Source organism: Choloepus didactylus, chromosome 8 (genome assembly GCF_015220235.1).
Source record: "Choloepus didactylus isolate mChoDid1 chromosome 8, mChoDid1.pri, whole genome shotgun sequence".
Lineage (NCBI taxonomy): Eukaryota > Metazoa > Chordata > Mammalia > Pilosa > Megalonychidae > Choloepus > Choloepus didactylus.
In genome coordinates this window covers 46,976,479-47,048,567 of record NC_051314.1, presented here as the reverse complement: position 1 = coordinate 47,048,567, position 72,089 = coordinate 46,976,479, and the positions used below count along the sequence as shown (strand labels likewise).

Below are 72,089 nucleotides of genomic sequence, written 5' to 3'. Positions count from 1 at the left end.
GCAATATACTGCGTGAAATAAGCCAGACACATAAGGACAAATATTGCAGGGTCTCACTGATAGGAACTAATTATAATATGTAAACTCATAGACATTAAATATAAATTACCAGGATATAGAAAGAGGTTAAAGAATGGGGAGTGTTTGCATATTATGGGCAGAATGTTCAACTAGGGTGAACTTAAACATTTAGAAATGGACAGAGGTGATGGTAGAACATTGTGAGAATAGCTAACAGTGCTGAATGGTGTGTGAATGTGGTGGAAAGGGGAAGCTCAGAGTCATGTATGTCACCAGAAGGAAAGTTGGAGATTAAAAGATGGGAATGTATAAAACAGTGAACCTTGTGGTGGGCAATGTCCAAGATTAACTGTACAAATATTAGAAATCTCTTTCATGAACCAGAACAAATGTATGACACTACTAGAAGTTAATAATAGAGGGGCATATAGGAAAAATATATACCTATTGCAAACTATATACTACAGTTACTAGTATTTCAACATTCTTTCATAAACAGTAACAAATATACTATACGAATACTACAAGTGAACAATGGAGGGGGGTGGTTAGGGATATGGGAGGGTTTGAGTTTCCCTTTTTTTTTTTTTTTTTGTCTTTATTTCCTTTCTGGAGTAATGAAAATGTTCTAAAAATTGAACAAAAATTAATTGTGGTTATGGATGCACAGCTGTATGATGGTACGGGGGGCAACTGATCATATACTTTGGATCTTTGTATGGTATGTGAACAATCACAATTAAAAAAAAAAAAAAAAAAAGGAAATGGGCCTGAGAAACAAACAGCCCAAGCCAACTACCCTGCTTCTACGTAAGTCGCTGGTATCTCAAGTAACTGAGAATTTTCATAAACTAATTAAAAAAATTTTTAAGAACCCACTCTGTGCAGAGCACTGTGCTAGGCACTCATGGTTCAGGATAAAAGTGATGGACTTGGTCCCAGGCCTCCTGGAGTTTACAGTCCTAGGAGAGCTGCAGCTTCAAATGTTTATGACCATAAGCTGGATTAAGAAACACATTTTACAAGTCACCCCAGGACACAGACCAGCCTCCACACACCGACCTGAAAAAAAAATTTCACACACACACACACACACACACACACACACACACACACAAAGCCAGAAGAGCTTAATGTTGGTGAACATTACCTTAAATGGAGGTACATAAACTGGTTGAATACAATTTTTTTTTCTGGAATGTTGATGGAAGCTCAGAGTAAAAAAAAAAAAAAAAAAAAAATTGACACTGCAGTAAAGCAGCTGTCTGTCACCCAACTTGTCATAAAAGAGCTCAATGCTCCACAGGGGCCCAAGGGTCCAGAAACAACCTACCCAGGCATGCTCCAACTGACCCTGCTCTGGGGGCCACCACAATTTCATCACATTCTGTATCCTTGATTACATAAATCAGCAACTTATAGCAGGTATGTCTTTTCTTGCCAATCTATAACTTCCATGGTCTGTGACCTCCCTGAGATAGGTTTTATTATTATTCCCACTGAAGATGGGAAAACTCAGACACAGAGAGGTTTAGTAACTTATGTAAGGCTATACATCCAGAAAAAAATTATAGAGTCAAGTCAAAAATGTGCCTCAAATGCTTAAATCTTTCTACAATGCCTGGTCTTCAGGCTGCATGTGTACAGTGATTCAATGAAATAAAAATTCAAATACAAAAAAAAAAAAAAAAAAAAAAGGAACCAAACAAACAGAACTACTGGAGTTGAAGACTGCAGTAACTGAAGGAAGGTTTCAAGAGCAGATTGGAGCTGGCAGAATAATCAGTAAGCTCAAATACAAGACAAGTGTGCCAGTTTGTATATTTATATCCCCCAGAAAAAGCCATATTCTTTACTTTTGGACAGACCACACCTGTAACTGATTTTGATGGGATCTTGTACTTACCTGTTGTTACTGAAATGATTTAAGTTTTTGTGATAATGTGATGGGATGAATGTATTTTGTATTTGGAAAGAATATGTTTTTCTGGTGTCTAGGGGGTGGAATGTGCACCAGAAAAAGCCATACTCTTTAATGCATTCTTGTGGGGGCAGATGTATTAGTGTGGATTGGGTTAGAACCTATTGGTTCAGTGTCAATGGAGCTGTGACCCACCCAACTGTAGGTGATAACTCTGATTGGATAATTTCCATGGAGGAGTGACCCTGCTCATTCAGCATGGGCCTTGTTTAGTTTAATGGAGCACTATATAAGCTCAGACAGAAGGAGCTCATAGCCAGCTGGAACTGAGAGACAGTTTGAAGATGGCCATTGGAAGTTGATGCAGACGTTTTGGAGAACGCCACTTTGAAACGCAACCTAGAAGCAAGCTGACGCCAGCCACGTGCCTTCCCAGCTAATAGAGGTTTATCAGATGCCAATGGCCTTTCTCCAGTGAAGGTACCCATTCTTGATGGATACTTTATGGCCTTAAGACTGTAACTGTGTAACCAAATAAATACCCTTTATAAAAGCCAGTCCATTTCTGGTGTTTTGCATTCCAGGAGCATTAGCAAACTAGAACAACAAGACATTTGAATCAGGCTGTGGAACAGAAAGAAAAAAGAATAACAAGAAGCGAACATATCAATATTTGCATTATGGACATCCAAAAGAGAGAACAAAGAGTAAAAAGGGGCAGGAGAAATATTCAAAGAAATAATTACAGAGAATTTCCCAAACTTAGTGAAAGATGTGAATACACACAGCTAAAAAGCCCACAGAACATCACACAGGTTAAACATGAAGAACGTACACTCTCTCATGTATTGCTCATACTACTGAACGCAAGGGACAAGCAGAGAGTTCTGAAAACTAAAAGAGAAAAGCTACCTGTTATGTACAAGGGATGTGCCAATTAGACTGAGTGACTTATCATCAGAAACCATGGAGGCAAAAAAAGGCAGTGATTTAAAATACCAAAGGTGCTGAAAGACAAACTGCCAACAAGAATTTTATATCCAGGAAAACTTTACAAAAATGAGGGTGAGAGTAAGACATTCCCTGAAAAACAAAAGCTAAGAAACCCTATAAGCAATGCTAAAGGGAGCTATTCAGAATGAAAAGAAAGGACATTAGATAATGGTTCAAAGTGACATAAAGAAAGATCAGCAGTAAAGGTAATCATTTGGGTAATTCCAAATGCCAGTATTATTGTTTTGCATTGTTTGGTATGTAACTCCACTGCTTACTTTGAGTGCTAAAATGCAAATGCATAAAAAGTAATGTTAAATCTATGGTTTTGGACATACAATGTACAAAGATGTAAGTGGTAAAAAGTAGAAAAAAAGTTGGGGGAGGAGGATATAGGAAAATTATGTGTGTATGCTGCTGAATTAAAGTTGGTATGAAACCAGATATGATTGTTATATATTTAGGATGCTAAATTTTAACCCCATGGTAACCACAAGGAAAATACATGAAAAATATATCCTAATAGAAAGGAGAAGTCACTCTATATGGTATAACACAGAAAAATCAAATACATATAAAAGTAGGCATTAAAGAAGACTTGAGCGTCAAAAAATATATGAGACAAACAAATGCTAAATAGCACAATGGCAGAAGAAAGACTTAAGTAGTGACTGTAAATGGATTAAACTCTCCAGGCAAAAAGCAGAGAGTGGCAGAATGGATTAAAAAGTATAATCCAAATATGCTGTCTGTAAGAGACTTGCCTTAAATTCAAATATATAAGGAGGTTGAAAGTGAAAGAACGGAAAAAATATACCATGCAAGTAGTAACCAATAGATATGTTGGGTTGCTATACCAATAGCAGATAAAATGAACTTTAAATCAAAAACTGTTATGAGGGACAAAGATGCTTATTATGTATTGATAAAAGGGACAATTAAACAGGAAGATATAATAATTATAAATATATATGCACATAACAGCAGAGCCCCAAACCATATGAAGAAAATATTGACAGATTTGAAGGGAGAAATAGACAATTCTACATTAATAGCAACAGACTTTAATATACATCTAGCCAGAAGATTAATAAGGAAAAGGGAGGACTTGAATGATACTCTAAACCAACTAGACCTAACAACCATATATATGACACACCACCTTACACAAAAAAGAATTCACATTCTTCTTGAATGCACATGGATCATTCTCGAGGATAGACCATATGTCATGTCACAAAACAAGTCTCAGTAAATGAAAAAATATTGAAATCATGCAATGTATATTCTCTGAACACAAAGGAATGAAGCTTGAAATAAATAACAGAGAGAGAAAGGAAACCTCACACATGTGGAAATTAAACAACACATTCATAAACAACCAATGGTTTAAAGAGGAACTCACAAGCAAAATTAGGAAATATCTTAAGGCAATTGAAGATGAAAACACAACATACCAAACATACGGAATGCAGTGAAGGCAATGCTGAGAGGGAAATTTATATCTCTAAATGCTTACATTAAAAAAGACTTCAAATCAGAAACCTAACCTCAAAACTGGAAGAACTAGGAAAACAAGAGCAAACTAAACAAAAAATAAGCAGATGGAAAGCTGTAAAGATAAAAGCAGAGATAAATGAAATAGAAAACAGAAGAAATCAATAGAGAGAATCAACAAAAAAAATTGGTTCTCTGGAAGGATCAATAAAATTGACAAACCTTAAGCTAGACCAAATGAAAAAGAGAGAGGATACAAATGACTGAAATCAGAAATGAAAAGGGTTAATTTCTGTGGGGTTGATAATCCCCACAGAAAAAAAAAGGACTATAAGAGTATATTATGAACAACTATATACAAACATTCTAGACAAATTAGATGAAATGGAAAAATTCTAAGACACAAACTACCTACATTGACTCAAGAAGAAATAGAATACCTCAACAAACAAATTACTAGTAAAGACGTTTAATCAGTCATCAGAAAACTACTAACAAAGAAAGTGCCAGGATAAATGGGTTCACAGAGGAATGCTACCAAACATTCCAAGAAGACTTACTCCAATTCTGCGCAAACTCTTCGAAAAAAATTGAAGAGAAAACTCCACAATTCATTCTCTAAGAGGGCAACATTACCTTCAGACCAAATCTGGATAAAGATCACAAGAAAATAAACTACAGACAAATATCTCTTATGTATATAAATGCAAAAACCCTCAACAAAATACCACCAACTGAATCCAACAAAATAGTAAATGAATTATACACCAGGATCAAATAGGAATTATCCCTTGTACAAAAGGTTGGTTCAACCTAAGAAAATCAATTAATCTAATACACCACATTAACACAATGAAGGGAAAAAAAAGATCATGTGATCATCTCAATTGATGCTGAAAGGCATTTGACAAAATCCAAAACCACTTTTTGATAAAAGCACTTAGAATATTATGAAAAGAAGGAAACTTCCTCAACATGATAAAGGGCATATACAAAAAGCCCACAGCTAACATCCTACTTAATAGTGAAAGACTGAAAGCTTTCCCTCTAAGAGGGAAGAGACAATGGAGGCCAGTTCTTGCCAGAGCAGTTAAGCAGGAAAAATAAATAAAAGGCATTCAAATTGGAAAGGAAGAAGCAAAACTTTCTCAATTTGCAGATGGCATGAATCCTGAAAAACCCACAACAAAACTCCTAGACCTAATAAATGAATTCAGCAAAGTGGCAGGGTACAAGATCAACACCCACAGATCTGTAGTGTTTCTATACACAAGCAATTAACAATCAGAAGATGATTTAAAAAAAAAATTCCCTTCACAATAGCAACTAAAAAAGTCAAATCTCTAGGAATAAATCTAATCAACTTTGTAAAGGATCTGTACACAGAAAACTACAAAACATTTCTAAAGGTGATCAAAGAAGACGTAAATAAATTGAAGGGCATTCTATGTTCATGGATTTGTAGACTAAATATCATTAAGATGTCAATCCTACCTAAAGAAATGTATAGATTCAATACAATCCCAATCAAAATTCTAATAGCCTTCTTTGCAGAAATTGAAAAGCCAATCATCACATTTAAATGGAAGGGTAAGGGGATCTTAATAGCTAAAGCCATCATGAAGTATGGAGGACTCATACTTCATGGTCTTAAAACTTAGTTCAAACCCATGGTAATAAAACAGCTTGGTGCTTAGCACAAGGGCAAACATACAGACCAATGGAATAGAACTGAGAGCACAGAAATCAACCCTCACATTCATGGCCAGTTTATTGTTGACAAGGTGGGAAAGACCACTCAACTGGGAAATAATTGCCTTTTCAACAAATGATGCTGGAAAACTGGGTTTCCATTTGAGAAAACTAGAAGGAGGACTCCTACTTCACACCATATACAAAAATCAACTCAAAAGAGAACAAAGATATATATTAAGAGTTAGAACTATCAAACTCCTAGAAGAAAATCTATGGAAGCATCTTCAGGACTTTGTGTTAGGCAATGGTTTCTTAGACTATATCCAAAGCACAGGCAAAAAAAAAAAAAAAAAAAATAGATAAATGGGACTTCATAAAAATTAAAAACTTCTGCATCTCAAAGGACTTTACCAAGATAGTAAAATGACAACCTACACAATTGGAGAAAGTATTTAGAAACTACATACCCAATAAATGTTTAATATCAAAAGATTTGAATAGACATCTCGCCAAAGTAAAACAAATGGCCAGAAAGCACATGAAAGAAATATTCAATATCAGTAGCCATCAGGGAAATGCAAATCAAAACCACAATGAGATACCATTTCACATCCATTAGAATGGCTACTGTTTAAAAAAAAAGAAAAACAGAGAATAACAAACATTGGGGAGGATATGGAGAAACAGTAACTCTCATTCGTTGCTGGTAGCAGTGTAAAATGATGCAGCTACTGTGGAAGACAATTTGGAGTTTCCTCGGAAAGCTAAGTATAGAACCATCATATGACCTAATAATCCCACTACTAGATATATACACAAAAGAATTTAAAGCAAGGATTCAACAAATGTTTGCACACCAATGTTCATAGTGACAGTATTCACAATTTCTAAGAGATAGAAGCAACCCAAGTATCCATCAACTGAGCATATAAATAAAATGTGGCATATGAATACAATGGATTATTATTTAGCCATAAAAAGAATGAAGTCCTGATACATATGACAACATGGACAAACCTGAAAGGCATCATGTTGACTGAAATAAGCCAGACACAAAGGGGAAGATATTGTATTATCTCACTGATTTAAAATAATTAGAATAAGCAAACTCACTGAGTCAGAATCTAGAATATAGGTTCCCAGGGGGTGGGGTTGGGTTAAGGAATGGGATAGTATGGTTTAAAATATACAGGATTCCTATTTGGAATGATGGAAATGCTTTGGTAATGGATAGTGGTGAGTATAGTACAACATTGTGAACATAGTTAACAGCACTGAAATGTATATAGCTGAATGTGGTTAAAAGGGGAAATGTTAGATTGTATATATGGTAACAAAATAAAAATTTTTTAAAAAATCCATGGAACTTCACTATACAGTGAACCCAAGTTATATCTTAGACTGCAGATAACAGTACAATTATAAAAATGTGCTTTCATCAATTGTAATGAATGTTCATCACCAGTACAAGGTGTTAATCGTAGCATGGCATATGGGAATCCTGTGTTTTATGCATCATTGTTCTGTAGACCACAACTTCTCTAATATAGAAAAAATGTTAAAGCCAATGAATCCCATGTTTAAAAAAATGATAAAAAGCACATACCTTTAAAAATATACGTAGATGAAATTACTTTTAAAAATAACACTAGAAAGAAGGGAGATTTTCATGGTTACTAGGTTAGGAAGTGAGTATCAATTCAAACATTCCTAAAAAATAAGAGAGCACATGGAAACCCTAGAATAAATAACCTAGAGAAAACCAAGTTACAAAAAAAATTGGTGTTCACCCTGTTATAGTTGCAAATGGAGGATTCAAAAGAAAAGCTATTTGAAAATTCTTGCAACTATATATTATTTTTATATAAGTTTGGACAGTCTAAAATATCGAAAGCACGACTGAGTTTCAATATGACTTCTTTAATGAGATGCAGTGTTGCTTCTGCCCTGGGGGAAATGCTCAAGAAATTTATGGAATTAGAAATCTGAGAGAAGATGGGAGATTGTGATATAAAACTAACAGGAAAACAAGACAAGGGCACAGTAAGTAGTAACAAAGCCTGTGCTAGATAATGGATTGAGGGAATTTCCTCTAGATGGAGTAACATCCAAGGAGAGCAAAGATCTCTTTGGACAATGAGTGGAAGACCATGGACAAGCCACGTAAGCTTGATAACATATATGAAATATAACACACTATAATTTCTATGTTAACTGAGTGCAAAAAAGGAATTGCATTTCTTGAAGTAAGAAGACACAAGTGCTGAAATGTCCTCACACCCAGTCTAATGATTAAAAAGTAGTATCCTATGGTTTTCTTCAGACTATTGATCTGGCAGTTTAGTCACTTGGAGAAGGTTACATTAACTATTGAACTTTGACCATATATTTATAAGGAACTAGGGAAATGTCAGAGAGCTGCATTCATACTTTACATATGCTGTTATTGCTGGGTGATGCTTCTGTAGTTAACCAACGTGAAAGGAACTTAAGTCAATTCTGAATTGTCAGTCTTTCCAATTTTGCTGAAAATAAATGTTTCCAGATAGTGGAGAGCTTATATATTTTAAGTTATTTTCATCAACTCCCTATTGGTAAATTTGAAAGCATATTAGAATGATATATGTACGGGTTAATAGGAAGAAATTAATAGGGACATGTCCAAGTTTCTAAATAGCAGATCTATAAATCAGAGAGATACCAAAGGTGAACACTCTTTCCAAGGGGAAAGAATAAACAGAATAAAATTGACTATTAATACAGTCATGTTTCATTCTTCATTGGGCCCTGCTTTGGAAGACACATCATGTGGTCATCACCTGATTATAGAGGACTTAAAGCACTTTAAAAGTATCAAACCCAAGTGCATCCATGGTGGCCACAGAGCTTTTTAGAAAGGGTGACTCCTTGGGAAAAGGAATTAGATTTAGCAAATAAATATCAGTCTACCCCCTGAAAGAGACATGGTAGTACAGAAGTGCATCTGGGGGAAAGTTATACAGTGGATAAGATTGCTGTTTCACATCATTATTTGTACCTCATATTCTTAAGGTATTCTCGTTTCATATAGGTTATAAATACATTAACAAATGTAAAGTGCTTAGAATTGTGCCTGTCCTGTTGTTAAGTATCCAATGGTGTAGCACTTATTAGAATTTGTTCTTGCAGCATTTTTCTATTTCTTCTTCTCTTCTTCCTCATTACTAAAGCAGATTCATGGAATAGAATTTCACCTTTGTATAGCTTTAAACCTTTCAAAAAGGATGAGAAAGCCAAACAGTATAATTTATTTTTATTAACTATATTTGTTACTATTGTAGAACCTAGTAATTCTTGCCTTTGAAGGGTTTGCAATTGCAGGAATCATTAATATTATAAATATACTTTGTATGGATGTGAATTTTTTTGAAATTTCTCTTGGTTCCCATATTAAATACTTTTCAAAAGAGATTTTTCTTTTTTACTTTACTATCAAATCATATCAAATATAGGTTCAATGGAAGTTTGGAAGTTTTAAAATCAAATAGATTCTCTATCATCAGAATATAAAGTTTAATATTTATTTCTTGATTTATGGGGGTTTTAGGAGTGACAGCAATGTGATTTTTAGCATGAAAGTTTTTAATGATTATATCTAACATTTTTTCAACTTTTCTATAAATATATATATGTTCTGTTTGATATGAGAATTGTTGTTTTATATTTGTTAAATCAGAGGTTTAAGAAAGCATGTTAAAATCTTCATAATATTTGAATTTTTAAATTGTTTCGTTCTTTCAGCTGTTATGTTTTGAAGCTATTTGTGTCACTACCATATTCATGGTCGTGTTTTAGCAATAAAAATGACTATAATGTGTTTTCTTTGGGATTCTGTTTTATAAAAAGCATTTTTGTTATTATTCCATTTTTCTAAACACACACCACTATTTCAAGATGTTTTTAGGGAATTTTTTTGAAACAGAAGATGTTGGATAGAGTTTGTTCATTCTCACTGTTTTATAGTGTCCATTGTGTGATTAGGCCATAATTCATTTATCCATTCTATTGCTGATGAGCATTTGGGTAGTCTCCAATTTGAAGTTATATTATCAGGTACAGAGAGATGTAGCATTGTGATATCTCCCTTAGAGATAAAAACCCTCTATCTTTATTAAATATCCTTTTCAGGTAAACATATATAGAATGGCAGTAGCTGTGCACAGTTTCACTGGTTCCTGTATTTCCATAAAGCTGTAATCAAGGTATTGGGGCTGAAGTCTCATCAGTGGGTCAACTGGGAAAACTCAACTTCCAAACCCCTACAGGTTGTTGGAAGAATTCATTTTCTTGTGGTTGCAGGACTGAATTTTTGCTGGAGAATGCCATTGCCCAAAAAGGCTGTGAACAGTTCATTGCTGCATGGTCTCTTACTTCCTGGAAGCTTGCTTCTTCAAAGCCAGTGAGACAGTCTCTCTAGCATGTAGGCTAGCAATATAGAGTATATATTTATATGGCTAACATATTATGGTGGTAATATCCAAAAACTTTTGTTGTATTTCATTGGTTAGATGCAGTCACATCAGACCCCTCAAAATAAGGGGAAAAATTATACAAGGGTGTGAATACCAGAAGGCAGGAATCATGGGAGGTTACTTAAGAGTCTATCCACCATGGTGGCTCCTCTGACACTTGACAAGGCACATGGGAGTATGTCCTGGTTTCTTTCTTCTGTCCTGGTCCCATTTCAGCTTATTGTTCCTGTGGCCTTTTTTTTTTCCCCCTTCTTCTGCTGAATCTCATTCTCTTATAAAGGACTCCAGTAACAGGATTAAGGTCATCTCCACTGAAGTGGCAACATACCTTAACTGAAGTAACTTCATCAAAAAGTCATATTTACAATGGGTTTACATCCACATGAATGGGTTAGATTCAAGAAAATCTTTTTCTGTGATGCATACAGCTGTAAACCACCACAGCAATAATAATAATAAAAAAGCATGGTACTGGCACAAGGACAGATATATAAACCATGGGAATCAAATTGAGAGTTCAGAAACCAACACTCACATTTATGGCCAACTTATCTTTGAGAAGGGTGCCAAGTCCACTCAATGGGGAAAGAACAGCCCTTTCAACAAATGATGCTGGTCAAACTGGATGCCCATGTACAAGAGAATGAAGATGGAACCCTATCTCACACCATATACAAAAAATCAATTCAAAATGGGTCATCAACCTAAATTTAAGAACCAGAATTGTAGAACTCCTAGGACCATATGTTAGGCAGTGGTTTAGACCTTATACTCAAAGCACAAGCAACAAAAGAAAAAACAGATAAAAGGGGCCTCATCAAAATTAAAAACATTTTTGCAAAGGACTTTATCATTAAAGCAAAGAGACAGCCTACTCAATGGGAGAAAGTATTTGGAAACCACATATCCATAAGGGTTTAATATTCCAAATACATAAAGAAACACTTCAACTCAACAATAAGACAACCCAATTAAAAATGTACAAAAGACTTGAATAGACATGTTCCCAAAGAAGATATGCAAATTGCCAAAAAGCACAGGAAAAGATGTTTGATATCATTGATATTAGGGAAATGCAAATCAAAATCACAAGAAGATACCACTTAACACCTACTAAAATGGTTACTACTACTAAAAACAAAACAAAACAAAAACAATAGAAAACAAAAAACAACAAAAAAACACAACATTATAAGGGTAACAGGATGTGGAGAAATAGGAACAGTCATTCGTTGCTGGTGGGAATGTAAAAATGGTGCAGCCAACGTGGAAGATAGTTTGGCAATTCCTCAGAAAGTTATGCATAGAATTACCGTATGACCTGTCAGTCCCATTTCTAGGTATGTATACCAAGAATTTAAAGTAGGGACTCAAATAGATATTTACACACGAATGTTCAACTGATGAATGGATAATTACAATGTGATATATACAACTGTTCTGGTTTGCTAATCCTGCCGTTATACTAAATACCAGAAATGGATTGGCTTTTATAAAGGGGGGTTATTTGGTTACAAATTCACAGTCTTAAGGCCATAAAGTGTCCAAGGTAAGGCATCAATAGGGTACCTTCCCTGAAGGATGGCCATTGGCATCCGGAAAACCTCTGTCAGCTGGGAAGGCATGTGGCTGGCATCTGCTTGCTTCCAGGTTGTGTTTCAGCTCCACTCTCAGGCCCTGTGAATTCTTCAGAGAGTCTCTCTTGGCTGCAGTTCCTCTTCAAAATGTCACTCTCAGTTGCTCTGAGTTCCTTTGTTTCTGTGAACTCCTTTATACCACGCCAGTGATCCAATTAACACCCACCCTGAATGGGTAGAGTAACACCTCCATGGAAATTATCCAATCAAACGTTTCACTCACAGTTGATTGAGTCACATCTCCATGGAAACACTCAAAGAATTCCAATCCAATCAACACCAATACATATGTCCCCACAAGATTGCATCAAAGAACATGGCATTTTGGGGGACACAATATATCCAAACCAACAACAACGGAGTATTATTCAGCCACCAAAAGGAATGGAGTTCTGATACATGTAACTTGGATGGACCTTGAAGGCATCATGTTGAATGAAATATGCCAGACACAAAAAGACAAATATTGCATGACCTTAACTTACTCATATGAAATAATTTGAATAAGCAAACTCAGAGTCACAATGTAGAATAAAGGTTACGATGGGATGGAGTAGAGGTAGGTAGTTAATTCTTAAATTGTACAGTTTCTATTTGGGTTGATTATAAAGTTTTAATAACGGTTGGTGCTGATGTTGGCATAACCCTCTGAATGCAATTAACAGCACTGAATTATATATTCGAATGTGTCTAAAAGGGGAAACTTTAGGCTGTATCTATATTGCTAGAATAAAAGTTTTAAAAAGACATAGGACTGTACAATGCAAACAGTGAACCATATTGTAAATGATGGAATATAGTTAATAGTACAACTATAAAAATGTTCTTTAATGAATTGTAGAAAAAGTACCACACTAATGCAAGGTCTTAGGGTAGTTTATGTGAACTCTGTACTTTCTGCATGATTTTTCTGTAAACCTACAACTTCTCTAATAAAAAGAAATGGAAAAAAATCTGGGGAAGCTTATAATTTTCCATTGCATTGGCAGATATTGTCCCTTTGTTCCCTCATTCTTGATTTTTGTAATTTTTTAATTCTGATGTACTTTTAAACTTAGAAAAAGTTGCAAGGAGAGTGCAAGGCAAGCCTGTATACCCTTTACCCAGACTCACTGATTGTTTGTATTTTGTCCCAATTGCTTTTTTCATTGTCTTCCTCTTCTCCATATGTTTGCATGTATATACTTTTCTTCCTGAATTATTTAAGTTGAAGTCAACATGCCCCTTTAATCCTAAATATTTTAATGTGTTTTTTTCTAATAACTAAGGACATTCTCTTAACCATATTACAATTATCAAAATAAATAACATTGATAAATTCCTGTTATTTAGTCAAGAGCCTATATTAATATTTTGTCAGTGGTCTAAATAATGTTCCTTTTAGCTATTAAGTTTTCCAGTCTTGGATCCAATCCAGGGCCACATATTGCATTTAGGTTTCACGTCTCTTTAGTTTCCATTCCCCTTAAAGTGTTCCAGAGCCTTTTATTGTCTTTCACATCCACAGAATTTTTGAAGAGTAGAAGGCATTTATTTGGTATAATACCCCTCAAGTTGAGTTTAATACCCCTCAAGTTGAGTTTGTCTGATGTTTCAACTTCTTAGGTCAGTAGCTTTCTGATGCTGCCTGCTGGAAGTACTTGGGTTTCCTTGGCTTATATTTCTTCCTTCCATCGTATGGTGATGTCTTCCCATTTCATCCATCTGTAACTTCCCAAATGTCTTTATAAAGTCTCCAGCAATCTGGACTAAGTCCTGTCCTCATTTAGTTTGGCCACATTTTAACATGTTCAGGGTTGCAGTTTAAGCTTAAGACTATGTTTGTTGGGGTGCATTTTTCAACCTAGCCCAGTAGCCGACACAGAGAAAAGAGAAGACAAGTTTGGTGAAAACCTAAATTCTGATGACATCATCTGAAATTTAGGAACCTGTGTTACCTGAAGCAGTGTTCCAGATCATTTTATTTATATAAGCCAGAGAATTTCATTTTCTTTTCTTTTTTGCTTAAAACAGTTTGAGTTGGAGTTGTGTAATTCACCAAATCTACTGTGTTAGAAAACATTCTTAATGATCATTTTCATTACTTTATCAGTGACACTGGCTATATTTTTACTCACTCTATTTAATATTTATCCTAACTGAAACCTGGAATAGTAATTTTGTCAATTATGTTAAATATGGCCAAGTATACAGTAGCAATCCAAACTTTTCAGAGTTTTAATCTCATATATCCATATAAAAGCTCTTCAAGGAACATGAGGTTGCCTTCCCTTTTCAAAATTAAAAGCACAATTCTGACACTTTTTTGGGATTTTGTTGTTATTTCATTGCTTTGCTCTTGTAAACTGCACATGCAGTACATGGCTATGTAATAATGAAGTACATGTAGGTTTTACTCTTTTTTTTTTTTTTTACATGTAGGAAAATAAACTAAACTTTGTCTCTGAAGACAGCAGAAATAAATGTTCTGCTTCCTTAAACAGCAAGCTTATCTTGTCATTTCCACTGCTTTCCTTTTTATATATTTATTTTTGGTAAACAAATCTAATCTATCATTTATTTTAGGAAAATAAGTGTATTCCATCTGAAATAGGATTTACCTTTTTTTGTTTGTTAAAAAACACTGGCAACTTAAGGAAAGTTTCAGATACAAAGTTGTATTTATGAGATATTGTGTTTTTTATTTAGCTATTTCTTTTTTTATACATTTATATATTTATAATTATTTTATGATTGGTGTTTCAGAACTCATCTTTTTGCCACATTCACATTTGCATATTTTTTTTTTTTTACAAAAGTCTTTTTAAATACAATAACAATATAAACATGTTTCTATCCAGGATGCTTACAATCCTTGTTCTTTCTTTTAAATAGATCACTTTAACCAAACAGTATTTTCCTGCAAATCTGGAGCTCTTCTCTCAGATATAAGAATTTTTAGTGTTCAACAGAGCAAGAAAAAGAGTCCTTGTGAAGTTCCTATCATGTTTCATTTTACATTATTCTCTTAGATCAGAGATTAGCAAACATTTTCTGTAATGGCCAGGCAGAAAATACTGTAGGCCTTGTCGGCTATATGGTTTTTGCCACACTTACTCATCTCTGCTGTTGTCGTTTGAAAGTAGCCATAGACAATACATAAATAAATGGGTGTGGATATGTTCTGATAAAACTTTATTTATAAAAACAAGCAGTGGTCCAGATTTGCCCACTGGCTGTAGTTTGCAATCCCTGTTGTTGATAGTTAATTCTCTCATTGGCAATGCACTTGAAAGACATTATATTAAAGGATGGTGCTATAAAGGACGTTATAGTAAAGATGCTATGCTTTAATAATTGTAGTATTTACAGGCTTCTAGTCTACAGCCAACATTCTTGCCCTCAAGATGAATCAGTATTGTCAGATAGTTTTTGCAAAGAAAAAACCAAGTTGACGGGTTACTCAATCAATTTGATAAAGAAAAATTAAATATAGCAATTCAACAGCATATTTATGCTTTTCTAATACTTTGAGTAACAGATGGTAAAAAGAATGTAGACATACTCTACTTCCCTCCCTCAGATTCACTGAAAATAAGAACGCCAAAATCAAAGCATTGGCAAGGCCATGATTTCTCACCAAAGTTTATAGCATCCTGGTGCTGTCTTGCCACAGTTTTTGGGTTCCTTGGCTTGCATCTCTGCCTCCCATCACATAATGATGTCATAGATCTCCTTCTGTCTGCTCTTCAAGTTTCTGCTGACTTGCTGCTTTCTATGACTGTGTTCAACTTTCTTCTGCTTACAAAGGCTACAGTAATAGGAATTAAGGCTCACTCTAATTCAGTTGGGTCACACCTTAGCTAAAAATAACATCTTTGTCAACTCCCATAAGAATGTGAATTAAGATTAAGAATGTGTCCTTGTCATGGTACATAATTCAGTTTACTACAGTGCTTAAGGTAAAAGGTACAGGACAGAACGAGACTTGCTCAGCCTTGCTGCTGAAACATGAATATTAAATCACCAAAGAGAAATCTGAGGTGAGGTTCAATTACCTCCTGCTTGGGAAATGAGGTACTCTAAAATGTGAATATAAAAATCTGAGTGGCAAATCCTCTCTAAGACTCACAAGACAAAAGATCAGAAAAGATTTTCTGAGATGTAACACTTAAGTTGCTGCTAACTCAGCTCACATTTTTACAGTCAGGCAGTTTAAAACAGCTCCTATTTGTATACAAGTAATAAGCATAAGAGATGCAACATAAGCATGCCAATAAAATACAAAAAAGGAGAAAGAAATATCTCTGTATTCTCAAAGTTATTGAAAAGATATCCCTTGATTCAAATATATATTCAAAGAAGAATTAAGACAACAGAATCACATGAAGAGGCAGTGCTAATACAAGAAGTTATAGATTACAACAAAGTCACGACCACCACCAAATGAAATACACATTACAAATAAGTGTATTGTGTGCAAAGCCAATGACAGATGCCAGATCTGATGGGAAAAAAAAATCACCAAACAAAAGTTCAGAGATCAGTAGGTAAGTTTGATTAAAATGGGAATAGCTATGAAACATAGAGAAGATATAATATATCCATAATTTTTGTTCCTGTAGAGTACAAATGGACCAGGGATGCTATTTAAGGGACAATAAAACAATGTTGTCTGGAATGAAAGAAGACCTTTAATGGTAATCTACAAGGGCATAGCCTGGTCAATAAACTGGTAAAGAACAAAAAATAGCAAGATACATCCTGTTGAAGTTCCTAAAACACAGGCATTTAGCTAGAAAGAAAATAAAAATGTGAGCTACAGGAAGAAAAGTCATTGTGGACACAATCTTCTTCACGACAATGAATAGTGCCAGAAGAGTATAAGATGTATTTTTCTATGGAAGTTGTTCTCCAAGTGTGGTCTGGATCCCTTAAGCAACCCTAAAATATTTTATGTGGTTCATAATGTCAAAACTATTTTCACAGAACCGTAAAATATTATGTTCCCTTTTCTCTTTCTTAGGAATGTACAGTGGGGTTTTCTAGAGCCTACATGATGAGTAATGTTGACTACATTAACAGTGTAAGTAGTTGCTTTCAATTTTTCTCAATGCAAAAACAGCAACAAAAGACATTTTAGAAGCGTTTGTTATGTAGATACTGTTACTAGGGACATCTGAATACAAGACAAATATTATTTTAAATTAACACAAAAAGTAGAGCAGATGAACTGCAGTGTATAATTTTCAATGGATAAAAAAAATCTGTATAGGTACTTTTTATTGGAGGACCTGAAATAGGATGCCTGTGTGGCTAACTCCCTCATTAATCACTAGGATATCACCTGGATTTTCATTAGGGACTTTTGTGTTTACTTGTCATTTTAAATAGAACATGTTTCTTCATTTTTCAAGGCAATTAACTAATTAAAAGGCAAGTGTCTTTAAGACAGTAAAATATTCCACCAAATATTCAAAGCAATATACCAATATTATTAAAATAGATTTATTCTTAGTGATCATACCATGTGGAAGCAATTTGTTTAATAATCTGAATTGATCACTCTCTCATTAATCTTCATTTGTTTTCATTCATTACAATACCCTTGATGTTCTAAATCTTAAGTCCTAGTAATACAAGTTGCCATTATTTTAGGATAAAATGTTTTCAAATTATTTTATTGTTCATTTTCTGATTCATATCTATTTTCACCTCCTTTTTTGATAGCCCATTTTTTATGCCTAATTGTTCATTTGATTGTTTAAGCTTTTCAATTGTATTGGTTTATTTTAAAGACCCTAACTTATGCATGTACAGTAAATCTCCAAACTATCTTCAGTAAGTTTCTATGAGCTATCTGTGCTATAAAGTATATTTGCCATATGGCATTGTATTGTACTCGTATTTTGTCTGAATTTTTCTCTGGCTATTGAGCATTTGTATTTTCACATTTGGTTATAAGTTATGTACACCAAACATTGTTTTTTTGTTTGTTTGTTTGTTTGATAGCCCTATTATTCTAGTCGGAGATAATAAAATTGGATGTTTGAAGATTCCCTACGAATGGGAATACATACCCCCTTATTCTGTCTTGCTTCCTGATATATTTTATTCCCTCAATCACAGTGTCTTTTTATGGCAGTTTTGAGGTAGATTGGGAAGTACAGTGAATCCTTTAAAATACCTGAGTTATAATTGCTGCCTGTGCCTATTCAAACTGCATCTACATACACATTGACAGTAGGCTTTGATATACATAAAACTGCATACAAATCCACCCAACTCATTTGTCCATTTCTCCACTCTTTGCCCATATGGCAAGCCATTTAATTTAGTGATGAGTTCATATTATGGATGCCAAAATCAAAACAAAACTTTGAAAGGAGACCTCTGTTGTCTAATACACTCTCAGAAGGAGACATGGAAGAATGCTTTAAGGAACATAGAAGCTATGTTGTGCTTGCTTAATTAAAATTATCATTACTGGTTGTATCTATACCAATTGTATACTGATTTTTGGTCATATTTAATTTTCTTTCACTGAGCAAAATGTAAACATCATAAGCTTTCCAGAAGCTGTAATTATTTCTCAACAGCTATAAAATCACAATTTTAGAAAGCAAGAATGTATCAAATGGATTATCTCTGCAAAATTGTGCAGTTAAGATGGTCTGTCTTGGACACTCACCTATCTCCCTTTGAGAAACCATTTGACCTTTGATTAACTATTTACTCTGGAATAAAGTATCTCCATCAATCCTTGTGCCTTTTCTATCCTTCAAGTCTCTACCTATATCCTTTTCCTTGAGTCTTTACTACTCTTTCCATGGCAAATAATCAGGTACAGCCATTCTCATCTCAGACACGTTAGGCAACATACACTTCAGAATAGAGAGTTCTTTCTAGGCAATGATAGAAGACAGAGAGAAAAAAAAATTCATTCATTTAACTTTGTTTCATTTCCTACTAAGGACCAAGTACTTATCTCGATTTTTCTAAACAAAAGTAGGTAAAGTAAAAATATGGAATTTAATATGCATATCTAATTTAAAAGTTTTAGTAAATGAGATACAATTGAAACATTTTATGGAAAAAAAATACTTAAACCTATTGAGAAAACCTCTAGGCATCATCTTTTATTAGATGTTTCATTTTCCAAATATCAGAAATTTTTTGCTAACTTTGAGATATAGTTTATACACCATACAATTCACCCATTTAACTTGCACAATTCAATGGTGTTTGCAACCAACATCACGATCAATCAGTTTAAGACATTTTCACTATCCCAAAGCAAAACCTTGTAACCTTCAGCAGCCATGGACCATTTTTTCCAAACCTCTCCCTAGCCCTTGGTAATTAATAAGTAATCTACTTTCCATCTCTACAGATTTGCTTATTTGGGACATTTTATGTAAATGGAGTCATACAATATGCTGTTCTTTGTGACTGGCTTCTTTCACTTAGCATGTTTTCAAGGACTTCTCAGTTTGTAGCATACCCTTATTTCATTCCTTTTAATTGTCAAATAATATTATAAGTAATGCTGCTATGAACATTCCTGTACAAGTGTTTGTGAAAACATAGTTTCATTTCTCTTCGGTCATTATCTAGGAGTGGAATTGCTGAATCCAATAGAAACTATATTTAATGGAAATGCCAGACAGCTTTCCAAAGTGGCTGCATCCTGGTGGATATTAAGTGATACCTCATGTAGTTTTGACTTGGGTTTGTCTGATGGCTAATAAAATTATTTTAAGCTTACATTCTATTTCTAGGATACAAATTCTGCTATATTAATGTATCTAGTCTTGTACCTGATACATATTTTTGTTTAGTTATAGCTCAATATTATGTTTTAATATTTGATTTTCCCAGCTTCCAGTATAACTCTTCTTTTTCAGTCTTTTTTTTTTGCATGTTTATTATTTTTCTGAATTATTCCAGATAAAATTTAGAATTATCTCTTCTGATTAAAACCAATTGGGAATTTCAATCAACTTTAATGAAAACAATTAATTTGGGAAAAAAGTTCTCATCTTGTAAAATTTGTTTTTTGCTCAGGAATATTTGGCACTAGACTATTAAATTTTACTTTAGTTCTTTCACTGAAGTTTTGCAGTAGTTTTCCCAATGTCTCTCAAATTTATTGACATTTCTTACATAAATTGTAGCCCATCATACACTTTTTTTTTTGGAGTGTGCTTGTTGAAAACCATCCAAACATGATGACAAGTATCATTCTAAATTTGGGATTATCAACCTTATTACCCAACTATCCTACCTTTCCTTGTACATTCAACCTGGCACTCTCCCAAATAACTACTTCTCTGTCTTCCAAAAGCTTTTTCTTTCCTCATCCATGCTTTAAGATGACAACTGAATTTTCTCTTTGATTGAAAAAAATAAAGCAGAAAAGAAATTTTATGCATTTCCACTACCATATCTACCAATTTCTTTTCCCTAGAGCTCATACCTCCTTTTGCCCTCCTATTCCTGTGTAATGGATGATTTCTCCGTTCCCCCAGCTAAAGCCAAACCTTCCCCATGTGACTCAGATCCCTATTGCCTATTAAAGTATATTTCTCCAGCAATTTTCCCTTCTCTCACCCATATCCACTTCTTTCTTTCCATTGAATAATTCCTATAAGCATATGAACCATAATATTTCTCTGCTCCAATTTACAGAAAACAAACCAGCAACAGAAATCTCGAATGAGTTTTCTAAACAAGTTTCCAATCTGGGGCCACCCATTGCATGTTTTTCCCCCATAAATCCCTTTCAATTACTATGGTCCATCTTCCCTATTTTAAAACTGTAAATGAATATCTTGAAGAGACAAGGCTAAATTATCTGTAAAATATACATCTTTTTACTTTTCTAAAATTTAGTTATGGAAAGGCTTGAGCATACAGCTAAGTGGCATCTAAGCACAAGGTTTTTCCTCATGATTTTGTCCATATTAGGTAAATTCTACTTGAATTTTTAAAATCCTTTCAGCAAATGTGGGTCTTCTTTTTCATCTCCTATTTTGCATCTTTCCCAGTTCAATAGGACAGTTTTTGTTTTTTGAGTTGGTAGGTAACTTCCTCCAAGTATGGGAGAATAAGGATATAACAAAACATTTAAAACTTTTCTAGGCATATGTCAACAGATCAACAAAAATCTCAGCTATCTAGATATTTACTCTACAAGGCATGTTTTTCAATTTGAATGAAAAATAAAGGTCTCTTTTTCCAAAATTATAGTCAGAGACAATTCTCTTGCTAATTCTGTGGTTTTGACCCCTTAACCTAGTCAGTATACAGGGAAAAAAAAAAGATAATAACATGCAGACCTATGAGAACTAAAGCCCAAAAGACAAATCTGGTCATCAGAAGGGAATGTGGGGTGTGCCAATAGAAAATAGTCACACTTCCAGGATACCATCTGCTATAGCAGAACTAATGGAGGAAAGAAAATAGCTAATTTGAAGTAAATGACATATAAGCAGGTTGCTGATCCAAATAAAATGGGGTGAGGGATGTCACTTTCTCACATTTGGATCCGTTTAATATGCGGGCAGTAAAACTGACAATCTAGTGATGTGTGCCACCTTTCAAGCTAGAGAGCATTTCATGTCATAAACATCTCAGGAAAAATGAAATTTTTAGAGAAACAACTATGCCATTAATGTGAGCCAAGAAGCTTAGGGTTTTAGAACAACAAACTTAGCAAGACTTTGCATCAATCATGTGGTCTAGCAATGCTTAATACACGTGGAGAAAACAATTAGTATTTGTTTCAAGATGATGATACTCATCACCATCATATATGCTAGCCTTGTTCTCTGGAAAGGCTTGGAGAATTTTTCTGGTAATGAAAAAATTTCTGGAAGGAGTTTTTTTTTCATTATTAATTTTCTCTGAGTGTTGGTGCAGCCCTATCTTGCCTCAGAATAGCAGATTCAGCATCTTAAAAAGTGGTATCACAGATGTGAAAGTTGAGGTAGGGTTTTAGAATCTCCTACATGACTCAAAAGAGAGAAAGATTGAGTACTTTAGAAGGAAAGTAAAATTTGAAGCACTGACTCCTTTTACATTCCATTAACACTTCCTCTGTAGACAATTTTATTTTGAAAAAAATCAAAGATTAGCTAAAACTATTTGGTTCTACAATACTAATAGTTAGGCATCAATACTCTTAGAGCTTTATTGTCAATACAAGTGTGCAAGGATTGCACAGATTTTTGAATCCAGCAAAAGAAAATGCAATAGACAACCTCTGGCATTGTAATGGCAATATTTGACAATGATTTAGCTCTGACTTCAGCTTTTTATGTGTATATAATCATATATCAACAACTAACAAAGCTTTTTTCAAAACCTAGCAGTAGGGCTCTGAAAATAAGATTAGGATTACTTCATTTTCTCCTCTCCTATTAGCCATTAACTATTCTTTCCTTGATTTATATTGTGAAATTGCTACTGGACACTGTGATGGTTGAGTTCATGTGTCAACTTGGCTAGGTGACCCAGCTGTCTGGTCAAGTGGGCACTGGCCTGACAATTGCTGTGAGGATATTTGAGGCTGGTTAATAAACCAACGGGCTGGTTTGTCGGATCATCAGTCAATTGACTGCAGCTGACTGATGACTCATCAAGGGGCGTGCTTCCACAGTGAGAGAATGCAATTGGCTGGATTTGGTCCGGGTGATCAGTTGGAGGCTTATAAGCCAGACGGTTAGAGAACCTTCACTTCTTCTTCAGCTGCTCAGTGAAGCATTTCCTGGGGAGCTCGTCGAAGTTGCCAGTTCGTTTCCTGAGGAGTTAGTCAAAGTTGTTGGTTTGTTTCCTGGGGAGCTTGTCAAAGTTGCCAGTTCGTTTCCTGAGGAGTTCGTCAAAGTTGTCGGTTCGTTTCCCGAGGAGTTCGTGGGACGTCTTCCTTGGAGTTGACAGCTTGTTGACGGCTCTGCAGAATTTGGACTCGTGCGTTCCCGCAGTTGCGTGAGTCACTTTTACAATTTGATAATCAGAGACATCTCTCATTGATTCTGTTTCCAAGGAGAACCCTAACTAATACAGACACTATTTTATTAATCAATAGTGAAATATGATACCATCACAACTGGACAGCCATGCTAAGCACATGCTCTGTGCCATGATTCATGGGCATCAGAAAAAAAAAATAGCCTTACATATGCTCTAACCATTTCACCTCTAAGACATTTTAGCCTCAACTTGTTGTTAGGAATATACTAATTTATGTATTCTTGAGTACTTGCTAAAGTTACCAGTGATTTTATCTTTCTTATGCATTTCTTTAAAGAATCAAGTGCAGTGCCTAGTCCAGGGTTGGAGGGTTTTGAATGTGTAGACTAATGTAATTTTTAAGAGTGTTAATACATTTGGCCTTATACTAGCATGTTGGAGATTATTTTCTACATATCTATTTAAATAGAGTTTACATTATTCACAGATGAGAAAATACATTTGAGACAGTGTTTTGCTTAAGAGATTAAAGGCAGTTATATCTCTCTGATATATTAAGGTTTAGATTTGGTGAACATGTGTAAAAGCACATGAAACCACTGTAATAACAAATGGGCAGATGCTAGAAAATCCACACACTTTTGTTAGAGGCCAAGATGAATTGAAGTGGACCATTTTAAAATTTAGAACACTTTAAGGTTAGGTCTGATGTTTGAACTTGTATATATGTGACTATCAATGGCATCTATTAAAGGTAGTAATTTTGTCCTTTATTCTTCTATTTATGTGTCTGGTAACAATTTTTCCTGAACTTTTTATCATTTCTAAAAATACATCTTGAGTCTCAAAATACATGAAAGCAAATTTCCAGCCTGTTCTTTGCTTGAGCATTTTTGCAATGCTGTTATGATCCTAAAAATAATATTTATGTTTAATGTATCCTGCTTTGAGATTTGTACAAGAGGTTTTATAGCTTTGTGAGTTAGCATATATGATTATATAAATGTAAAAAGCTGAAACCAATGCTAAATAAATGTCAGTGTGGTTGTGAAGAAAAATGTAATCATTTATATTGGCTACCAAGTCTAAACATTGTAGAAATATGGTAAAATCTTTAAGCATGGCTTCTGATAAAGAAGATGGATTTTGAAGTGACAAATCCTGCTTAGGGTCAAAAAAGGCCCTAACTAACTTTCCCAGATTTGTGAAGCTTTGGGGATCTCAAGATATCAACTTATAAATGTAGGGAAAATTGAATTCAAACTAATGCTGAAAAATAATGCTACGCTTTCTTATATTTTTCAAAGAATAGAGTGCATTGCAGGGTCTTATGAAGCTACATATTTCCATTTTTAGCACCATCCTGGTTATTTCTCATTCTCTCATCTGTGTACATTCCTTTTGATGGTGAAAGGGTTCCCTGTTCAATCCTTGATTCTTGATCAAAAGGAGAAAATAGAACTCATTGCTGTCCCTACAGAAGTTGGCGGGGGGGGGGCATAAATATTGTTTAAATTACAGATTAACCTGTCTTATTCCATTCTTTTTTCCCCGTTAAAAAATTTTTTCTTTTGTTGTTGTTCTGTTTCATCTTACTTATTTAAACTGCAGCAGTGTTTCTCAAACAGTAGTATTAGAGATATTTAGGGACAAACAGTTACTTGTTGTGGAAGGTAGTTTCACACATTATATGACGTTTAGCAGCATCAGTGGTCTTTACCACTAAATGTCAGTAGCCAGTTGTGACAATTAGAAGTGTCTCCAGACGTCGTCAACTGTTTCTCAGGGGGCAAAATAAACCCCAGTTCAGAAACAATGATTTACACAGTGGTTTGGGAAGTTTTGACTTGAAATATTAGAGAAAAACAAAAAGAGAATAAAAAGGGTATTTTACCGTGGAAGACATAATCCCCCCAAAAATAAATAAATCAGTATGACAGTTATCATATATATGACTTACATGTGTTCCAAACAAATAATTAGCACAGGTAACTATGTAAAGAACTACTTATAGGGACAATAAGACAGATACTTGAAATCCAGGTTTTCCTAGCCTGGCAACTCTGTTATGCTTTCTTTTACCTTACAAAAATGGAAACTTTTTTGGTTCATTTATAGTTTGCTGCTGCCTCCCTTAGTTACTTAAGATTTATTATAATTTTATAATATATGTGCAGTGTAGTATGGCATTTTAATAGGATATTGAAATACTAACATCAGGAAATTGATTCAACTTTACATCTTAAACTCAATTATTAGCTTTGAGGCATTTTATTCAGTAAAACAGTTTATACTCTATGTTAAGATTGTTGTAAACGATTAACAATTTAAAAGCATCTACATTCCTATGTTGACAATTACAGAGAATTAGCTACTTTCATGTATTGAAAGACATGAATTAATGAAACCATGCTTCCATAACAGGTCTCCTTTGCCTTTACAGCTGCAGTTTTAATTATAGCTTACATTCTTGTCACAATTATTCACTATTTTCTATTTTATATACTGAATGCCTTTTCTTGATGTCTCATCCATAAAGGCTCCAACCTACAAAAGACTGAATGCCAGGTTATTACACATTAAAGCTGAATTTATCCCTTAGATATTGTACCTTGACAGTTAACACTAGAAAGGGTTACATTAAATCAGACCACATGGATGTTTTCTAACATGGAGTTCTCTGCATGTATGACATTATTCAGATTTGGTTGTCTCGTTGCTTCCTGTGAGCAGTAATACAAAAAAAATTAAATGAGTTATACTATAATTTTAATATTGTATATTTCAGACTATCAATAAAGGCTTTAAAACAACATTTAAAGAAACTTTTAAGTTTAAGAAGGTGTGCTTCGATTAGAATGTCTTTTGGGTGACTCCTGGTTTAGGTCTCTTATTTTGGTACTGTCTTTTTTTGTTGTTGTTGTTTTGTTTTGTTTTGTTTTGCAATGTAACCGGTCATGCCATCATCCAAGATGTCTTCTTTGCTTCAGATATTATGCTGTTCCCTAATACCAAGAATCTGCACTTGTGAGCTTTCATTCATTTCCCCTGTCATCAATGCCTCTTTATTGATATTTCCATCATATATATTCAAGATTCAACGAGTTCTGTTAGGAGATTTTCCAGGTTACCTCACCTAACCCTCACATCAGCCTGAGATATAGTTAGTGCTACTTTCAACTTGAAAATGAGGAAACTGAGACAAAGTGTTTTGAGTCACTTGATCAAGTGCACACAGCCATTTCCTCTGTGCCTTTCAAGATTTGACTCTCCCATTGATAAACTCATCTCTGCTACTGACAGCTACTTACTAAAGGCCCACCATTCCCCTTTTGGTAGTCACATTTTAAGAGTCATTTAAAACACTTGACCTAGTTTTTGTTTAACCAAAAAGGTAGAAATATGGTGCTAACCTCAGATAAAACGGGAAGGGACTCTGGCTATGAGAGGTCAAAGGAAAATTATTTTAAATCACAGATTTAAAAAATAATGTTCTTTGGGTTTGGATAAAAGATATATTCATATAGTATAATGATAAAAGCAGTTTGACTCATAAAGGTGGTTGTAATGCTTTACAATTAGGTTCATGGAATTACAATTCAATTAGAATGGGGGGAACTTGCGAAGAAACCCAAAAATTGCTTGCGATGTTTGAGTTCTTGATAGGTCAGTTCAGCTATGATCTGTGGGGCATAATTAATAATTAAGGGTCCATTTTGTCCTTGACTTTCTTACCTGCAGAACTCAGCCCCTGGAGATACATGATAAAGTATGACTCGATATGAGAAATGCTATTTTAAACTAGAAATGAAGTAAGCCCTCTGCCTAGAAGGTAACTTGTCTAGGTTTATTATTCATATAGTAAAAAAAGGATTTTATTGAGAATACCATCACCACTGCCATCCCCAGAAAGTCTATTTAGTCTTTCTCTTTGAAATGAGTAAGGTATTGACACCCCTACAAAAGGAATGTAAGAGAAATGTCTATCCTACAAATTGTTAATTTTATGAAATTGAGGCAGGTATTTTGGTGATTTATAGTTTAAGAAATATTCATTACTAGGATTATAGAATTTATGATGTCACAATGACAGTTATGGAATTAGGAGTCTTGCTGAACAACAAATCCTGTTCCTCTTTAGCCAAAGAAAACCCAGTGGATGTGGATTAAAAAAAAGATTATCCAAGGGCCTAATAACCATAGAGGCAATTATATGATTACTTGGTGCCAAATAGGTTTCTTTTTTTAAGATTTCTGGATGGACTTTCGGATTGCTTTTCATCTAGATATATTATCAGCCTTAAGCACATATTACTGAAATGGAGAGTAGGACATTATTCAAGAGGAATACATATTATAAACAGATGTAAGACGAAAATGAAGGTTTGCTGGAAAGAGCACAAGTTGCCTGATTCCTATGCTTTCCTGTTAAGCTACTATAATTTACAGTATCTCTGAACTCCTTACAGAGGGTGTAAAATGAGAATAGCAAATTTCACTTTTCATTGTTTGTTAGCGTGTAAGGTAAATTCTAAAAACGGCCATGAAAATGTACCTCATAGGACAGCAGGCCTAAAACAACCAGGCAGTGAAATCCAGTGAATTATATTCTGGGGATGCATTTGATTATGAGGTACAAAATGTTATCAAATAATTCAAGAGCATCTGCAAAATGGCATTACAGTTCACATTCTAACTGATTTATTAGCAATTGTTCTCAGTCTGCAAATTGTTTTTGTCCTGTCAAAACAAAATGAGGTGCTACACTACTCAACTCTATTTCCTATAAAATACATTCAAAGAAATGCAGAACTGGGCATTGAGAAGTGGTGTGAAGTAGAGAACTATAGTCCAGATTTAGAAAACCAATTTTTTTGTGTGTTTGTGATAATGAGCAGATGATACACAGGCATTTTCAGACATATTGAAGAAGAGCTTATATTCCAATATCATATGAACCTGTGGATAAGTTACAGATAGTGAAATGGCTTATCAAGGCTCTATTTAAAGTACAAAACTGAAAAATATTAGTGAAACTAATAAAAACTTGCAAATTGCTACAATTCTCTCCTCCTGCCCCTCCCTCCCTGCCCTTCTATCCCCAGTTAACCTCTGATCTGCTTTCTGTGACTACTAGGTTAGTTACATTTTCCAGAATAAATGGAATCATGCAGTTTATATTCTCTTTTGAAAAAACATTTTGACTTAGGCAAGAGTGGGATATAAACAATGTGGTTATAAGTCTGTCTCTGGTGTCAAAAATAAGCTACCAATAGAAGGATCTGATTGGGAACAAGGACAAGATGTGGAGCTGTTACCTGGCTAAAAATTCCTACACCTCTTTGGAAAGGAAAAGTTAGAACTTAATATCAGAACATTGCTCATTGTTTTTACCTTGTTCACAAATATTAAGGATCATGTAGTTGATTCATAAATAGTTTTACTATTTGTAGTTCAGTTTTTCTAATGTGGGTTTAGAGGTCCTCAAACAATCCTTTTCTTATCTTTGTAAAATCCTAAATTAAAGAAACTTACACCTTGACCTTACATAACAAACAAATTCAATTGAAAATCTTATGGGATTTTAGAGGATGCCATAACAATTTTGGGGTGATAAGTACACAAAATAATGAGTACTTTCTGGGAAAGAAAGTACTGAAAACTGTAAGGTGATACCCACATATTATTTCCATTTAACCTCAAGTTAAGTTCTTCTGTGATCCAGTGAGTGATATGGAGAATTCATTGCTTTGTTTCATTTTTGTTCTGTGGAATATATATTTGCAGATTTAGTAGACAGAACATGGTTTTACTACAAATTTTGTAAACTCTCATTATTTCCTTTTTAAATAATTTTCCCTCATATTTTAAAATAGATTTTTGTAATTTATAATAGTAACCACAAATACTTTCCTACTGGGGGAATGGCTTTTTGAAAAAGTTAACCAGAATTTAAGTAAAAAAGTGTTTGCTGTTTGACCCATTTTTTTTAACTTCAAATTTTAAGAAACATACATAAAATTATGATCTTTAGGCAAGATTTATGGTTGTCTTGTTGAAATCCTGCAACTTGCTATTTAAAGATAAATTGTTTAATACCTATCTGATTAAATAACAAAAAATTATCTAAAATTTGGAACAAAGTCCTTTATAATGTATGCTAAATATTCTTATTTTCAACAGAAAATATAATCCTAAATGGGCAAATATGATACTTTCCTTTATGCCTTGTCATGAGTATTTTACATGTTGTCACCTGATGCACAATTTCTTAGATGTCATCCTTTTATTATAAGCACTGGGTTTTATAATTCCTTATATTAGTTTTATACATCATATATGCAAATATAAATATATGTATATATAGCTTTTAAATTAAACTGAAATATCCAGTAAATGTAAGCCTATTTTTAAGTGTTAAAAGTTCATTTCTTAAACCTTATATTGTTTGCTTTATAACCTTACTGTTTTGGGCCCTGTTAACAGAATGATTGCCAATCATTAAGATACTGACAAGTAAAAGCAATCACTGATCAGGATAGTCTACAAAACTTTAGAAACCTGCATAAAGAAATGAAATGAAATGATATGTACTCAACAACCCCATGAATTGTAGCTGCATATTTCAGTAAACAGTGCCATCACTTTGTGATAGATTTCATAGATTTCCTGATAAAGACATTTTGGTCTTAAAAATAACACCGATTCCATAGTCCATCTCTTTTTACAATTTAACAAACATCTGTCTCTGTGTGATGAGTTCTTATATACTCTTCCAGGTTCAAGGGATATAGTTGTGAGCAAGTCAAACAAGCTCCTTGCTTTTAATCAGGTGTCATTAGGACTCGAGTTAAGAGCTAATGTAAACTATGGACTGTAGTTAATAGTACTATTTTAATATTCTTTTATTAATTGTAACAAAGGTACCACATAATTCAAAGTTACCACCCATAAGGGTTGTATGGGAACACTATTTTTTTACATGACATTTCTGTAAACCTACAACTTCTCTAAAAAATTTTTAAAAGCTAAGTGAAGGAAACCAGACACAAAATACTACATATTGTATGATTCCATTTATATAAAATGTAATATATAAATAAGTGTATAGCGACAAATAGATTAGTGGTTAGGTAGGCTGGGGAAGGAATGACTGCTAAGGAGTATGGAGTACTTTTTGGAGTAATGAAATGTTTTAAAATTGATAGTGATGGTGAATGCACACTCTGAATATACTAAAAGCCATTGTTAGTACACTTTGGATGGAATGTATGATATGTGAATATATATATCAATAAAACTGCTTTTAAAAAAATACAAAGTGATCATTGACATTCAGCAATAACTTTCTGTAGCAGCAGAAATATGTGCACATTGATTTGGGAAATTTACTAACAGAATCATTTGTATTCACTAGACATTTTTTTCAGGTTGCTATTATTTTTTCAGGATTTTTTAAAATTTATTTTTATTAGAGAAGTTCTAAGTTTACAGAAAAATCATGCAGAAAATACAGTGTTGCTACAGCCACCCCCAAAAGTTTTCCCTATTAATAACACTTTGCGTTTATGTCATACATTTTTTACAATTGAAGAAACAATATAATAATACTATTAGTTATAGTTCATAGTTTACAATAGGCTTTACTGTTTGTGTTGTACAGTTCTATGATATTTTAAAATTTCATGCTAATAACTTATGTACAATCTAAAATTTCCCCTTTAAATGTATTCTAATATATAATTCAGTGGAGTTAATTACAGTCACAGTGTTGTACTACCACCACTCATTACCAAATCTAAATAACCCCTTTAGCTGATAAAGTTATAAACCAGCCTCTCCTTGCTAAGGACAGAGGATTGTGCTTTGCTAGTAAATAGAGCTGGGTGGAGAATTTGTTGGTGACTGCCCTTTTATTCTACCTCCTCAATCCTGCGCCCTTCCCAAGGGTAGAGCCACTCTTTGCTTGGGACAGCTGTCAGGAGAACTGCTTGCTTGCACATAAGGCACTGCACTTTTCAAAACTCTGCATGGATATCTTACACTGACTGACCTTCTGCCTGTTCTGGGCAAACCTATTCATCCATTTCTTACAAGATGTGGTTACTTATTCATTGTCATGTACATTAGAAAATTGACTGAATTATTTCCAGACTACCCCATAGGCTTGAATGTGTGATTTGTACATGATAGTTTATAATGGATGATTGCTTGTTAAATCTAATTCTTACTAAATACTTTTATGAATATGAAAGCTGATAATTTTATTTTCAAGTTTCTATCTGACAAAATTAGAAATTGAACTTAGAATTAACATATGCTTCCCCTTAAAGTTCTCATCTGTGAGTTTAGATTACATAAAATACTAGAGAATTCTGGAACCATCTTTTAGGAATGTGCTACAAAATGCACATATACCTTTCATAGCTTTTGATACATAGTAGATACTTGCTATATATTTATTAAGTGAAGGAGTGAACTCAACTTCAGAGAATTCTGTTTACTTTTGTAATTTGTTTTGTTGATACTAATTCACATAGAATGACATAGGTAGATTAGTCCTTGGATAATAAAATAAATAATTTATGTTTTATCTTAATATTTGTATGCCTATAATACATAATGACATAATTAAAAATTCTGAATTGTTTCTTGTCTTCTAAACCTGACGCTGGTTTTCTTAATGGCAGTACTACTGACCATTAATTTTTTAATATTTTTATTAGAGGAGTTGTAGGTTTACAGAAAAGTCATGCATGAAATATGGCGTTCTCATATCACCATATTGTTAACAACTGCATTAATGGGGTACATGTATTAAAATTCATGAAAGTACATCATTGTAATTGCTCTATTAACAATAGTCCATCACTTACAATAGTTTCTCTGTTGTATAGTCCTTTTCTAAAAATTTTTATTCTAGCTATATATATATATATATATATATATATATATATATATATATATACACACACAATGTAAAATTTCCCCTTTTAACCACGTTCAAGTATATAATTCAGTGCTGTTAATTACATTCACAATGTTGTGCTATAATCATCACCATTCATTACCTAAACTTTATTTGAGGTACTCTTAAGGTACTATTGACATTTTGACTCAGATAATTCTTTGTTGTGCAGGGCTGTCCTATGCACTATAAGATATTTAGAGAACCCCTGGTCTCTACTCAGTAGATGCTAACAACCCCTCCCCCTCTCCCCCAGCACAACCAAAATTGTCTCCAGATGTTTCTGAACGTCCCTTTGGGGGGCAAATGAGCCCCAGTTGAGAATCACCACTTACAGAGTTTATTGAAATGGCATGGCATGCTAGAACACTAGCATTTTAGTTTGTATACCAGAATATAAGACTCAGTTTTGGTACTTACTAACTGTGACTTTTAGTTTGTGCCTTTATTCCCTGGGATTCTGTTTCTTCTTTTGCAAATCAAGTACCATCTTTTTCCTCTGCTTAAAACCATTCTCATTCTATTTAGAATCAAATGCCAATTCCCTACATGGCCTTTGAAGGAAAAGTACAGACTGTGATTAGAGAAAATAACCCAGGGAAACCACCTTGATTGGTCAAAAAGCTCTCAAAGGTGACATGTAAACTGAAATCTGAATAAATAAAAATTCAAAAGACCTGTGATGAGGAGGGCAAAAAGCATTCTGTGCAGAAGGAAAAAAGTACAAAATCTCTGAGGTCTTTCTCTTACAGTAAATCATACTTTTCTTTCAAGATAATTTTTGATAACTTGGAATTACATACAATATTGTTAAGAATGTTTTTCTCCGACTAAACTGATTTGGTCTGTTTATCACTATATGTCTACTTACAACTTGAAATTTTGGCATATTTTAGGATCCCACTAATTATTTGAATAAATGAATGAGAATGGTGCTAATTATTTCATAGACCTGATGTCAAAGTAGACACTGCATGTGAAAACCATATATTATATGTTGCCATACATAGCTTGTGGTTATTACCAATTTTATTTTCATGGTTATATTGATATTACACATATCTATCTAATATATATGGTGAAAAAACTAATTTCATAGGGTTTGGATTGGTATAACTTTGAGTTTAGGATTACAGAGAGAATCTGCAATACATAAAGAGTTCTGTATTCCCTGACCTTTCATATAACTTGTTTCTGGCCACATTCCTATTATATATTACTCTTGGTCTCTAAATGAATAATTCATCAAAATTTATGCTTATTACATGATTCTTGTTTTCTACAATAGGCATGCAATAGTTTCTTTAATTTTAAGGACTATGAACTCAATGATCGATAAGGAACATGAACTGAATCAGGTCCCAATTTTTTTTTTTTTAATTTTTATTGGGATTGTTCAGATACCATACAATTATCCAAAGATCCAAAGTGTACAACCAGTTGCCCCTGGTACCCTCATACAGCTGTGCATCCATCACCACACTTAATTTTTGTTCAATTTTTAGAACCTTTTCATTACTCCAGACAAGAAATAAAGTGAAAGATGGAAAAAAAAAAAAAAGAAAAGGAAACTCGAATCCTCCCATATCCCTAACCAACCCCCCTCAATTGTTAACTCGTAGTGTTGGTATACTACATTTGTTACTGTTTATGAAAGAATGTTGAAATACTACAAACTATAGTATATAGTTTGCAATAGGTATATATTTCTTCCCTATATGCCCTTCTATTATTAACTTCTAGTTGTATTGTCATACATTTGTTCTGGTTCATGGAAGAGTTTTCTAATATTTGTACAGTTAATCATGGACATTGCCCATCATAGGATTCAGTTTTATACATTCCCATCTTTTGACCTCCAACTTTCCTTCTGGTGACATACATGACTCTAAGCTTCCCCTTTCCACCTCATTCACATGCCATTTGGCACTGTTAGTTATTCTCACATCTTGCAACTGACACCTCTGTTCATTTCCAAACATTTAAGTTCATCCTAGTTGAACATTCTGCTCATACTAAGCAACGACTCCCCATTCTTAAGCCTCGTCCTATATCTTGGTACCTTATATTTCATGTCTATGAGTTTACATATTATAATTAGTTCTATCAGTGAGACCCTGCAATATTTGTCCTTATGTGTCTGGCTTCTTTCATTCCGTATATTGTCCTTGAGGTTTTGACATCGACCCATTTTTTTTTTTTAAGATGCTTTTGTTCACACACCATACATTTCATCCTAAGTAAACAATTGATGGTTCTCTGTATGATCACATATTTATGTGTTCACCACCTTCACCACTATGTATATAAGGGCATCTACATTGCTTCCACAAGGCAGGAGGGAGAGTCAAAGAAGGTAGAGAGGGGAAAGGAAAGAGGGAAAAAAAATGACAGCCAGGGAGTAGCAAAAGCAACAGCAACCCCAAATCAAAGTAGGGTAAAAAGTGAGACAACACCATCAATGTCAAGTGTCCAACACGCCTTCCCTATCCCGCCCTCCTATCTGCATTTACCTTGGTATATCGCCTTTGTTACATTAAAGGAAGCATAATACAATGATTCTGTTAGTTACAGTCTCTAGTTTACATTGATTGCATCCCTCCCCCAATGCCTCCCCATTTTTAACACCTTACAAGGTTGACATTTGCTTGTTCTCCCTCGTAGAAGAACATATTTGTACATTTTATCACAACTGTTGAACACTCTAGATTTCACCAAGTTACACAGTCCCAGTCTTTATCTTTCCTCCTTTCTTCTGGTGTCTCACATGCTCCCAATCTTCCTGTCTCAACAATATACATAGCTATCTTTGTTCAGTGTACTTACATTGCTGTGCTACCATCTCCGAAAATTGTGTTCCAAACCACACACTCCCATCTTCTATGACTCTGCAGTGTTCCCTTTAGTATTTCCTGTAGGGCGGGTGTCTTGTTCACAAAGTCTCTTATTGTCTGTTTGTCAGAAAATATTTTGAGCTCTCCCTCATATTTGAAGGACAGCTTTGCTGGATATAGGATTCTTGGTTGGTGGTTTTTCTCTTTCAGTATCTTAAATATATTACACCACTTCCTTCTTGCCTCTATGATTTCTGCTGAGAGATCTGCACATAGTCTTATTAAACTTCCTTTGTATGCGATGGATTGCTTTTCTCTTGCTTTCAGGATTCTCTCTTTGTCTTTGACATTTGATAATCTGATTATTAAGTGTCTTGGCGTAGGCCTATTCAGATCTCTTCTCTTTGGAGTATGCTGCACTTCTTGGATCTGTAATTTTATGTCTTTCAAAAGAGATGGGAAATTTTCATTGATTATTTCCTCTATTATTGCCTCTGCCCCTTTTCCCTTCTCTTCTCCTTCTGGGACACCAATGATATGTAGATTCTTGTACTTTGTTTCATCTTTAAGTTCCTGGAGACATTGTTCATATTTTTTCATTCTTTTCTCCATCTGCTCCTTTGTGTGTAGGCTTTCAGGTGTTTTGTTCTCCAGTTCTTGAGTGTTTTCTTCTGCCTCTTGAGATCTGCTGTTGTATGTTTCCAGTATATCTTTCATCTCTTGTATTGTGCTTTCATTTCCATATATTTTGGTTGTTTTTTTGAACTTTCAATTTCTGCCTTATATATGCCCAGTGTTTTCTTACAGCCTCTATCTCTTTTGTGAAATATTCTCTAAACTCTTTGAATTAACATTAGTTGTTAAAATTCCTGTATCTCAGTTGAAGTGTATGTTTGTTCCTTTGACTGGGCTTTAGCTTCGTTTTTCTTAGTGTAGGTTGTAGTTGTCTGTTGTCTAGGCATCTGACCTCCTAGGCCACCCCAATCAGGTTTTCCCAGATGACAACAGGCTCAGGTCAAAGAAAGAGGTAATATTTCAGTATCTGGTTTCCCTGATGGCTTTTCCTAGAGGATTGAGACACCTGTGCTTCTCTGCCAGGCAGATGCACCTGTCATTGCCTGTGTAAGAAGGTGTGGCCTGTGTTTCTCCTCCCCCAGGCTTTGGGGTCTGGTTCTGGAAAGACTGAAAGAGGGACAGTAGAGCTGGGCCCCTCCCTTTCCTCTTGGGAAGCTATGCCCTCTCCAGAGATGTCATTTGCATATCAGTAAGTTCTTTGTTTCTGTGACTCTGCTGATCGAAGTGTTTTGATTTTAAAATGTCTGAGGCTGTCTTTACTGCAAAGCCCTGAGGGCTGAGAACAGCTGAGGTTTTTTCCACAGAGAGAGAAAGGGAGAGAAAAACTCTCAGGTTCACCCATCAGCCAGAGATAACACCCGATCCTCTGGGCTCCCTATCCTGAGACAGATATGTCCCCCGACTCTCCCAAGGTCAGTTGTCACCAAAAGCCTCTGTCTGCTTATTGAGGATTCGCTGTCTGTATTGAGCAGTTAATATTAAAACCTCACTTGGAGCTGGGCTGAGAGAGTGCAATGCTTCCGTGAGGGAGGGGCTCTCGGCTCTTGGCTTTCAGCGTGGGTCAGCAGTTATACTTAGATTTTATGCTGTGATCTTGGGCATTCCTCCCAATTCAGGTTGGTGGATGATGAATGGACAGTCAAGTTTGCCTCTCTGCTGTTATTCCAGGTTATTTACTAGTTTTTTGGTCATTTATGAATTGTTCCAGGGGGGGACTAACAGTTTTCCACTCTTCTCTATGCCTCCATCTTAGCTCCTCCCTCCCCCCCAATTTGTTTTTAAAAAGCATGTTTTGTTAAAGAATTCCAGAGGCTTCACAAATGTTACTTTTATTCTGTATATTTAGAAAATTAACTATTATGAGCTATGTGGCATCTACTGCCCCATTGATCCTACTGAACTGCAAATGTAACTCTATGAAACCGTAATTTTTCATATTAGGTTGGTGTTGGCCATCTCTATTGATAAGGCCTGAGTGAAGTTTTATATTCACTCCAAATTCCTTGATTTTGCCAGCCTCTTTTCTCCTTGAGTTCATTACTGTTATGACCCTTTTTAGCTGCTGCTAATTTTGTGTAAGCCCTGGAATACAATGCTATGTCAGCTTGTAAGTCTTAATAATAGTAATTAATTTCCCTGAGGCTGTTTCTCTATATGGTGAGAAACAACAATTAGGTAATGTTTCTAAGCACTATCTTATGAAAAGAAAGATAAAACATGTCATCTAACCCATTTAATGACAAGAAAAAGTTATGCTTTTAATCACAATGATTATCTGACAACTCTGCTATATGGACACTGGCAAACTAAGGCTAATTTATCCTTGAATCTGGATAATGATTTCCTACTCTATACCCAGAAGTAACTAAGGGAATGGACTCTGATTACTGCATAGATATTCCAAATAAATTAACAAGTAGACTAAATGTCATGTTTCACAAATACTTTCACCAAATAATATACGTATTATTATTTTATCTCCTAGACCTAAGCAGAAATATCATGAGATACATTTTGTTAGTCAAAAATTAAACAATGAGAAATTCAAGATTATAGATCCCTATGGCCAGAAAAGCAGAATAAGAGGATATGATGCTTTCTGATGCTTGACCTCTTTAATCTTTAAGCTAAGTAAGTGCATGCTCTTCAGCAGAGGATTTAAATCTTCAAAGAGGACTGAGGTCTCTGTAGGAGAGAATAGAATTGCTATGATAACACTAAACTTAGAAACCACTTGAATACCCCATTAGTTTTCCTACAAGTTATCACTCCATAATCACTGCTCATCAAAGTACATTACAGGAAGCACTGGGAATCTCTTTAACTTGTAGGAAGTGGCAAAAAAAAAAAGTGTGTGTTTTTTTTATTTTTAAAGCTTTTCTGGAGAACTTGGAATCAGGGGTCCTTAATTTATCCATCTCCCCTCCCCAGCATTTTTCCTCTTTGTTTTCCCTTCCATTTCTCCAAACTTTATTTCTTTGTATCTTTTCACAAAATGAGTTCTCATAGCTTGTTGCCTCCTAGTTCCACATTACAACTTGGATGTGAGTTTGACTGTGTCTCACTAAGTTCTACACTTACATGAGAAAAATCATCTGAGGACTGATTTATTTTCATGGTCACAAAAAGGCTTCCTTTTTGTGTGTGTGCCTAAAATTGTCTTCAACTCAACATCTTTTCTACTTCTACACTGGGAAAGTTTTATAAAAGTGATTCCAGAGTATTCATTTTATTATATTTCTTTCCCTCAATGGTAGGCTGAATTCTAGGATGGATCCCAAAATCCCTGCCCCCTCTATAATCCCCTTCTCGTTAGTGTGTGGGAGACTTACCATTATGGTAAATCACTCATGACTATGTTAGGTTATATGGAAGGAGGGATTTCAGAGAAGTAAATAAGGTCCCTAATCAAATGACTGCATTTATCCTGGGTGGGCCTGACCTAATCAGATGGGTCCTTAAAAATGGCAGAGGGATTGTAAATCAGATTTTCCTCCTGGCCTTAAAGGAGCAAACTGCCAAGTTGTGGAGAAGGCAATTTGGCAGGGAACAGTGGGGCACCCTCCAGGATCTGAGAATGTCCCAGTTGCATCCAGCAAGAAAGCAGAGACCTCTTTCCTATGACCAGAAGGAAATAATTTCTGCCAGCAACCAGTGAGCTAGGAAGAAGAACCTATGCTTCAGATGAGAACACAGCTAAAGCAACACCTTGATTTCAGCCTTGTAAGACCCTGAAAAGAAAACCCAGATACACAGTGCCCAGGCTTCTGACCTACATAAAATGAGATAATAAATGGGTGTTGTTTAAGACACTAAGTTTTTGGTAATTTATTACACAAAATAGAAAACTAATATGGCATCTTTTCTAGTGTTCATTTTCGTTTTGTTTTTTTTTTATGCAAATTCATTGTGATATATTCACACACCATGCAATCCATTCAAAGTATACAAGCAATGGCTCACAGTGTCATCATATAGTTGTGTATTCATCACCACTATCAACTTCAGAACATTTTCATTACTCCAAAAAATTCTTAAAAATAAAAATAAAAAAGAACACCCAAAATATTCCCACACCCCTCATCACCATCCCCTCATTCTTTATATTTTTTGTCTTTATTTTATTACTAATCTGTCCATACACTGGATAAAGGAAGTGTCAGTCACAAGGTTTTCACAATCACTCGGTCACATGATAAAAGTTTTACAATTATCATCAAGAATCAAGGCTATTGCACTACAATTCAACAGTTTCAGGTACTTGCTTCTAGCTAGTCCAATACACTAGACACTAAAAAGGAATATCTATATAATGCATAGGAATAACCTCCAGAATGACCCCTCCAATTCTATTTGAAATCTCTTAGCCACTGAAACTATGTTGTTGTATTTCTTATCCCTGTTTGGTCAAGAAGGAAATCCCCATGCCACAAAGCTAGGATCAGGCTTCTAATGTTCATTTTTAAAGTAACAGAAACTCAATGCAATTTTGTTATTTCAAGGAATCATTATCCTTGTGAAATTCCAGTTTTGCATTCACTCTGACACACATTTATATGAAGAAAAGGAAAGAATACTTGGGCCCATACTGCTTAGAAGTATGTAGCATCCTAGAAGTTTAAGAAGGGGCCACAATATCTATTAGGTCAAAGACTCAATTTATGAAGGAAAAACTTAAGGAAATGAATTTTCATAAGTATTTCAAAAACTGAGGCACTGGTGTAAGGTAAAATAAAAATTAGTACAAATAGCCAGGTAATTTACATTTTTTTCAAACACATTTGAGCTCTATAGTGGCTTATAGGTAGGCAGACTGTTCAGATTCCATTGTTTTATATTTTTTCACTACTTGATTCTTCCTCATTTTAGATTATATTTCATTGCCCATGAGCTGAGGGTGAGCAATGCCAGAGAACTTTCCTAATGAATATCTTTTGAAATTTATTAGCTTCTGTGATAAAGAGTTTAGCAAAGGAGAACAAGTTAATCTTTAAAAATTCAGTTGCAGTACTTTGAATAGCATTGCAAGTTAAAAACTAAACAAAGCATAAAAAAAAAACTTAACTTTGAAACATGGTACTGTGAAGCCAAAGTCCTTTTTATAAAAGCTGCAAAATGAGAATTTTAGCTAATGAGTGAAACTTGGCAGGCCATAAATGGAAATATGTTTCATTGGCCAACATGTTTTGGAGGCATATGAATGCCTAAATACATGATGCTCAAAAGATTATTTCTGGCATAAAAGTGCATCCAAACATTTTGATCAGGAATTTGATTGCCATATGTCCATATCCTCCAACTTAAATGATGAACATTCTTCAGGTCTCTTGGGATTTCTTACCTCCCAGCAGTGTTGACTCATGTAATGTTAAGCATTGTGGCTTGCAAAATAAGTTGTTTTCTTTTATTTCATAACTACCCTCTTTATCTTGATTGTTGCAATATAAACTGTCTGGGTTTTTAGTAAGGCAATGATTTAGTAAAGCTTATTATTCAGAAAAATAGCCATGTTTAGTGCTTGGTATTGAACAGCACTTATGGATCCTACTGTCACAACACAACCATTAAACCTTCTATATATATGTTTACTTTAAGTCATAGATGTTCATTATTCATCTCAGCTCCTAGATTACAAACTTCTAAAGTGCATTATGTCAATTGCATATTTGTTTACTCCACAGGATCTTCCAAATGGAACATATTCAGAAAAAATGTGCCAAATATATTACTAAATAACATGCTAGATATTTCCATTGTTTTAATCAAAGCACTCTATTTTAATAACACTTGTAGATGTCACCAAAGGTAGAAACCTGAGTTCAGGGAGAAAATAGTTGGGCTTGGACCTTTTCTAATTCCTTAGAAGCCCTCAAGTCACTTAATTGAGAGGGAACATTTCTTTAGTATTTTTTCCAATTCATTTCACCCAGTGCTTCCATTTTATTTTCTGATACTATGAATATGTTGAACATTTGTAAATGTGTATGCATATATAATCTTGCAATATAGAAATCTTAAGAGCAGCCATTTTTTCCTCATTTGAGCTAACTTTCTACATGTGACACTCCTAGACATACTTTGTAGGAAAGTAATGGTTGCAATTAGTCATAAATGCTTATTTCAGTTGTTAGGTCTTCTGTACCTCATTTTTGCTACTCCTAACCTCCTTCCATTGTGCACATTCTATTTTATCTTTTAAGTCAAAATTTTCAGTTTGCCTTTTTTTTTTTTTAACATATATTCTTTGAATATCTGAGCTTTTGATGTAAATGCCTTGTTATAACCTGAGAACAATGAAATGAAAGGCTTTATCAAAATGGAAAATAACTGATTTATACTACAGGCAAGGTTGGCATGCCCCTAGGCAACCGCAATAGAAAGAGTTCAATCAGAAGCTCAAGTGTCATAATTGAAAATAAAGATTTTCATGTTTAATACCTCACCTACTGAAAATGGGGGAATTACTCTCCTTGCATTAGATAGCTTGAGGCCTCAATTTCATATCTGATGGTGTTTGGGGCCATTTAAGTTATATATCAAGTTAAATAGCTCTCTGGTTGTCAGACATTTATGAATAGAATGGTGAATAATCTCTGTCATTCAATTTAGTAAAGGAGACAGTGTATCTTAATAGTTTCTGTATATTCAGAGGACTTTATAGAGTTCAGCAATGACTGAATTCCAAGCACTTGGAAGATAAGATGACGGACTGGTTGAATCAGGGAATCATTAAGTTATCTGCTCACAATACATGCAGCACAATCCTGATAATGGTGTAGGGAATGACCTTGCTTCTCTCTGTGGCATACTGCCACGCCTGACATCTGGGAAGCTGTTACTGCCCAAATTCCTGAGACAAGGTTCAGCATCTTCCATCCCTTCCTGGGACTTTCCCTGAATCTGACTGCTGGGGGGACAGTAGAGAAGAACAGTAATTATGCCAATGAGGTCTGACCTGTACAAACCACCACTTTGCATACAAATTGAGTTTAGAAAACAGTATTACCGTATTACCAAAGCGAGGAAGATATACTAGCAACAGCCATCTCCTTACACTCAAAGATGCATCTGTAAATACAGAGTCTTAGCTGCTTCTATGAGAGTCATGCTCTAGACTCTAACCAAGTTGTGTCTGCAGTCTCTCCTCTGACATGCTGATAATTAAGCAAGGTATTCTCTGAAGTAAGAGGGTCTAAAGGCAACACACTGTATTCATCTATATCTATCACTCGTCTATCACTTTTCTATCTGACCTATCAAATACCTATATCACCCTTAGAAGCACGGCCTTTAAACTTGCCTTTGCTACTCCATTTCTCTCTATCAGCTACATTTTTATCTTAAAAAATTTATTTACGTGGTTTTTTCTTTAATTTTCTGGTACAGAGCTCTGACTGAAATGACACCTCCTCCAAAAAAAAAAAAATTACCATTTCCTCAAGTCAGATTTCATTTTTTCCATAGCTTTTCTAATTTTCTCCATTATAGCAGGTATTATACTATCTGTCTAGTGTTCATTACCTTATTGTCTGACTCCCAAAATAGACTTTAAGGGTCTTCACATCTGCAATCATATTTCACTCATTCTTCCTAAGCCAGTGCCTTGAAAATAGTCATGTGAAATGTATTTATAATTTGCCATTACATATTACAAAAAGTATAATTTGTAAATAATGCCTTATAAATAAATGTGTTGAATTCTTGATAAAAGGTACCTTTAAGGTTTTATACAAGTCTACTTATTTTAAGATATTGATAATTTGATGTACCTGTATTAAACAATGCTAATAATCATGAGTTCATACTACATGTCAGACACTGTGCAACATCCTTCATAGGCATTAACTTCACTAACTGCTGACAACAGGCCAGGAGGTTCAATGGGATGAGGAAGCTGAAGCTTATGGAAGGTTAAGTGACTTGTATGGAGTCAGGGGCAGAAGGGCAGGACTAGAGGTAATACTTGAATTATCAGACTTCAGCCTGGACTTTGTAACCACTACATTATGTTTCAACTGCTTGGCTTTGGTATGTAAGGTAGTCATTACTGGGCCATGTCCCTTGTGAATTTTCTTACCCTCTTGGACTTTATCATGGCTGTGATTTTTCATGACATAAGATATAAATAGAAGTGATGCTTCCCCTCCTGACGTCTGAGGAGGTGATTCTAGAGACTTCAGTCTGTCTCAGTTCCTGAGTGGTTACAGCAAGCATAGCGCTAATTCTGATCAGCGTTGTATCTCCGTCATGAATAAGAAAAATCTTTTAGCTACTGATATATTGGGGTTGTTTGTTACTGAAATTAATCTATTCTAACTAACAAGAGTTTGTTCTTCTTGCAAAATATTTTCCAAGTCTTTTTCTTCAGTTATCCAGGTTTCCTATTGAGCAGCAATCTGTTTATGCCCAGATACATGATTGAAGCATTATTTTTGCTTATACGCCATAATAGTTGGAGATGCAATTCTTAGAATAAAGTTTCAGTGAGATGTTTGAGGACTGTTTAATCAGAATCAACTGGGGAGTTTAAAAAAAAAAAAAAAGAAGGAAAAAGGCAGAGTCTTGACTCTACCCTAAATTTACCAAATCAAAATCTCTGCCAGTAGGCCCAGGGAATCCAGATTTTAACTAACATTTTATAGGATTCTTATGTACAGTAAAGTTTAGGAATTAATGCTATGGGTATTAGAAGGCAACATTTTTTCCTGTAGCGAAATCCTGAGCTCATTTTCCAACTTGTAGTATGGCAAGAGCTATTCCTGGACATCACTTTAATCTTTTTGGTAAGTGATGATCATAAGCAGAAAAAAAAAAACAAATGATAAGGCTATATCTTAAAAAATGAAATTGAGATTCATACTTTACTACCAATATGTTCCTTGTGTAAAAATACAAATGATATGTCTTCATTTTGGAGAATACGTACACAAAATATAGATGAGAAAAAAAATGAAGAAAGTTAAGAATCAACTGCAATTCCACTGTTAACATTTTGGCATGTCTTTCCAGACTCCTCTTCTTTTTCTCTTGCTATATATCTCTACTAGATCTGTAATAGCACACATACAGCATAAATGATACCATGCATTAAATACTGTTAAGTATTTTTGGAGAGATTGTCTCCTTTTATTATTGCATTTTTAAACAATATTATCATGACTATGGTAGTGAATAATATCTGAATTGTTTATATTATATTCACGGTTAGAATATACTATTAGCCTCCATGATTCTTCACTTTGAAGGCAGCTCTGCTATTCATTCATGTAACCCTAAGTTACTTAACTTCTCTTGAGCTTTTCTTTTTTAATCTGTAGATTCTGGGTAATATGAAATCCCTAACTATTCTCTTAAATCCTTGTTGTACCCCTCTAAGGTAAGTATCACCATCTATTCTCAGATGAGCAAGGGACCTTGGCATATCATATGGCCAGTAATTAAAACCATGTTCCTTGGCCCTGAAATCTTCAGACTTTCTCCCACATCTTCTGCACAAGGCTAGTTATCTTGATTTTTTTTTCCCCAAACTGCCCTCTGGTTTCAGTTGTGAGAAAATTGTTATTCTGAAACCTAAAATATCTATTATTTCCTCTCTGGATAGTATAATTGAAAGAGCACCTGCTTTGAAACCAAAAATTCCAAGGTTTCAAATATTTCTTGTACTATCCAGTATGCTCTGAGAGGCCTTGGTTACATCCCTTTCCCTGTAGAAAGGGGCTGACAAAAATAGTTTTCTTTTGCAATTTATAGATAAGGAATCCTATGGGTCCAGCACAGTGCTTTATACGTAGTAAATATGTAATGACTATTTGAGTTGAATTTCACAAGAAGCTAGAAGAAAATACTTTACTAATCTATACATTTTAATAATGTGTCCTCTAATAAGGGAATAATATTTTTATAAATATGATGATTACTTATATTGGGTGACATTGCTTTCCACTCCTTTTACTATTTTTATAGAATATTCTAGTCATTTTTAGCAAGAACCTGGTGACTTTACCAACATTTATGAGCAGGTCTCCTGTGTTTACTGTAATTGTTGTAAATTAAATTACATCTAGGGACTCAAATCTCAGGTTTTTTTATTAATCACTAAGGGTCACTGTACATGTGCAAGACAATTACAGACAAATGATTAAGTCTAATAGCTTTACTTTATTAATAAAGGACATTGATAACTGTAAAGTAATCCAAAACTTTCTTCTGTGAATAATATAGGTCATACAGATTTCTTGTTGGAAGGTAGAGCTAGTTAGAAATAGTGGTAGAGTGGCTTGATTAAAAAGCAGCAGCATGTTCTTTGCATTAAATGGTATATGGCCAAGCAAGCTACACACATATTTGACTTCCCAGACAGCCAGAGCTGGATGCAAAAGCAGCTGATTGCCTTGGGGATCTTCCTTTGGCATCTTGCCCAATTGCACTCTTTGTGGGAGGGGCAGCTAGCTTCACATGCAGAGCTTAAAAGCATCTGGGTTGCTGTTGTCCTAAGTGCTACTGCTAATAGGTTTACCATCTGCCTTTGAGAAACACAACAGTCTGGAGAACTTTGATTCTAACCATCTACACAATAGCCTCTGACAATCAAAAGCTCTCATTAAATAAGAGTCGAAAATATACCCTATCTAAACTAAGCTAACCAAGAAATAAAGAACTTGCTTTATTTTTATTTTAATTCTCTACAGGTACCAAATGGAAATACACTGATGGTAGAGCATTTATTGAGCACTCGCTGTATGCCAGTGCTAAGTGTTTCACATTTCTATGTGTAATCTGCATAGCCATCCACTTAGGTAGGCATACAATTTTTATCCTTATTTGTAAAATAAGGAAACTAATGCTTATACAATGAAAAATGTGCTCACCTTACTTGAGACATTTGAACTAAAGCAGTTAGACGCAGTTTACCATATACTGTCTCTCGGTAAATACTGCGTTTTTATTCCTTTTCTCTTGGAAATTGATATCCTGGAATGCCTTCTAATAGGATTATTTAATAAATGATACAGGTACACAGCATATGTCTATTACAATAGATTATATGGTCAGGGATAGAATGCTTAGAATATGGTTATATTGAAATTAAAGTTGCAAGTTAGATTTTTCTTTACCTCATTACAGTCTTCAGAAGATAATGTTATTCCAGGAGATATTGTACCTCTAATACTTAAAAATGCGTGTCATCAGTATGACCAAGGACTATAAATGATGTAAGCGTGCACTTCACCTTTCAAACAACTAAAGTACTTGTCACAGTGATGTGAAAATACTTAGAAAAATTAAAAGCGCTATGCCGTTTTAAAGTTTATCCTATTTGAAGGATGGCGTATTTGCTTAGCATAACGTTTATCAACACATCATTTCTATCATAGTTTTTTGTGCCATTGTTATGTCTTGCATTCATAGGGTTTGATAAAATATATACTCTCAGCAATGTGAGATGTGATAGGCATGTATAATCATATTCACACACAATACAATTATATACACTGCTCCTTTGCTTAAACATTCTTGAACTGATCTTTAAACACTCAAATGCTGATGATCTCAATGCATTAATAAGATATCTATGTTAGCTTCAAATGGTAATTTAATTCAAAGTCTCTAAACAGAAATGCATGAATACATTTTAAACTGAATTGCATATTTTAAAATAGCTCTCGGTGGACATTTCCTTCTGTTCCTTTAAAGGCAGGCACATTCCAGCTGTAAGCACTTGTAGCTGGAATGCATACTGTGACCGATACTTGCCCTGCTTTCCTTTCCCTTGGGGAAATCTACCAACCTGGTTGTAGACTGTCAGTATGAAGATAGGTAGAATGATTTATAACCAGCCTGAGGCTGTTTATACTAAAGTGCATAAAGCCAAATCACACTAGAGGGGAAAATAGAGTGGAAGGTATTGATTCATATTTTTTAGGAACAGCCCTAAAATCCATGAGCACAATCAATAGTGAGTCTATTACTCAAAATATGCAGTGTACTAATGGAGAGCAAAAAAATTAAGAGCAGTAAAATAATCTCAAATAGAGGGGGAGCGCAACATACAATGCATACAATACAAAGATAACTTGCATGAATCTGAAATTTGCAATTTAAGATTATTGTTACAGATACTTTTCTACTTATATTTGAAGACTCCAGATCCCCTACTGATAAGGTAAAGAAACAAGATAATTATTATGTGGACATATAAGGTTCTATTTGGTCAAGTCAGAGTTAAAGGAAAAGAGGAGATGTGTGGTTCAATTACACAAAGGAAGGCAGATGCATAAGCAGTGATCCATGAGAGTAGAGTGTAGTGGAAAGAACTGTGCCATGTAAGACTGTTTTCACCAATGTGGGAAGAATTCTGGGATTGGAAGACATATTGCCTTGAGGACAAATCCTGACTCAGCCACTTGGAAGTTATACATCTCTAGATAAGTTGCTTAACTTTTCTTTGCCTCTGATTTCTTAGCTGTGAAATGAGATAATGACAACAGTGTTTGGTTTGTTAAAGCTGCCAGAATTCAATATACCAGAAACAGACTGGCTTTTAACAACAGAACAATGGGGATATATTAGCTTACAAATGTACAGTTCTGAGGTCATGAAAACATCCAACTCGAGGAATTAACAGGACAATACCTGAACCCTGTAGTCCAGCTGCTGGCATCCAGGACACCCTGTCACATGGGAAGGGACATAGCTGGCATCTGCTGTCCTTAACTCCCAGTTTTGTTGCTTTGAGTTTCTGGCTTCAGTGGCTCCCTCTCTCAGCTTTTCTGGTACTTTTCTCTGTGAGTTTCTCTTAATTTCATCTTGTAGCTTCTGTATGTGTTTTTCCTCTTACAAAGACTCCACCAAAAGAATCAAGACTAACCCTGAATGAGGCAGGTCACATCTCAACTGAAATAAACTAATCAAAAGGTCACACCACAGTAAGTCTATACTGACAGGAATGGATTAAAGAACATGGCCCTGTCTGGGGTACATAACAGCTTCAAACTACAAGTTTTGTACTTTTCTTGTGAAGTTTACATAAGCGGAAAGGGAAGTATTACACACTGGTAGTATTACATCAGCACTTCTTCCTACTTTCCTCTACTTTTTGCTACTTACTGAAAATGTCTGTAAGTTCAAGGCCTCCCCTAAACTGCTCCCATCCAATTCCTCCAGCTTGATGTTCTAGAATGTTCCATTCAAAGTGATACCTTAGTCAAACTGGATAAGTGGTCTTTGACTTTCATATATTGACTTGTATACAACTACTACTTACTTTTTCACAGAAGGAAAAATGTATTTTTGGCCTAAACACCTTTCTCAAGTTAAAACCAGATTTTTGTTAGTCAGCTGACCAATTTTTGAATCATTAAAAACAGGCACTACCAGTTTCTGTTGTTCAGAATGCCTGTGTCTCTCAGTTTTTTGATCTTCCTCCCACCTTGTTTTTAATTCTAAAGGGTCTTTTTAAGCTGGATCTACAAAATATTCTCAAGGGCATGAAAGTAAGATTTCCCTCCTGCAAACTCTACTCTCCCATGTCCTAACTATATAGTAGCATATTTGTATGAGTATGTATTAAGCTTCCGTAGGAATTTTTCAAAGAAAAATGACAAATTAGAAAATGTATGGCTTAGAGGATTTGCACACAGTGGTCAAGAAGTTCTGACAAGTCAACTGGTTGGATAAGTTCACAAAGAAGGTTTTGGGCCTAATATTAAACTACCTAGATCAGTGGTCCCAAACTTAAGTGTTTCCTAGGGTAAGAAAAGTTATATAAAGGAGTGCAGTAGACCAGCATGATATAAAAGGGAGTACTGGCAACAAAGGCATAGGCTCCATCCAAGTTAATTATCTACCTACCTATCTATCTACCTACCTACCCACCCATCCAATTGTTTATGCAATTCCAGCCAGTGAAATTCTTCAAGAATCCAGTCATTTTGTGGCCTTAGGACTAGTACAAATAAAGAAGCTATGCTGTGACACACATATGCACATATAAACACTCAAATTTGCTTGCAATTAATTATTGAATATTAAAGGGAAATTTATTTTGCCTTGAGAATGATTGGCAGGATTGAATTAGAATCTGAAGTGATTTCATTTTCCATGCTCTCTCCTTTCTTTCCTCCTTCTCTTCTGTTTCCTCCTCATCATACAAGCTCCATGATCTCCCAGCAACAGGCAGGCTAGACTCGTGATGTACTCAAGATGGCATAGTCTATTACCACCAGCAGGAAGGAAAGGGTACAAAAAGGACCCTCCTGAAGGAAGAGGAATCCTCAGGATGCTCAGGCCATGTGGACATCCCACCAGGTGGGCAGGAGAGATTGTCCCCCTTCTGGGGTGGCTAACAGAGGCTTCCTAGCAATCTGGCCAGCGGAGATGCTTTCTTATCACTGTCCCTGTTGCTTAAGCTTGGTCAAACTGCTTTAAATGTTGCTGAAAAAGAATTATTTTGTAAAACTATGATGGTAATTACAATATACACCATATTATAGTATCTCTGGCAACAGTTCTTCCTTATTATAAGTAGGTCTTGTTTACATACATTTGGTTTTCAAAAACATGTTGCATATAAAGTAGAGAATTTCCAAAACTTGCTATTATTTAAAAAATGCCTATTTTCCACTTTCACACTACTGTATCTGCCAATCCCATCCTACATACGTCTTACCGCCCAGTTCATTTGTCATTTGACTACACAGATTTGTTCCATCTAATCCCAGCACACAATCACTTGCTCTTCTGTACCTGTAAACCACTAGATGTTTTTAATGCTTTATTATAGTTTGTGTCCTAATTGTTTGTGACTATGTCTTATCTTCTCTATTCCAATGCTACTTTTCAGATATATTAGACATCTTTCTTTCCCCAGATGCTCTGGGCTAAAGCAAATATGAAAGAGTAATTGTCTGTCAGGCTATTGTAAAATTGAATAGAATAGGTCAAACTAGATTAACTACAGGTTTTTTTCCTAATTTCAGGATGGTTACTTCCACGTCAATGTGAAGAGTCAATTAATGCATGTCAATCAAGTATGAAGGTCACAAAATAAACAAAGAGAAGTCAAACTCATGCATTCATTGGACCTTTAAGAACCAAGGGTAAATTTCGTGGAATGTATAAGGTTTCTTCAGTGAGCCATAGCCGTCTTCTTCTGGGTCTGTTAGCCTTCCATTCAAGTCTACAAGCATGCTTTTATTCTTAGCACACTTTGACACAGAAGCATTACAAGAATGTATTCCTTCTATGTTTATCCTAATTCATGTGATAATCTACATACCATATTCTCTTTCCCTGCCTCCTCTTATGCATGTACAACTGGAACATATTCAAGCCTTGATGTCATCTTCAGTCTTATAATTTATTAGTATACTTTGGCTTAACTGCTGAAGCTATTGAGGTACACAGGCATTTGAGGAAAAAATGTGGCGATCTCAAAAAGATTTCTTGACTTTTTTAGTATTTAAGATCTTAACAAAGGTTAATGTAGTATCAGTTCCAAAAAAGTAATTAAGATCTTAAGGAAATGGCTATAATTATAATTTCTTCAGGATGACTTCAATGCAAATTCAGCCAAGCAATTTTTCACATCTTGTGATTTAGATTAAAAATAATGCTTCTATTTAACAAAAGACGTCAATAACGGAATACAAAAAGACATGAACCAATTTAATCTGCCCCATAGGAGGCAAATGAAAGCCTCATCTCTTTTCTTTCTCCCAAGACTAATAGACTTGGAAAGTAGGTCTTGTGAGAAGCTTCACTTGCATTATTAAAATGGGCATCTAAAATTGAAAATAAAGGTTTTCTTAGAAATATTAATGTGCTAATGACTGCAATTTTAGAGCACAAATGAAAATATCTTATCGTTCCAATGCCTGTTTTCATTTTTGTATCACCTTTTAAAAAATGCCACAGTGCATTTCAAAAATATGCAAGGCAATAGCATTAAGAGAAGTAAATTGGAGAAAACGGAAAAGGAGCATCTGCTATGTGATCAGAATCTCTCATGAATACCGGTAATAGGGTGAAAAAAAAAAAAAAAAAAGAAGTTTGCTGTTGTTTATCGAGGGCATTGTCAGCCATCCTTTTTATATGCTTTTTAATCCATCCTGACAATAAATTGCTAAGTTAAGCACTATCCCGTTTTATATAGGAGAAAAACGGTGGCCAGAAGATTTTTGGTTAATTATTTGTACAAGGTCACAAACAGGTAAACTGCAGTTCAGGACCTAATCCCAGAGATCTTCAAGTAAAAGAATTTTTTTTATGAATATCAGTGCATACCAGTGCACATGAATCTTTGTCAAGATTGTTAAAGGGCAGTGAATAAGAAAGGAATATTCAGCACAATAATGTGATATCAGAACAATTTTTAAAAGATATTCAAGTATAGATTACAGTAATGCAATGAAGTTGATAAGTAGTTATTTTCCAAATACAATTTTGCCTGTTTTTCCTATGACCTAAATGTATAATATGAAAGTAAATATGACAAGATTTTTAAAATTGTTTTTCAGAAAGTGAGACTATCATCTTCACCTGTTTCCTGAAGTTGTTTAGGGGATTTTCTTGGAATGATTATTTTCATTTCAATTTTCAATAGTAATTAAAGTATTGCTGTACCCAATGGGATATGACTTGATAACACAGAGACTCTTTCACCTTCATGATTCTATGGTATATCATTACAAATCACACAATCTATAATTTTTTAAAAATCAAAAACTTAAAATATTTCACTTAATGAATCATCACTGTAAGGAAAAGTTTTCCTCATGCTGTTTTTTTATGCCTTTACTTGTTAATCATAGCTATAGTTTTTTGTTTGTTTGTTTTACAGTTTATTCCATAGTTATCCCATTAAACCTACCCTATAGGAAGCAGAACAATTAGTTAAAATATATATTGACATGATACATGCAACTGTTTTATGTCTGGGAATATTTATAAATCAGTAAGACCAATAAGTTATGTGCTGAGGGTGTGCACATGACAATGCAGGAGGCAGGCAATACAAGAAAATGAACTACTGTACAAATGGATAAATGATACAACTTACTTAGTGAAGAATTCTATTATTCAAAAGTTGAATTAGGTGAGGGCATTGAGACTGATGGAGATAATCAGTAGTGATTATTTTAGTTAAGAAAAATCTGGATAGCTTCACAGAGATGACACCATGTGTTTGGATGCCTGAATACTCTGGGGCAAGCCATATGTGGGGAAATACTAGCAAACAAAAGGCAGGTGCCACACATAAAGAAGACAAAAGTGTATCATTCCTGAAAGCCCAAAGAATAAAATAAGGAGAGATAAACATCAAAACCCTCATAAGAAGGAAAGGGGGACAAATTATTCTCATAAACTGATGGCTGGCTTTTTTATTTCCCCCATTGATTACCTACTATATTTAGGCATTAACTCAAATTCTGAACCAATGAAGACAGGGAAAAAAAAAAAAAAACTTCATAAGAAAAAAAATGCAACACAGGTAGAAAGAGTAATGAGAGAAATTAACTTGTAGATTGTATAAAAATTGTCTGGATATCCTTCTGTGCACACAGTAATTTGTCTAATGTCTTCACAACCAGGTAGATGTGGTCATGCGGTTTGACTCTGAATAATGGAATTGAGGTAGAAATGAAATGATGTATGATACTTCCAAGGCTTGTCCAGTAAACTCTTGTTCTGGATCTTCCATGCCTTTTTTTTTTTAAAGGCCTTTGAAAAGGAGATGATTCCAGGACAACCTTGGAAGTTACATGTTTTAGATGATAGGGCTAGGAGGTAAAATAAGTCTGAGTTTTTGAATCACCACCAGGAGGTGACCTGCCCAACCAGGATAACCAACTTTAGATGGTTATGTGCCATTGCGATTTGGAGGTTTATCTGTTTGAGCAGGTAGTGCTAATAGAAGTAGCCCAATTGCTAGAATCAATATGAGTAAAAAGACAACTGCAACAAAGGGAATCTGTCATTGTAGAATATACAGTACACCAGGAATTGAATACAAAATATTGTGAATGCTTTATGTCGGTAGTGGGTTATGTGCCAGCGATACAAAGATGATTGAGGCTTGATCCCTGCTTTTGTTGTGTTTATAGATTAAAAATAAAAAGTTGTAGTGTCCATATAGTACTCTCCAGATGAACTCCTGTTCAGTCTCTTTCTTGTGCATATCTCAAGTACAGAGCTATGAACAAGGTGAGTATATCTAATTCTCATTACTCTCTGTACCGGTTTGTATATATTATGTCCCCCAGAAAAAGTCATGTTCTTTGATGCAGTCTTGTTGGGGGAGATGTATTAGTGTTGATTAAGTTGGAACCTTCAGATTAGGTTGTTTCCATGGAGATGTGACCCACCCAACCATAGGTGATAACTCTGATTAGATAATTTCCATGGAGGCGTGGCCCCATCCATTCAGCGTGGGCCTTGATTAGTTTACTAGAGCCCTATATAAGTGCTCAGACAGGAGGAGCTTGCTCCTGCAACTTACAGAGACATTTTGAAGATGGCTGTTGAAAGCAGAGTTTTGCTGATGCTCTGCAGGTACTAGCCCAGAGTTTGCCTCAAGAAGCTGACAAGCAGACATTTTGGAGAACGCCATTTTGAAATTACAACCTGGGAGCAACAGACGCCAGCCACGTGCCTTCTCAGCTAACAGAGGTTTTCGGATGCCATCGGACATCCTTCAGTGAAGGTACCCTGTTGTTGATGCCTTATCTTGGACACTTTATGGCCTTAAGATTGTAACTTTGTAACCAAATAAACCCCCTTTTATAAAAGCCAATCCATTTCTGGTGTTTTGAAAAATGACAGCATTAGCAAACTGGAACACTGTCATTAACATTGAATATTCTAACTATTTTCTTTGCTCAGATTTCAGGAATCTGGAACTTTGCCTTTAAAATATGAAATTCCCAGAATACATGCCTGGGAAAGCAACTGTAAATAACTTAGCTGCTGGAATGAAATACTCAACTTTTATTCATTTGTTAAAATATATAGGTAAATTTGACATGAACTTTGCATTCAGTTTTAAACTTTGTTGATATGAAGAGGAGAAAGACATTTACTGGGATTATAACTTAACCTGTGACATTTACCAGGATTATAACTTAATGTCTATAGATCATTAGGAAATTTCTTAACTTGCCTGAGTCTCAAATTTTTCATCTGTAAAATGGGTACAATCATGCCTACCTCACATAGTAAATTATTTCATGCAATGTGACTAGAGGATAAAAGGAATAAAAAAATTACTATCGTTATTCTGTTACCATTAACATTGTTCCACACTTTAAACATGTGCTAAGCAAAAGAGAATATTTTCTCCACCCATTTCTTATTTTCCTACTTCTTAGTCCTTATTAACTTTGTCCTATTTACTGCTACTCTTCCCAGTCATTTTGTAGGAAAAGAGCTCATTCCAGTGCTATCAAATATTCTATAGTGGTATCATTCCATGAAAGAGCTAAAAATACAATATGAAAAAAATGGATGTTATAATTGGTAATGCTTCAGAGTAAAATCAATCACAGATGTATTAAAACAAAAATGGATTGTTAGTTACTAACACCATATAGTGTTCAATCCAGTTTGCAAAACAAGCGCTTATTCTCTGTTCCTTTATCCTAACAGAACCTAGACTTCATTCAGATTTTCACTGCTCCTGCAAAACCCATTTAACATAAAAGAAACTAACCCCAGTTGGGGACTTTAGATGGCTTCAGCCAATCAACTATTGCCAAAGTTACTGGTTCAAGAACCAACCAACCTAATCAGGTTAATTCTCAGGATGCTGGATTGGAATGCTTGTATTAAAGGATTCTCTGTCCCCACCAAAGTATAGATACAAGTAGCCCCACACAGAAAAGAGGCCCGAGATGGATGCAGCTATTTTCCACCACGAAAGGATGAAGCCAGTACATAGAGGAAAGGAGAGACAATACAATCACAGATTCTGAAATCTTTCTAATCTTAAAGTCAGTTTGAGTTTTTATTATCACTTACACACAAAGAAACCCTATGTGCTATAGGATAGGTTTTGGGTATGTTAATGTGATGAGAAAACTGAGGCTCTGATTAGGTAATGTAACGTGTCCTATCTCACAAACAGGTTGACTCTTACAGAATTAGAACTTGTCCTCAGATATCCACACCTCTATTGTTATACTTTCTTACAGTAAGTGCCTTGCAGTAAAACTCATAAAAATTAAGTATTTACAACAGGATTCCATGTTGATTCACCATGCTAAGGAACATATGAAAATCCTTAGTCTGTCACAGGGAATAGTGTCTCATTCTGTTCTTGTCCCCCATGGCTTTGGTTACATGCTTAGAACTTCAGTATTTATATCTCAAGACCAAATATTTCAAAGGACACTCTGCCAGCATAGTCACATGTTGCTTAATTCAGAAGTTGAATTACTGGGAATGGTAAGACCAATAATATACTGACAACAGCTCTCCAATTCTTTTTAAATATCCCAAAGTTAAAACATGTTTCTTGGTAAATTCTTCAACTTACAATTCAAAAAACTGTTAATTTAGCAGAGCATTGTGGTGTTTTTGATACCTTTCCTAACTGTATCAGTTACTTATTGCTGTGTAATATGCCATCCAGATTTACTGGCTTAAAAAAGCAGCCAATTAAAAATAAAAATAAAAAACATGGGTAATACAATAAGAAAAAATAAATATAAATGAAACCCTAAAGAAAAACAAAAATAAAAAAATAAAAAGGAAAAAATACTTAGGTTCTTCTGCTAGTTCAGGTTGGCTCACAATAAATCAAAGCAACAATAAATCACCACTATGAAGGGAGCAAAGTATTTAAAGTTCTTGAATACTTGTCCTAAAATATATGTAGGAAAAGATCCAACATTTATATTATGAAAAAGAACCGAATGAATTAAGTAAAAATTGTTAGAAAGTGAGAATTAAATTGTGACAGAGGCCCATGACCAACCACAGATTTGTGATTTACTAGACGACTCATAGGACTCAGTATATAATGATACTTCATAGACAAGATTATAGTAGCATAGCTAGGATACATACTTAGATCAGTAAGTGATAAAGACATATCAGACAGAATTTGGAGGAATCCATATGCAGACTTCCCATGCTTTCTTAGAAGGAGCCACACAAGCAGGCTTTCCTCATAGCAGTAAAATGCACAAACACTTGCACAGTGTTTCTGCCTAGGGAAGTCAGACTCAGAGTCCAGGGATTTTATTGGGAACAGATACGCAGTCACAATGACCAGTCATAGCAATCTAAATCTTTCAGTACCCTAAGTGGGAAAAATGGTTTTATCAATGCAAGGAACTTTATCTTTTCTTTTATTATCATTTTTTTTTTAACTTCTCAGAGCTAGTCAAGAGCCACCCTTATAGACAGGCCTTTCAAAAGATAACAGCCTTTATTAGGCTTGCTATGTTAACTCTTTCCTGCACACGTATCTAAATTTAAAAGAAAGAAGCCAAATAAAACAGAATCAGCAATCCCCAAATACCTACAATACTCAAAGGATAAAGTTATGAGAATGTAACAAGCATAAAAATTGAAAAAGATAGAAAGACCAGAAAAGTAAAAACCAAAATGCAGGTAAAAGATTTTCCATAAGGGAGTAGAAAAGCAGGAACAATAGTCTAAATTAAAATAGGTAAAAAAGTTTTTTTAATATAATAAGGCCATTAGTTTTAAACTCACCATGTTTAAGTCAAATTTAATGGAAGAATAATTGTAAATTGATTAAAATTATGAGCATAAGGAAAATATTGAGTCTTCCAAGAATATGATGATGTTTATGTTCCTTTCCTCCCCAAAATAAAACATATTTTAAATAAGATTGTAGAAATAATAACAAGCTTGTATTTAATAAGTGCAAGATACTTTGAAATTTGAATTAGTATTCATCTCTTATCTTGAGCAGAGTGCATCTTTGGAAATGTAGTTGAAAGGGCACAAAAAGGTCTCTCTCTCTCTCTCTCTCTCTCTCTCTCTATCATGATTACTCAATGACTTAGGCTATGAATGAGAGCCACTAGAGAAGATAGATGATTAAATCTTAGGGCATCAGAGTGACAACTGAGAATAGACAGGGATAAATGAGGGAACATGCAGTAATGTCTTTATACTGTTTGAATCAGCTTCCTTCCCAGGATAGGCTGCCAGCAGTACTTTTCTCCCAGGCATAGTTGAACTCCAAGAGGACTCTACCATAGTACCAGAAGGGCTAAGAGTGTTCGTGAGATATTATGGAAACATTCATTTATTGAATATCAAGTCCTCTGTTGCACTTTCCTCTTCTCCTTAACTCTGTCCATCCTTTTCTCACCAGCCCCAATACTGAAGAATAAGGTAACAGATTTCTCACATTGCAGCTCAAGTTCAAAGGGTAAAATTAAGAGTATTTCTGAAGACGCATGAGAGTTAAACAGAACACAGCCACATTATTCCAGAAAAAATGGCATGTCTGGATGTAACCATCTCCAGTGAAAGATCAAGGATGCTCAGAAATAGATCCAAAGTGGGTACCATATATAAACAATGTATTTAAAAGACACACAGAAGAAAAGGAGAAAGAAATAAGACACCTACAAAAAATATACTTTACAAGAAGAATTATTCTTACAAATTAAAGACAATTTTAGATTAAATCCTTTCTACTTTCTAAAATAAATTTAAAGAGATTATGACTTTATAAAACACAAAAGATACTAGGAGTAGAAAATGCAGACTCACAATATGAAAATAGTGGCATGAAAGATGTATTTGATAAAAATGGAAAATGATCAAAAAACTGTCAGAATTCAGTGAAAAAGTACAAAACCTCACTGTCAGAGTAGAGAAAATGATATATAGAAGGCATGCAATAAAATTTTAATGCATTTACAAATGTGTTTTTTTTAAAGTAAAAGTAAAACTTGAAAAATATAATGGAATTTTTCTTGCAATTAGAGAGAAAAGAAAGGTATAACAGTAGATTGATAGGGTTCACAGTGTATCAGAAATAAAAAATAAGAAAGTAGTCAACCACAAACATAACTACAGATCCTACATTACTGAACATTAAAAGCTAAAATGACAACAACAAAAAAACACAAAAGAATACTATGAACATCCAAATGGAAAAAAACAGATCATTTACAAACACAAAAATATCAAGGGATTTTATTTTCCTATATACCTGTAGTGAAGGCACAATGTTGCAAATTTTCTATAGTTTAAATTTTTTTTTAAAAAGAGAATGACAATTTTTCATCCTTGTAATTTTAATCCACCACATTGTATATGAATACCATTTCATTTTAAAAATCAAATTTACCAACAATCTAAAATCCCATTTTCTCTCACACTAAAAGACAAGGCATTGATTGCCCTTCTTCCCATAGGAAACATTTGTTACTACTAAGATTACATCCTTCCAGACATGACATTTATTGCAATTTTGCAACATACGTATTGAACATTTATTCTGTTCTGGGAAATATTCTAGGAACTGGAGATGTAGTTATGAATGGTACAGATTTAGTCTTTGCTCTCATGGCAATTGTTATAGTGGAGTAAGAAAATTAAACACTGGGCTGAAGGGAAACTAGAATTAACATTACAGTTTCTTGATCTTTAAAGGTGGCAATAAATAAACTAGTTTATTTCTGAAATTAATCAATTGAGAAATAGACATTATTTAAATATAAACGTATCCACACTAAGAGCTAAGAAGGAGTCTATATATTATACATCATTACAGAGAAAGGAAGAGAGAAGAAAAACTAGAGAATATATGGAAAAGGAAAAAAAAGTGAGCAAAACAGCAAAAAAAGGTAAAATTCAGAAATATTACACATAAAAATAAAAGAATTAAGATCAGTATACACCCTTAGATGCAAACTTGATTGCAATGAAGTTACCCTTCAAAAGAGAGAGAAGAGAATGAACAGATTTTCCCATTGGGTTACTGTTACATAAATGGGCTCAAGATGGCATCTAAACATTGGTCGTAACTAATTTCTTTCTTCAAAGCAGGCTATAACCTTTAGGGACCATTAGCCCAAAAGCCCACCAGTGCCAAACTCGAATTTCTACATGTTCATTTGTTCTAAAGCTAGCCCCGATATATGTCTTTAGCCACTTGGTGCCTGCCTCCTTGGCATATCCTGCAAAATTGTAAACAACATCTGCTAGTCATAGATAAACCAAATCCTGGGGCTATAAAAAACCCCAAACTGCTGTTGCCCTTTGGAGCTCTCTGACCCAGACGCTCCCTGCTTGTAGCTGAGTGACATCCCCAAGACATATAAGCCCAGTCTCCTAAAACCTGTGCCCTGAGACCCTCTTGCCCTGGCTCCCCACTTTTGGGCATGGTTTCACACAGCTGCTTCTGAGAGTTCCCCTGCTGCCCAACAGTCTCCAAAATTGCTATTTCTTGGCCAAATTTTTTTCTTGATCAATCCTTGAAGTTACCTCATTTACATAGATCCTTGAACTCACCTCATTTACATAAACAAAACCAAGTATATGCTATCCTTAAGAGACATACCTAAAACCAATTGACTCAAGAGTTGAAGGGATATGGATTTAAGTCCCCAATCAAGAGAGACAGACTGTAGAATGGATAAAAAGCATGAACCATCTGTATGCTGTATACAAGAGACTCACCTTTTAGACGCAAGGACTCAAATAGGTTAAAAGTGCAAGGTTGGGAAAAGATATTCCATGCAAACAGTATGTGAAAAAAGGAGCTGAGGAAGCTATACTAATATTGAACAAACAGACTTTAAATGAAAAAAAGTTATAAGAGACAAAGGACACTATATATTAATAAAAGGGGCAATCCACCAAGAAGAAATAACAATCACAAATACTTATGCACATAACCAGGGTGTCTCAAAATACCTGAGGCAAACACTGGCAAAACTGAAGGCAGAAATACACAACTCTACAATAACAGCTGGAGATTTCAATACATGACTCACATCAATAGACAGAACATGTAGAGAGAGGATCAATAAGGAAACAGAAAGCAAGGATAATATGATAAATGAACTAGACCTAACAGACATATAGAACAATGCACCCCCAAACAGCAGGATATACATTCTTCTCAAGTACTCATGGATCATGCTCTAGGATAGACTACATATTGGGTCACAAAACAAGTCTCAGTAAAATTAAAAGGGTTAGAATTACACAGAGCACTTTGTGACCGTAATGGAATGATACCAAAATCAGAAACAGGCAGAGAGGGAGAACCTAAGATAGTGGCTAGGAGAGACAGGGCAAAAAACCACCTCTGTGAAAAATACTAGACAGAGGCCAGAAAGTGACCCAGAACACCAGCTCCAGCGATGTACCAGCTGGACAAGGTCTGCTAAATCCACAGGGACCGTGCACTTGGTGAAACCGGGAGTCTGCATTCTGAAATGAGTGAGTAAGCCTGCTAAATGTCCAGTAGCCACACTGCGGTGTGGGGAAACCATGGGTTGGCATTTGGAGGTGGACTAGTTCTTTTTTAAAAAACCCAAAAGCGGCTGTAGATATAGCAGCGAGAACTGCACAGTGAAGCATGGCAGGAACGGGCTGTGTGAATGCCTCAATATCTGGTGTGGAAGATGGCCTTTCACGCACTGGCTGCTAATTGTTGCAGAGTGAGGCAGGCAGAGGGGAGCCAAAAGGGGAAACTAACCACACCCCTTGCAGCCACCTTCCCGGCGGGCTGGGAATGCTCCTGCCCAGCACCGAAGCCACAGCCCAGAGGTGCACCAAGGGATCCAGTGTGACAGGAAGTATTTCCGGCAACACCACGCACAGGCCACAATATCAGGCGTGGACATTAGCCTTTTGTGCACCCACAGCTAACTGTCCCGGAGCTGGGAAGGTGGAGCTGTGCAAAAAGGGGGAAATTAATGTGCCCCATTCAGCCATTTTTACAGCAGGCTGGGAACACCCCTGCAAGGCCCGGCGGCCCAGGGCTTCCTTTGAGGGATGGCAAGCACTTGTGATGTAGCACAGCCTTCCCTCAGCAAGCCCCTAGACCCTACGCCAATACCAAGGACTTGTGGGTCAGCAGCAGAGACAATCTGTGGTGAGACTGAAATGAAGGTCTAGACTCTTGCAACAGCCTTACATTTACAAAGGAACACCTGGGAGGTTTGATTATTAAAGCTGCCCTGCCTTCCTAACAGCTCACACACATGCCCCACATTCAGAGCAGACAGCACCAACAACACACCCAAACTTGGTGCACCAATTGGACCCCACAAGAACCAGACACCCACACACCACAAAGACAAAGTTGGGAAGAACTGACTTGAGGGGAATAGGTGACTCACGGACGCCATCTGCTGGTTAGTTAAAGTGTACGCCACCAAGCTGTAGATCTGACAAATTAGAGATTGGGGTCTGAATAATCCTTCATATCCTAGCAGAACCCTATCAAGTAAAGCAAATGCCAAGAGGCCAAAAACAAAAGAAAATTTTAAAGCATATGCAAAAACCAGGTGATATGGATAACCCAAACCCAAACCCAAACACCCAAATCAAAAGATCAGAGGAGACACAGTACTTGGAGCAATTAATCAAAGAATTAAGGACAAACAACAAGAGCATGGCACAGGATATAAAGGACATGAAGAAGACCCTAGAAAAGCATAAAGAAGAAATTGCAAGAGTAAATTAAAAAAATAGATGATCTTATGGAAATAAAAGAAACCATTGACCAAATTAAAAAGATTCTGGATACTCATAATACAAGACTACAGGAAGCTGAACAATGAGTTGGTGACCTCAAGGACCACAGAATGGAAAATGAAAGAACAAAGAAAGAATGGGGGAATAAATAAAAAAAAATAGAAATGGATGTCAGGGATATGATAGATAAAATAAAATGTCTAAATGTAAGACTCACTGGTGTCGCAGAAGGGGAAGAGAAGGGTAAAGGTCTAGAAATAGTATTCAAAGAAATTGTTGGGGAAAACTTCCCAAAACTTCTACACAACATAAATACACAAAGCATAAATGCCCAGCAAACTCCAAATAGAATAAATCCAAATAAACCCACTCCAAGACATATTCTGATCAGACTGTCAAATACTACAGAGAAGGAACAAGTTCTGAAAGCAGCAAGAGAAAAGCAATTCACTACATACAAAGGAAACAACATAAGACTAAGTAATGACTACTTAGCGACCACCATGGAGGCAAGAAGGCAGTGGCATGACATATTTAAAATTCTGAGAGAGAAAAATTTCCAACCAAGAATACTTTATCCAGCAAAACTCTCCTTCAAATTTGAGGGAGAGCTTAAATTTTTCAGAGAAACAAATGCTGAGAGATTTTGCTAATAAAAGACCTGCCCTACTTCACATATTAAAGGGAGCCCTACCAACAGAGAAACAAAGAAAGGAGACAGAGATATAGAGAAATTTAACAGACATATTTGGAACATTACATCCCAAATCACCAGGATACACATTTTTCTCTAGTGATCACAGAACTTTCTCCAGAATAGACCATAGGCTGGGACATAAAACAAGCTTTAAAAAACTGAAATTATTCAAAGCACATTCTCTGACCACAGTGGAATACAAATAGAAGTCAATAATCATCAGAGACTCAGAAAATTCACAAACACCTGGAGGTTAAAAATGAGGGGGAGATGAAAACATTCCCAGATAATCAAAAGCTGAGGGACTTCATCACCAGTAGATCAGTCCTATAAGAAATGCTAAAGGGAATTGTGCAGGCTGAAAGGAAGGGACACTAAACAATTGACTGAAACCACATGAAGAAATAAAGATTCCTAGTAAAGATCACATGGTAAACATACATACCAATACTACTGTATTTTTGATTTGTAACTCCACTATTTACTTCCTACAGGATCTAAAATACATAAACTGTAATGATAAATAAGTGGTTTTGGACTCAATGTAAAATATGTAATTTTTGACAAGAACTACATAAAGGTGGGGGAATGAAGGAGTATAGGAACATAGTTTATGTGTCCTATGGAAGTTAAGTTGGTATCAAAGAAAACAAGATTGTTATAGACTTAAGATGTTAAATTTAAGCCCCACAGTAAACACAAAGAAAATATCAGAGAATATGATCATAGAGATGAAAAGTAGAATATGAGTGGGGGAAGGGGCAATGGGGAGTTAATAAGAAATGAGTGTAGGGGTGAAGGGAAATTTCTAGTAATTGATGGTGGGAAGGTGATGGCATTGCAACATTGTGAATGTGATTAATCCCACTAAATGGAATGCTTGGGAGGGGTTGGAATGGGAAGATTTATGCTGTATATATATTTCCACAGTTGAAAAAAAAAAGACAATCTAGATAATGACAATTAAATGCCATAGGTGATCCTGGATGAGATCTAAGAATAGAAGAGAAAAGGCTCAAAAGGTCACAATTGGGAAATAAGAAAAAAATGAAATACAGAATGTAAGCTTTATATCAATGTTAAATTTCTTGAACTTCTTAACTACACTTAATGTGATTACATAAATGAATATTCTTGTTCATAGGAAATGTATATGTGAATTATATTATTTGTTCAAGGATGTGTGCAACTTGCTCTCATATATTCAGAAGACAGACCAATAGATGATGGATGATAGACAAGGAGGGAGGGAGGGAGGGAGGAGGGAAAGAAAAAAATGGTAAAGTGACAAAATATTAAAGTTGGTAGATTGGGGTATTGATGGAGGGGTGTTGGGGTATGCTGGAGTTCTGTGTATGGGGTTTGTATTATTTTTGCAACTGTTCCTGTAAGTTTGAATTTATTTCAAAATAAAAATTAAAAAAAATAACATGAAGAGAACTGGAAAATTAAAAATATATGGAGATTAAACAATACCCTCAAACAATCAGTGGGTCAAAAAGAAATTGCAAGAGAAAACAAAATGAAAATGAGAACACAACATATCAAAATTTATGGGATACAGAGAAGGCAGTGCTGAGGGAAATTTATAGCCCTAAATACCTACAGAAAAAAAGAAGAAAGAGCAAGAATCGAAGACTTAACTGCATACCAGGAAGAACTAGAGAAAGAACAGAAAGCTAATCCCAAATCATTAGAGAAATGAAATCGAGAAAAAAAAATAGAGTGTATTAACAAAACTCAAAAGTTGAGTCTTTGGAAAGATCAATAAAATTTTTAAAACCCTTAGATAGACTGACCAAAAAAAAGAGAAGATTAAATAAATAAATAAATAAATAAATAAATAAATAAATAAAATCAGAAATGAGGGGGGACATTATTACTGACCTCAAAGAAATAAAAAAGGATCATAAGATACTATGAACTGCATGCCAACAAACAAGACAATCTAGATGAAATGGACCAATTCATAGAAACACACAAGCAACCTACAATGACTCTAGAAGAAATAGAAGACCTCAATAGACCAATTACCAGTAAAGAGACTGAATCAGTCATCAAAACCCTCCCAACAAAGAAAAGCCCAGGACCAGACGGCTTCACAGGTGAGTTCTACTAATCAGTCCAAGAAGAATTAATATAGATGCTAATTAAAGTCTACCAGAAAATTAAAGAGGAGGGAATATTACCTGATTAAATGAGGCCAACATTATCCTGATACTGAAGCCCAATAAAGACAGTACAAGAAAAGAAAATTACAAGCCAATTTGTCTATTGAATAGAAATGCAAAATTCTTTAACAAAATAATTGCAAATCAAATCCAATAGCACATTAAGAAAATATTCAGCATGATCAAAGAGGTTTTACCCTGAGTATGCAAGGGTGGTTCGACTCAAGAAAATCAATTAATGTATTATACCGCATTAAAAATGTCAAAGGACAGGAGGCAGGGCAAGATGGCGGCATAGAGAGGAGTGGAAGCTAAGCAGTCCCCCTGGAACAACTACAAAAAACCAGAAACAACTAGTAAATAATCCAGAATAACTGCAGGGGGACAAACGAGACCATCCACTCATCATATACCAACCTGAATTGGGAGGAATGCCCGAGAACGCAGCATAAAATCTGTAAGTAAAACCTGCGGATCCAAGTCGTGAGACCCCCTCCCCCATAGTCCGAGCTGCAAAGCCTCGTGGTTCCAGAGAGAAGCTCTCTCCCAGCAAGCGAATATAGCTCAGCTGAGCTCCAACTGGGGTTTTAAGTAGCGAGTGTGAACTGCTCACTACAGGTACACATCCCCGAAAAACAGACAGAGGCTTTGGGTGACGAATGACCTGGGAGAGCCAGAGGGTCGCCTTGGACTGGGTCTGAAGGGGACTATCTGTTTCTTTTTCGGCTCAGTGGAGAAAGCCCCAGTCATATTCAGTTTCCAGGGCTGTGACTCTGGGAAGGGTGGAGACAGCACAAGCAGAGAGCGAGACCATTGAAATGCTAATGACCTCCACCTGAGGGGTCTGTCTTCTCTAGGAGGAAAGGGGTGGGGCCCTTTCCATTCAGAACCAGACCCCAGAGCCTGGGGGAACACGGCCACACCTCCTCACACAAGTCAAGAATTATAGCTAACAGGCATCACCTGCTGGGCAGAAAAGCACAGTGACCTGAGGCATCAAAGGGTGGAACAGTTTTCTAAGACACACCCACAGGGAAACCAGATACTGAATATTTCTTCCCTCTGGGACCTGAGCCTGTTCTGGTCTGGGAAAACCTGATTTGGATAACCAAGGAAACCATGCCTAGGCAACAGAAAATTACAACCTACACTAAGAAAAACAAAGTTATGGCCCAGTCAAAGGAACAAACATACACTTCAACTGAGATACAGGAATTTAAACTAATGCTAAATCAAATCAAAAAGTTTAGAGAAGATATTGCAAAAGAGATAGAGGCTGTAAAGGAAACACTGGGCATATATACGGCAGAAATCAAAAGTTCAAAAAAACAACTAGTAGAATCTATGGAAATGAAAGGCACAACACAAGAGATGAAAGACACAATGGAAACATACAACAGCAGATCTCAAGAGGCAGAAGAAAACACTCAGGAACTGGAGAACAAAACACCTGAAAGCCTACACGCAAAGGAGCAGATGGAGAAAAGAATGAAAAAATATGAGCAACATCTCCGGGAACTCAAGGATGAAACAAAGTACAATAATGTACATATCATTGGTGTCCCAGAAGCAGAAGAGAAGGGAAAGGGGGCAGAAGCAATAATAGAGGAAATAATCAATGAAAATTTCCCATCTCTTATGAAAGACATAAAATTACAGATCCAAGAAGTGCAGCATACTCCAAACAGAAGAGATATGAATAGGCCTAAGCCAAGACACTTAATAATCAGATTATCAAATGTCAAAGACAAAGAGAGAATCCTGAAAGCAGCAAGAGAAAAGCGATCCATTTCATACAAAGGAAGCTTAATAAGACTATGTGCGGATCTCTCAGCAGAAACCATGGAGGCAAGAAGGAAGTGGTGTGATATATTTAAGATACTGAAAGAGAAAAACCACCAACCAAGAACCCTATATTCAGCAAAGCTGTCCTTCAAATATGAGGGAGAGCTCAAAATATTTTCTGACAGACAATGAGAGACTTTGTGAACAAGACACCTGCCCTACAGGAAATACTAAAGGGAGCACTACAGGGTGATAGAAGACAGGAGTGTGTGGTTTGGAACACAATTTTGGGAGATGGTAGCACAACAATGTAAGTACACTGAACAAAGATAACTATGAATATGGATGAGAGAGGAAGGTGGGGAGCATGTGAGACACCACAAGAAAGGAGGAAAGATAACGACTGGGACTGTGTAACTTGGTGAAATCTAGAGTATTCAACAATTGTGATAAAATGTACAAATATGTTGTTTTACGAGGGAGAACAAGCAAATGTCAACCTTGCAACGTGTTAAAAATGGGGAGGCATTGGGGGAGGAATGCAATCAGCATAAACTAGAGACTGTGACTAATAGAATCATTGTATTATGCTTCCTTTAATATAACAAAGGTGATATACCAAGGTAAATGCAGATAAGAGGGGGGATAGGGGAGGCATATTAGACACTTGACATTGGTGGTATTGTCTGATTCTTTATTCTACTTTGATTTAAGGTTATTTTTCCTTTTGCTGCTTCCTAGCTGTCATTTTTTTTCCTCTTTTTTTGCCTCTCTACCTTCTTTGACTCTCCCTCCTGCCTTCTGGAAGAAATGTAGATGCCCTTATATAGATAGTGGTGAAGGTGGTGAACACATAAATGTATGACCATGCAGAGAACTGTCGATTATTTACTTGGGATGGAATGTATGGTGTGTGAACAAAACCGTATTAAAAAAAAAAAATGGGTTGATGACAAACCCTTGAGGGCAATATACTGAGTGAAATAAGCCAGACACATAAGGACAATTATGGCAGGGTCTCACCATAATAATTATTAATTATAATACGTAAACTCATAGACATGAAATATAAGGTACCAAGATATAGGACGAGGCTTAAGAATGGGGAGTGGTTGCTTAGTATGAGCAGAATGTTCAATTAGGATGAACTTAAATGTTTGGAAATGAACAGGGGTGTTGGTAGCAAGATGTAAAAATAACTAACAGTGCCGAATGGTGTGTGAATGAGGTGGAAAGGGGAAGCTCAGAGTCATATATGTTACCAGAAGGAAAGTTGGAGGTCAAAAGCTGGGAATGTATAAAACTGAATCCTATGGTGGGCAATGTCCAGGATCAACTGTACAAATACTAGAAATCGCTTCCATGAACCAGAACAAATGTATGACAATACATTTAGAAGTTAATAATAGAGGGACATATAGGGAAGAACTATATACCTATTACAAACTATATACTACAGTTAGTAGTATTTCAACATTTTTTCATAAACAGTAACAAATGTACTATATCAATACTAGGAGTCAACAATTGAGGGGGGTTGATTAGAATTGGGGAGGATTAGAGTTTCCTTTTCTTTTTTTCTTTTTTTCATCTTGCACTTTATTTCTTGTCTGGAGTAATGAAAAGTTTCTAAAAATTGAACAAAAATCAAGTGTGATGGATGCACAGCTGTATGAGGGTACCCAGAGGCAAGTGATTGTACACTTTGGATCTTTGAATAATTGTATGGTATCTGAACAATCTCAATAAAAATGAAAAAAAAAATGTCACAGGACAAAACACACGATTATCCCAATTGATGCAGAAAAAGCATGTGACAAAATCCTGCATCCTTTCTTGATCAAAGCACTTCAGTAGATAGGAATAGAAAGAAACCTCCTTAAGATGATAAAGGGCATATATGAAAAACCCACAGCTAACATTATACTCAATGATCAAAGACTAAAAGCTTTCCCTCTAAGATCTGGAACATGATAAGAACATCCACTGTCCCCACTGTTATTTAGCATTGTGCTAGAAGCCTAGCTAGAGCAGTTAGGCAAGAAAAAGAAGTCAAATGCACCCAATTTGGAAAGGAAGAGGTAAAACTTTCCCAATTTGCAGATAACATGATCCTATATACAGAAAATCCTGAAAATACTATTATAATGCTACTAGAGCTAAAAAAATAAAATAAAATAAAATAAAATAAAAAAAAGTTCAGCAAAGTGGCAGGATTCAAAGTTAACAGACAAAAAATCAGTAGTGTTTCTATACACTAGTAATGAGCAATCTGAGGAGTAAATCAAGAAAAATTCCATTTACAATAGAAATGGTTTGTAGACAGAATTCTACAAAACGTTGCTTAAAGATCAAAGAAGACCTAAGTAAATGGAAGGACATTCCATGTTCATGATTGGAAGACTATTAAGATACCAAATATGTACAAATTGATTTACCGATTTAATGCAATCCCAATAAAAATTCTAACAGCCTAATTAGCAGAAATGGAAAAGCCAATTATCAAATTTATTTGAAAGAGTAAGTGGCCTTGAGTAGCCAAAAACATCTTGAAAAAGAAAGAAGTTGGATGGCTCACATTTCCTAACTTTAAAGCATGTCACAAAGCTACCACCATCAAAATAGCATGGTACTGGCACAAGGATAGATACATCAACAAACAGAATTGAATTGAGAGTTCAGAAATTGACCCTCACATATATGGCCAATTGATATTTGACAAGGCTTCCAAGTTCATGGAACTGGGACAGAATATATCTTCAACAAATGGCTATACATATGCAAAAGAATGAAGGAGGACCCCTACCTCATACCTTTTATAAAAATTAACTCAAAATGGATCAAAGTCTTAAATATAAGTACTAGGACCATAAAACCCCCAAGAAAATGTAGGGAAGCATCTTGTGGTAGGAGGCAGCACCCAAAGCACAAACAATGAAAGAAAATAAGTAAGTGGAACTATCTCAAAATTGAATAATTTTGAGCTTCAAAGGACTTTGTCAAGAGCCTACTCAATGGGAGAAAATATTTGGAGACCACATATCTGATAAGTTTTAATATACAGAATATATAAAGAAACCCTACAACCAAACAATAAAAAGACAGACAACCCAATTAAAATTGTGCAAAGACATGGATATTTTTCCAAAAAGGAAATACAGTTGGCTAAAAAGCTCTTGAAGAGATGTTCAACATCACTATCTATTAGGGAAATGCAAATCAAAACCACAAGACATCACTTCATGTCTACTAGAATGGTCACTATTAAAAAAACATGAAACTACAAGTGTTGGAGAAGATGTGTAGACATAGGAACACTTTCTGCTGGTGGAAATGCGTAATGGTGCAACAGCTGAGGAATACAGTTCAGCGGTTCCTCAGGAAGCTAAGTATAGAATTGCCATATGATCTTTCAATCTCACTACTAGGTATATACCCAGAAGAACTGAAAGCAGGGACAAAAACAGGCATTTGCACACCAGTGTTCATAGTGGCATTATTCACAATTGCTAAGAGATGGAAGCAAAAGTGTCCATCAACCAATGAATGGATAAACAAGTGTAGTATATGTATACACATCACAATACTATATTATTCAGCTGTAAGAAGAAATGAAGTCCTGATGCATGTAACAACATGGATGAACCTTAGGGACATTATGTTGAGTGAAATAAGCCAGACACAAAAGGACAAATATTATATGATCTCACTAATATGAATTATAATATAAGCAGATTCAGAGTTAGCATCTAGAATATAGGTTACCAGGAGATAGAATGGTGGTAGAGAATGGGGAGCTGATGCTTAATTTCTAATTAGGTCGATTTTAAATGTTTGGAAATAAATAGGGATGATGGCAACACATTATTGTGAGTGTAATTAACAGCCCTCAATTATGCATGTGAATGTGGATAAATATGTTAATAAAGAGAAAGCAGAGGATAAAACATGAGACTGTATAACACAGTGAACCCTGTTGTAGATGATGACTGTGGTTAGCAGTACAAATATGAGAACATTCTTCAATGAACTATTACAAGGTGTTAATATGGTGGTATATGGGAAAAATACACTGATACAAACTATGGGCTATAGTTAACAGGAATGAATATTTTAATATTCTTTCATCAGTTGTAACAAATATACCACATACATGCAAAGTGTCAACAATAGGGGTGTATTTGGGTATACTATTTTTTACATGACTTTTATGTAAACCTACAACATCTCCAATTTGAAAAAAATGTATAACAATAAAAGACATATTATGCTAACTGAAAGAAACCAGACACAATTTTTACATATTGCATGATTTCATTTGTATAAAATGTAAATCTAAGTAAATCCATAAAGAAAGCATTAGATTACTGGTTATGTAATGCTGGGGAAGGATAGATGGATTGAGAGGTGACCGCAAAGGGTAAGGGGTTTTACTTTTTGGAGTAAAGAATATGTTCTAAAACTGATTGTGCTGATGAATGCACAACTCTGTGATGATAATAAAAGCCATTGATTGTACACTTTTGATGGAGTGTATGATATGTGAACATATCTCAATAAAACTGCTTTAGAGAAGTTGAAGGGAAATACAGGTGAAATACATGTCAGGGTTTCCGGACTGTTAAATTAATCATTAACTGGCCAGCAGGCTCTCTCAACTTTCTTCCACCATCAAACCCAACTGCTCAAGCCTGAGAGAGAGAGGGGAATATTTGATTTAGGCAGAATAAAGACTGATATTCTTTGTCATGATTAGTCTAGATGTTGAAGCTTTGTCTCCAAGGTCAGTGATAGAGCAATAAGATTTAGGGTCTCCTAGATTACTTGTCACATATGGGGAAAACCACTGGAATTAGGAGAAATCAAGTCAAAAAGAGCAAAGGAGTACATAATATGGTATAGAAGGAAACACAGTCTAAGTTAAATCTTAGTTTAGTTGCAAAGTTATGCTTTTATAAAACCCTTACAAAACCTTATTTTGTGAGCTATACTAGGTCATTTTGGCTATCAGTTTCCTTTTTAGCTTAATCTTTTAACTTAAAGTCTATCAAAAGTTAGACTTTTGTTTCTGAGACTTGTAAATGTAACAATCTTGATCAATATACTAAGCAAGTGCTTTAATATTAGAAAGTATTGGTTGTGATATTCCAATCAAAACAGCTGTTGACAAGGCACAAAATATTCAATGAGGCAAAGAGGGCACTTTATCATGTCCAAGAGAAAAATATACAATGATATAGCTGCCAAAATATTTTTTCCAATTGTTATGCTACAGAATATATAGCCAAAACACAATATGATATGTAAAAGAGAAACCAAGAGATACAGAGTGATTTGGGAGGAAATTTTAACATTCCTCTCAGCACTTGGTCAATAAAGATTTTATAGATATATGTAAATATGTTGACTTCTATTAACTTGCCTTCAGATAATTTAAGCTGCAATTATGCTTCAGTGTAAAGTTTTTCCCTGACATGTATATATTAGAAAAGAAGAAAAAATAAAAATCAATCATCTAAGCACCCATCTCAAGAAGGAAAATAAAAAAAAAAAAAAAAAAATGGACATAGGTGTTCTGGTTTGCTAATGCTGCCAGAATGCAAAATACCAGAAATGGATGGGCTTTTA

At 35.1% G+C, this 72,089-nt stretch overlaps 1 long non-coding RNA gene across 3 annotated transcripts; it reads left to right on the top strand.

Moving 5' to 3' along the window:
- The first annotated feature begins 23,205 nt into the window (after positions 1 to 23,205).
- Positions 23,206 to 53,713, top strand: LOC119542446. 3 transcript variants are annotated; one of them, XR_005218476.1, is made up of 3 exons: positions 23,206 to 23,243; positions 49,259 to 49,412; positions 50,084 to 53,462. It is a non-coding gene; the product is annotated as an uncharacterized LOC119542446 (long non-coding RNA). The 3 variants fall into 3 exon arrangements; XR_005218477.1 differs by lacking the exon at positions 23,206 to 23,243 and adding an exon at positions 45,839 to 45,901; XR_005218478.1 differs by lacking the exon at positions 23,206 to 23,243 and adding an exon at positions 53,658 to 53,713 and having other exon boundaries at positions 48,464 to 49,412; positions 50,084 to 50,203.
- The last annotated feature ends 18,376 nt before the right edge of the window (positions 53,714 to 72,089 follow it).